This window comes from Gossypium hirsutum, chromosome A01 (assembly GCF_007990345.1).
Source record: "Gossypium hirsutum isolate 1008001.06 chromosome A01, Gossypium_hirsutum_v2.1, whole genome shotgun sequence".
Lineage (NCBI taxonomy): Eukaryota > Viridiplantae > Streptophyta > Magnoliopsida > Malvales > Malvaceae > Gossypium > Gossypium hirsutum.
The window spans coordinates 115,984,887-116,056,975 of NC_053424.1; the positions used below are offsets into that span (position 1 = coordinate 115,984,887).

The 72,089-nt window shown below is 34.0% G+C and overlaps 1 protein-coding gene, 2 long non-coding RNA genes, 2 other non-coding genes and 2 pseudogenes across 6 annotated transcripts; 4 read left to right on the plus strand and 3 right to left on the minus strand.

Annotated features, from left to right (window-relative positions):
* Positions 1-2,834: 2,834 nt before the first annotated feature.
* Positions 2,835-2,941, plus strand: LOC121208330 (small nucleolar RNA R71). Its single transcript, XR_005903298.1, has one exon. It is a non-coding gene; the product is annotated as a small nucleolar RNA R71 (small nucleolar RNA).
* Positions 2,942-18,574: 15,633 nt separating this feature from the next.
* Positions 18,575-19,829, minus strand: LOC107925538 (uncharacterized). Its single transcript, XR_001692023.2, has 2 exons — positions 19,182-19,829; positions 18,575-18,883 (listed from the first exon to the last, which is right to left on the minus strand). It is a non-coding gene; the product is annotated as an uncharacterized lncRNA (long non-coding RNA).
* Positions 19,830-21,811: 1,982 nt separating this feature from the next.
* Positions 21,812-40,271, plus strand: LOC107925690 (secoisolariciresinol dehydrogenase). Of its 2 annotated transcripts, none has more exons than XM_041114672.1 (2): positions 21,812-21,902; positions 39,282-40,271. In XM_041114672.1, the coding sequence occupies exons 1-2, from the start codon at positions 21,874-21,876 to the stop codon at positions 40,075-40,077; spliced, it is 825 nt and encodes a 274-aa protein (XP_040970606.1). In that variant the 5' UTR covers positions 21,812-21,873; the 3' UTR covers positions 40,078-40,271. The 2 variants fall into 2 exon arrangements, with proteins under 2 accessions (XP_040970606.1, XP_016711894.1); XM_016856405.2 differs by lacking the exon at positions 21,812-21,902 and adding an exon at positions 38,450-38,627.
* LOC107925590 (momilactone A synthase-like) lies at positions 24,893-35,723 on the plus strand (annotated as a pseudogene).
* A 10,980-nt stretch (positions 40,272-51,251) lies between the features above and the next one.
* Positions 51,252-53,808, plus strand: LOC107925656 (uncharacterized). Its single transcript, XR_001692042.2, has 3 exons — positions 51,252-52,532; positions 52,933-53,194; positions 53,287-53,808. It is a non-coding gene; the product is annotated as an uncharacterized lncRNA (long non-coding RNA).
* Positions 53,809-55,739: 1,931 nt separating this feature from the next.
* Positions 55,740-56,987, minus strand: LOC121229912 (secoisolariciresinol dehydrogenase-like; annotated as a pseudogene).
* Positions 56,988-64,250: 7,263 nt separating this feature from the next.
* LOC121207898 (small nucleolar RNA R71) lies at positions 64,251-64,356 on the minus strand. Its single transcript, XR_005903000.1, has one exon. It is a non-coding gene; the product is annotated as a small nucleolar RNA R71 (small nucleolar RNA).
* Between the last annotated feature and the right edge of the window lie 7,733 nt (positions 64,357-72,089).

Consider the following 72,089-nt stretch of genomic DNA (forward strand, 5'->3'; position numbering starts at 1 on the left):
CAAAATTCACATATGGTTTTAATCAATATCTTATAAGCAACTCAAACAGTTTTATCAATGTTTACAACATAATCACAATTTCACTACAAGCTATCTTCCTGAGCAACAGTCATTAAATTATTTGTAACTGGAGCTATGAAACTCCAAATCAAGTGCCGTTAATTTTCCCTAGAAATAGACTCATCAAGCTTTAATTACATAATTTATTAAGCCTCTAACTCTACTCCAACAATTTATGGTGATTTTCTAAAATCACGTTATTGCTGCTGTCCCAACCAGATCTATTACAATTTACTCTTAAATTTCCAAAAGTTCAAACACTTAAGAACTTACTAAGATCTCAATTTCCCTTCTTTAATTTCCTAATCACATTAATAGTTTCACTTACTTTGAAACATTAATCCACAATTCATCTCATAATTCATTCGGTAATTTCATCACATAATTTATTAAAATACCATTTCCTTATATTGATTTCAAATACATTCAAGAATTTAAAGCATAATTTCATAGCCAAATGTATTCACTATTCGACATTTACAAGAAATTCATAGTATTTTATTCACGTCTTAACTCATGATGCTTTCGGTTATTCCATCTTATCTCATGTATTCAAAATACCATTCACACATATTAGTTCATAAGACATTTGGCTATCACACATAGTCTTTACTAAATTCATACTCATTCTATTTACCATTACTTAACCGAAACACAGAGATCATATATCATTCTCTAAAACTCTTTTAGCATATACCTCATTTCCATGCACAATTCAATCGAGTAAGCTAGCCATTTCTGGCTCCTATTATGAACATTATTAATCATTCGAAAATATATATATTTATATATCACATATACTAAAACTTTATTCTATATTCATTTAATCTTTAAACACATAAATTCAACTTAATCGTTTAAGAGCTTACCTCAAAAGTTATCGTACGGCTATATCGACTACACGACTACCTTTGTTTTTTCCTCGATCTGAGTTTGTCCCCTTAAGCTCTTGATGCTCAATCAACAATTTTAACTACTCAATTTACAAACGGCAATGTCATTACTTTACATAATAGAAATTAAATTTCATTACTTAAACTATCCACGGCAATCACCTTCCTAAGACCTTAATTTTCTTTAAGCTAAACCACCTCATAGCATACATATATACAATCAGCTAATTATAAAACAAAATCAACACTCATAACCGAATCATTAACTAAAATCACATTTGGTAATATGCTTAAATAATCTTCAATATTTAATAACATCTAAAACTAATTTGCTTGAGGTGCCATGAATTATTCAAATTGGCCGAATATCATTGAATTTCTAAAATTATGCTTATAACCACTTGGCCAAATTTCACATATCAAAGCCATTTATATATATTATTCAAAGTATTTAACAACACTTAAAAGTCCAAAACCGAATGCTCATCTTACCACCAACATGCATATTTAATTATCTCAAGCCTCTCTTAATCAATTTTATTCAAAATAGCATGAACTCAACAATCCATTACTCATACAAAACAAACATAACCGAAAATCCCTTCATGAACTAATCACTCACATGTAACATACTTTTCAAAAACAAGCTCATAAACATATGAATTTTGGTATCAAATTGTCCATTGAACATTTGTTTACTATCTTCTATCCTCAACTCAAATTTCCTCACTCATTTTCACTAAGGCCGAATCTAAAATGCCTCATAAACTAAATTTATCAAGTGGGTTTCGGCTAGAAAAAGAAGAGAAACACAAATTCATCAACAATTTACAAAACCACATCAAATTACCTTCAAATTTGCCTCTAATTGACCGAACGGTCCCAAAACCATCATTCACTCTTCTTCTTTTTATGAATTTCAGCTAGGTGAATAAACAAAGATGAGTTGTTGTTTTCTTCACCAAATTCTTATTTTATTTTTATCAATAAACTATATAATAATGACTATATCAATAAACTACTTAAAAAAAATCAATTCATTATTATACATATAAAATATGCTTATTTTGCTCACCAAAACCATCATGGTCGGCCACTAACATTAAAAGTGGCAAATTGACATGCAAACCCACTGATTTGCATCATTCAATAATTAATCAATTAAAATAAGCAACACATATATTCAAAGCTTCTCACATAAGTCCTTTTTTATTTAGAAACACATTCAAATTGACAAAAATCAAAGCATTCAAATTTCACACATGCATGATCACATATTTTAGACATAAAATATTATATTCAATTATTTCTGCGACTCGGTTTAGCGGTCCTGAAACCACTTCCCGACTAGGGTCAGAATAGGGCTGTCACAGTTATTGGTAGCCTGAAGGTAGTTGTGGTCTTTGATTTCCTTGACCGCTCCACGAGAAATTAGGGTGGTTCCTCTAACCTGCATTGTAAGTGTTATTATATAGATTGTTTTGAGGTCGAGGATTATTACCCATGTAGTTTAATTGCTTGTTATCCATGTTATGGCCACAAGATTGGTATTCTGAATGGCTTGTTCCACCTCCACTTGCTTTGCATTGCATTACTGGGTGAACCTGTGAAGAACTAAGAAAACCATCAATCTTTTTATTTAAGAGTTTTACCTGATTATAGAGCATGGTGACTGAATCGATGTTATAAATGCCGTCTGTTTTCGTTGGCTTTGTCCTCATGACTTGCCACTGATAGTTATTCAGTGACATCTCCTCAACAAACTCATAGGCATCTTTAGGTGTTTTATTATTGATGGTTTTGCCAGCAGCTGTGTCAACCATTTGCCGAGTCGGAGGATTCAGACCATTGTGGAATGTTTGCACTTAGAGCCAAAGCAGTAACCCATGGTAAGGGCACCTTCTCAAAAGATCCTTGTATCTCTCTCATGCATCGTAGAGTGTTTCTAAATCCATCTGTACAAAAGAAGAGATATCATTACGTAATTTAGCCGTTTTAGCAGGCAAGAAATATTTTAGTTAGAATTTTTCGGTCATTTATTCCCAAGTAGTAATTGAACCTCATGATAACGAGTTCAACCACTGTTTAGCTTTGTTCCTCAATGAAAAGGGAATAACCGAAGATGAATGGCATCATCAGAAACACCATTAATTTTAAATGTATCGCATAGTTCCAAGAAGTTGGCTAAATGAGCTTAGGATCCTCATCCTGCAAACCATTAAACTGAACAAATTGTTGTATCATTTGAATAGTGTTAGGTTTTAATTCAAAAGTATTTGCAGCTACAGCAGGTCTAACTATACTTGATTCAGTTCTTGTTAAAGAAAGTTTAGCATAATCATACATAGTACCTGGAGTAGGATTTTGGTTAACTGCAATTGTAGGAGGTAGCTGATTGCCTTGGTTTTCATCCATCTCTTTGGTTGGGGGGTGAGTATCGTCTTCTTGCTCGTTCTCTGTGTATCGTAACTTCGCCTTATTTTTCTTTGATTTCTACGAATTGTACAATCGATTTCTTCGTCAAAAAGTAATGGTCCTAACGGGTTTCTTCTAGTCAAAAACTATAAAAACCTGCAAAGAGAAGGAAAAAGTAAATTAATAAATAATAATAATGTAAAGTTAAATTTCAAGACAAATAAATGGCTAAAGTAATAAAAATTGAGCATTCCTAATATCTTAGTTTCCCGGCAACGGCGCCAAAAACTTGATCGCGTGATTTTGTGATAGGTTTTAAATATTTATAATTACTCGTTCTTGAACTAACTATTATCGCGATGTAGGCAAGTGTACCTATCGAACAGTAGAATAGTTTTAGCAAGACCAGGTTGTCGAACCCAAAGGAACTAAAAGTACTAGTAACGACTGTCTTTTTATTATCTAGCCTAAGAATAAAGAGGTTTTGTTTTAATTAACTAATTATCTAAACTAAGAACGCACAGAGAATAGAATTAAGGAATTGCTTTTGGGAAAATCGATTGAATGAAGACAATACCTAAGTAAAAATCCACCTAGACTGTACTTGTTATTCTGGCTCCGAATCAGACGATTTATTCATTTAACTTGTTCCGTAGAGATCTCTAAGTTATGTTATTATCCCTATTCAAGACTAATAACATATAATCCCTAGATTGAATAACCAAGACTTTTCTCTAATTAACACTCTAGGGTTGCATTAACTCGATATATGAATCCCCTTATTAGGTTTCACCCTAATTCGGTAAAATCTTGTCACCCTATGTCTAGGGGCGCAATCAACTCCGCTTAATTATGAAAAATGTACTCCTAGACAGGGTCTATTCCTCCTTTAAATAAGAGCTTATCTTGAATCAGTATTCTGGGATATCAAAACAAGAATTAATAACACATAATTAAGAACAAGTGAAATATTTATCATACGATTCAGAAAATAATAACAAGATTCGTCTTAAGTTTCTTCTCCTTAGGTATTTAGGGGATTTAGTTCATAACTAAATAAGAAAACATCTCAGAATAATAAAGAATACAAAACATAAAGAAAACCCAAAACTCCTGAAGGGGAATTGAGGAGAGATCTTCAGTCTTGATGATGAATCCGGCTTCTGAGATGAATCAATCGGCTTTCTTGGAGTAATTCCTTACCCTCTACTCCGTATGTGTTTTTCTTCCTCCTCTAAGGTGTATTTATAGGCTTTGGAATGCCTAAAAGCCCTCAAAATTAGCCTTTTTTGAATTGGACTCAACTTGGGCTCGGTAGGGATACGCCCGTGTTCGATGACTTCAGGATGTGCTCGAGCCTGCCAAATTGACACGGCCATGTGGTCTACCTATGTGAGGAGGTCCAGGACATGTTGATTTCGTACTTTGGCCCATTTTCTTCATTTTTGGCCTGTTTCTCATTCCTTTCGCTCTCCTATGCTCTCCTAAGTCTAAAACATGAAATTAAAGCATTAGGAGCATCAAATTCACAAATTCTAATAGAAAATCATCCATAACATGCATTAAACATGGGGTAAAAATATGTATAAATTACGGTTTATCAGTTATCATTGCTCGTTGTTCATCAAAGTTCTGTCACTGATGTATTTTGCTGTCTTCTTTGCTCAGCTAGGATCTTTGACAGAAAATCTAAAAATAATCACCATTTGCTCAGTTGGTTTGCTCCACTGCATATTCAGGGAGATAAATTTTGTTGTTTTTTCTATCCATCCCACTGCAACTCAGGGATATTGGATTTGTACCATCTTCAATCAATCCCACTGCAACTTAGAGGTATAGGATTTGTGGCTTCTTTAATCAATTGATCTGGTTAACATGACCAGATGTGTATGTAGGAACGTAGAATGTCATTTTTTCAAGAATGATGCTCGGGTTGCTCATTATTTGTCGAGGTTGTATTACAGATGCAAGATCTTGTCTCTGATATCTTTGACAGAAAATTCGAAGAGATTGTCATGATTTAGACTCTTCTTTCTCAAATGTTTCCAACCCTTAGATTTGGTAAGTTTAAACAACAGTCCTGTTTCAGGTTCTTGTACTATTTAAAAGCCTTCAGAGTAATATGCAGAACTTCTTTTATGTGAATATTATAAGTCCAATAATCATTGTTTCAATGAAAAATGCTTGAAAAATACTATCACAATGAACAATATAGAATTTTATTAAGAGCAAAGCTTAAAGTGAATAAATTAATCAAGATAGTGAATTTTGCTAGGATACAAAATGAATAAGATAAAAACAGGTGTCCCGGATATCGTAGTACGAGCTTCTTTGTTCAAACTTCTCGAAAACTATTTCGAGCTAGACGTGTATCTGGGAGATTTAAAGTATTTGTTGATACTTCAAGATGTAATGCCCTTCCTTCTTGTTAATTCTAAGAGGACAAGACTAACACATGCCCCATTTTTAAAATTTGAGCCGTCCGCTTTTAGGTTTTCAACTAAAAACCCATTTGGTCTTAAAGCACCCTTTTGGGTTTTCGCCTTGGCCTCTCTATTTTTTTTGAAGGTCTTAAAGTACCTTTTGCGGTTTTTGGCCTTGGCCTCTCCTCTTCCTAGGTGAAGTACCTCTTGACGGAATCTGAATTCACAGGATTGGGTAAGTTTTTACCATCCATCTGGGCTAGGATTAATGCTCCTCGAGAAAAGGATTTTTTTACCACATAAGGTCCTTCCCAGTTTGGCATCCATTTCCCTCTAAAATTTTTTTTGTATGGGAAGGATATTTTTCAGTATTAGGTCCCTCTCATGAAATTCTCTTAGACGAACCTTTTTGTCATAGGCTCGCATCATTCATTTTTGGTACATCTGGCTATGACGGATAGCCCTTAACCTTTTTTCTTCAATCAAATTCAACTGATCGTATAGAGACTGGATCCATTCTGCTTCATCGAACTTCACTTCTGACGAAACTCTGAGAGAAGGAATCTCGACTTCAATAGGTAAAACCGCCTCCATTTTATAAACCAGCGAGAAAGGAATTACCCCGGTAGAGGTCCTGACAAACGTTCAATAACCATAAAGGGAAAATGGTAGCTTCTCATGCCAATCTCTATAAGTTCCAGTCATCTTTCCCACAATCTTCTTGATGTTCTTATTAGCTGCTTCCACCACGCCATTCATTTTTGGGCGATATGGCGACGAATTGTAGTGTTTGATCTTGAATTGACTACAGACTTCCACTATTGTGCTGTTGTTCAAGTTTAGAGCATTGTTTGATATGATCCTTTCTGGCATTCCATATCGACATATGATCTCTTTCTTCAAGAATTTACTTGCTTTTGACTTGGTAACACTGGCGTATGAAATGGCTTTTACCTATTTGGTGAAGTAATCGATGACCACGAAGATGAATCGATACCAATTGGAAGCTTTTGGCAATATCGACCTAATCACATCCATGCCCCATATTGAGAAAGGCCATGGAAAAGTCATAACATGAAGAGGTGAAGGAGGCACATGAATCTTGTCTCCATAGATTTGGCATTTATAACATTTCTTGGCGTAATTAATACAATCCTCTTCCATGGTGTACCAGTAATAATCGAATCTCATAATTTGTCTGGCCATTGTAAAATCATTAGCATGCGTCACATAGACGCCTTTATGGACTTCTTCCAAAATTTTCTTAGCCTCAACAGCGTCCAAACACCTTAATAGCACTTGGTCCTTTCTTATTTTGTATAGGATCTCCCCATCCAAGTCGTAGTCAATAACCAATCTTCTCAACATCCTTTTATCGTTCTTAGTTGCCTAGTCTGGGTACTCACGATTTCTCACATATCGCAATATATCATAATACTAAAGGTGATCATCGTTTTCTTCTTCCTTGTCAATATTTTAGCAATGACCTGGAGCCTTATAAATACTCATTTGAATAGGCTTTACGTCTTCATGCTTATTTACTTTAACCATAGAAGCTAAGGTAGCCAAGGCGTCAACCATCTGGTTTTCATATCGCGGGAGGTAGTGGAAAGCGACGTCATCAAACTCCTTAATTAACTTCAAAACTATTTTTCAATAATTAATCAATTTGGGATCTCTTGTCTCCCATTTTCCATTAAGCTGATAGATTACTAGTGCAAAATCCTCATATATCTCTAGCATTTTGATCTTTTGTTCTATGGCTGCACGGATACCCACGATGCATTCTTCATTTTCTTCTATGTTGTTGGTACAATCAAAATCCAGTTTGCCAGTGAAGGGATAGTGATTCCCATTTAGAGACACCAAGACTGCCCCGATTCCATTACCTATTGCGTTTGAGGCTCCATTGAAATTTAACTTCCAAGGGTGGTTTTCTTGAGAGTCCTCTTCAGTGGCTGCAATGTACATTACGTCTTCGTTTGAGAAATCAAAGTTTAAGGGCTCGTAATCTTCCAAAGCTCTATTGGCCAGAAAATCTGCTATCGCACTCCCTTTTACAGCCTTCTGATTCACATAAATTATGTCAAATTTGAAAAGCAGAATTTACCATTGGGTCATCCTTCCATTTAGAGCTGTTAACCCCATCATGTATTTCAAAGGGTCCAGTTTCGAGATAAGCCAAGTGGTGTGATACAAGAATATAATGTCTTAGCCTTCGAGTTTCCCAAACCAGGGCACAACACAACTTCTCTATTGGTAAATACCTTGTCTCACATTCAGTGAAATTTTTACTAAGATAGTAAATAGCACTTTCTTTCTTTCTTGATTCATTATGCTGACCAAGTATGCATCCCATGAAATTTTCAAATACTGCCAAATACAGTATCAATGACTTATCAGGGTTAGGTGGCATCAGCACAGGAGCATTGGATAAGTACGGTTTGACCTTGTTGAAAGTCCTTTGGCATTCTTCATCCCATACACCTGGGTTGTGTTTCTTAAGGAGACGAAAAATAGGGTCACATTTCTCGGTCAGTTGTGAAATGAACCGAGCGATGTAATTTAGTCTTCCTAGAAAACATTGAACTTCTTTCTAGGTACGCGGCAGAGACAGCTGTTGAATGGCTTTGACTTTGTCTGGGTCAATCTCAATCCCTTTCTCACTAACCACAAATTTGAGAAGCTTTCCAGATTTGGCTCCAAAAGTACATTTTGCTAGATTGAGTTTTAGCTAAAACTCTCTCAATTTTAAGAACAATTTCTTCAGGACTTGTACATGCTCCTTCTTTGTTCGGGACTTTGCGATCATATCGTCGATATAAACTTCGATTTCTTTGTACTTCATGTTGTGAAACAGGGTTACCATGGCCCTTTGATATGTTGCTCTTGTATTTTTCAGTCCAAATGGCATCACCTTGTAGCAGAATGTCCCCCACATGGTTACAAAGGTGCTCTTCTCCATGTCTTTAGGATGCATCTTTATCTGATTGTATCCTGAGAAACCATCCATGAAGGAGAACAGTGAGTAACCTGCTGTGTTGTCCACTAGGGTGTCAATATGAGGCTGTGGGAAATTATCTTTCAGGCTGACTTTATTCAAATCTCTGTAGTCTATACACATTCATACTTTTTCATCTTTTTTAGGGACGGAGATGATGTTGGCTACCCATTCTGAGTACTTTACCAACTTTAAAAATCCAATGTTGAACTGTTTTTTTATCTCTTTTTTTTATTTTTAATAAGACGTCGGGCCTCATCCTTCTGAGTTTTTGCTGAACTGGCTTACATTCTTTTTTTTATAGAAATTCGATGCACCACTATATCAGTATTCAACCCGGACATGTCCTGGTATGACCATGCGAAGACATCCTTGAATTCTTGGAGTAACTCAATGAAGTCTCGCTTTGTCTACGTAGCGATACCAGCTCCAATCTTCACTTCTTTCTCCTCCCCCAAACTCATGATTTCTACCGCCTCTTTGTGAGGTAGGATTTGTTACTCATCTTGTTCTACCATCCACAAAAAATCTGGAGATAGGTCATAATCTTGATCATCTTCAAAACCCTGAGAATCATCCATACACACATATCATTCGAAAGAAGAATTTGAGTTATTAGTATCGTCGCTCATGTCGTTGATATCCAAAAACCTGTTATAGAGGTGAAGGAAAGATCTAAAGAACGAAATAATCTAAGAATAATTATTTGCAATGTATGATCATGAATGAAGAATATTTGAGAGAAAGTCCAAAAGAGTCTAAGAATAATCTAAGAATGAAAAGAATGAAAGAATATCTGCTCAAAAATGATAGTAAAAATGTATTTCATTGAAATAACGATTTTGAACAAATGTCTATTTCATAAAGAGGACTTTTATTACTCCTAGGCCTAGAGCAATAAGTGTGTTTTGAACATTACTCTGTGTTAGTTTTAAATACTATAGGAATCTCTTCTGCAGTCCAGTTGTCCAAAACACTCACTGGCTCATAAGGGCGAATGCCTGACAAATTCTCTCATTTAGTTCCCTCTTCAGACACTGCGTTGATGTTTGGGTTTCCCAACATTTCCCCCATGGTTTCTTTCCTTGGCATCCCCCACTCAGGGTGAATGATTCCTTCAGACACAAAAGTCTTCGATATGAAGGAGAAGATCATTATTTCCTATTTGATCTCCTCCCCACTCAACCATGCTCTCCTTCTTTCTTGTTTCTTTTCCAGCTACTTTTTCCTTTTTCTTGCATCCGGCTTAAATTCTAAGTCGAAGCGGTCTCATTTGTCCTTCAATATTGGCGCTTCAACCCTTCATTGGAGGTGTCTCCCAAGTCCTTTTCCCGGTTAGGCTCTTTTTCTGATAGTCAACTGCAAACCCATTCTTGTAGTCCTAGATATCTTTCGCATTAAGATCCTATTCCTTTCGGTGACGAATGTCACATTCATAAATTCTAAAGACTGAAAGGAACATTCGGTTGCTTCATCGTTTGCCTCTAGATATAGTGCATCACTGGTCACTATTGCGATGATGTCCTCTTTGGCATTTATCGTCACTAGCCGACCTTCGGTTATCAATTTCAATTTTTGGTGTAGCGATGAAGACACTACCCCTGCTAAATGTATCCAAGGTCTTTCCAATAAGCAGTTGTATGAAGGCTTAATATCCATCACCAGGAATTCCACCTCGTACGTGTTTAGGCCAATTAGAAGAGGTATTTCAATTCTATCCATTACCCTTCTTTCTGTGCCATCGAATGCCCTCACTATATTTTGGTAGGCTTTCATGTGAGATCTATCTATAGGCAATCTGTTCAGCGTGGATAATAGTAGGACGTTCAAGGCCGATCCATTGTCAATCAATACCCCTGGTAGTGTATACCCCTTATAGCGGATGGTGATGTGTAGAGCCTTAGTCGATCCCATGCCACCGAGTGGTATCTCGTCATTATTGAAGAAGATAAAGTTATCGATAGTTATGTTGCTAACCAAGCGGTCTAGCTTGTTGACGGGAATAGCGTTAGTGACATAGGTTTTGTTTAAGACTTTCATTACTACGCTGCGATGGAACTCCGAGCTTAGGAGTAAGGCTAACATTGAGATACGAGCTGGTTGTTTACTCAACTACTTTAGAGACTGTACTCGATGTGCTTTAGAAACTTCAAAAATCCTTTTGTCTCCTCCTAGTTGACCGGCTCATTAACAGGAAGTTCAGGTCCGATCGTTCTTTTATTTTTCTGTTCGACCGCTTTAGCTTTTCCTTTTGTGGGTTCCGCTCTTGCGTTTGCTAAATCGTAGTGCCTCCCGCTACGCGTATAGGAACCCACATCTTGGTCTTTTTTTGAAGCTTCAGCCAGGTTCTCCTTTCTAGGGATCCTCACATTACAGTCGTAATTCTATGGAACCCTCTTATTGTCTTTATAGGGAAAGACTGCATGTTTTTGGATTATGACTTTCGGTGGAATTCATGCTCTTGCTTCATTATTTTTGGGTCGTGAAATAATGACTACTGGGTAGTTGACTTTTTGGATTTACGCTGTCAATTCTCCTTCTGACGCGTATATATTTCCCTCTTCGAGAATTTTGACCTCTTCGTAAAACTCCATTTCTTTGTTGTTTATCATGCCTGCACTAGGGCCCTAAACTCTCCACACTCTTGGACTTCATGCCCCGCCTCATTGTGGAACTCATAGTAATTCCTCTTTTCCTCAGATTCTTCCGAATCCAATACAATCAATCATCTCTTGACCATCTCCTTCCACACACTTCTCAATAGGGTTTTGACTTCTGCAACCTCATATTTGACCTTCTTGTTCCCATATTCGTTTATTCCGTTTACCTCTTGATCAGTATGATTAGGTAAAGGGATTCCCGCTACATTTGGTGTAGATGAGTCGTCAAACTTTACGATTCCCATTTTTATAAACCTTTCGACTAACTTCTTGAACGCGGTGTAATTTTTGATCGAATGCCCCGTGATTCTCAAGTGGTATTCTCATTGAGCGTTTGTGTCATACCACTTAGGAAACGGGGGTTGCAGCGGCTTTAAATAGAAAAGGGACACTACCGATGCATCAAATAGGTTCTGCTACAGTTCCCTATACGTCATGGGTATAAGCGTGAACTGTAGTCTTTCTATGTTCATCCTCATATTGGATTCTTGTCTTACGGTGCTCTGATGGTTGGTGGTTACCATCTTTAGTTGGTTTACAGTGAGTGACTTAGAATGACCTTTGCTGTATGTACTCATGTTGTTCACCTCATTCTATCTTTTCCTTAGGGCTAACCTCTTGGTACTATCCCCTGCCTCTATTTTGCCACTCCTTATCGCGTTCTCAATCATTTTGCCAGTAATCACTATATCTGAGAAGCTTTTAGTGGCGCTTCCTAACATATGAGTGATGAATAGAGCCTTTAAGGTATTGATGAATAGCATGGTAGTCTCTTTTTCTAAGAAAGGTGGCTGGACTTGTATAGCAACCTCCCTCCACCTTTGGGCGTATTGTCAAAAGCTTTCATTCGATTTCTTTTCCATGTTCTGTAAGGTGATCCTATCCAGGGTCATGTCCATCACGTGACTATACTGTTTCATGAAAGCTTGAGCTAGGTCCTTTTATGAGTTAATCTTGGTACGGCTCAATTGGTTGTACCAATTGGATGCTGCCCCAACCAGACTGTCTTGGAAGCAGTGAATCAATAGCTAATCATTGTTGATGTACCCAGTCATTTGTCTACAAAACATGGTAATATGAGCTTCGGGGCAGCTAGTCCCGTTATACTTCATGAACTCGGGAGTTTTGAACTTGGGGGAAGCACTAGGTCCGGGACCAAGCTCAAATCTTTAGCATTGATTCCACAGTGATAATCAGCACTTTCTATTGCTTTGAACTTCTCCTCTAACCAGCTACATGGGTCTTCCAATTGTTTCGGGAGCTCTACTCTTGTTCTTTCGGCTTCTACCATGTCATCCGAATCAGGGACTACAAGATTAACTGGGTTATCCCCTGGATTAGAGCCTGAGCCTGTGTGATAGTTGATTGGCATCGAGGCACTGGCTTGAAATTGTTGGGGCCTGATTGTAACGGATGGCCTTCGTGTGCACACCTTGGCTTGTGTCTGAGCATTTGTTTGGGTAAAAACAAGAGGGTAAAGAGGATCTTCATTGTCAATTCCAGTATTGACCATAGGGCCTTTTCCTTTCTCCTGTCCACCAGTCAGCAGCTGTGTTAGTTGGTTCATCATGTTCCTTTGTAATTCCAGCATTTGATCCCTCATATCTTGCTGGATTTTAGCCAATTGCTTTTGCAATTGTGCTTGCATTTGTTCTTGCATTTCCTTTTGTATTTGTTCCAACCTTTTTAGTCTTTTTTCCATTGTTTTAGTCTTTCTTCGTGTACCGTAAGGATGCATACTTGGTAGATTTTTGTCTGTTTCCAGATTACTAAAATGACTTTTTTTAATTAGGGTCTTTTTGTGAAAATTAATGTATATGATGCGATGAAATGCAAATGCATGAATGCAAGAAAAAGGTGTCGACTCTGATTCAATTCCATTTAGAACAACTTTACTAGAAAAAAATTCTTTACATAGAAATGGATTACAGATACGGCCTAGCCTTAATGCTCAAAGTTTTAACTTTCCTAAGCAACCAAGCCAATTCTCGGCCTCGGTCTGATTCTAATTCATATTTTACACTCAATACATCTGCTTGAATTGCTAAAGTTTGTAGATGGTCGGCCACCTCTCGAATTCGGGCCACAGCCTTACCCATAATGTAGTATCTATCCCTAATTTGACCTTGAGATCGATGGAGTTGCTCATTACACCGGTCATTACTTGCTTTGACCTTTTTTTTTCAGCTTTTTAATCTCATCCAAGCTCGCCTTTAGCTCCATTGCAGAGTTACGCCTACAATGCTGATGGAGCGATTTTTCTAGTTCGGCTATTTTGGCCTTTAACCTGATCTTCTCGTTTTGGGCTTCCGACTGACTCTTTTCTAAGGCTTCTTTTCGACCCTAGGCGTCTTGATATTTTCTCTCCCACCGATAAACTTTGGACTTCTCTTCTTAGATCTCGTGTCACCATTGTTCAGACGTTAAAAACCCATGGTTCTCATCGATAGGCTCAACTTCTTGTAATCCATTTTCAGGCTATCCAAATCTTCCTCAGCTTTATTCTTTCCTTTTCTCCATTTCTCAGTCTCCAATTTCTGAACATCGACATCTAGCCTCAGATGCATCTTTTCCTCTCCTAGTTGCTCTATCATATTTCTGAGCTCTGAATTCCTTCTCTCAAAGTCCTGCTTTATGATTTCTAACTCAGAGGGGACCACTTGTAGATATTCTTCCATCGGCTGTACGCTCTATTGATTTGGCTCGGGAATATTATCGTTGATTCTTTTTATAGTTATCCGAGGTAATATGACACCTTGTCTACCTTCCAGAAATGACTATGGAACTAGGCTAGTAGCAGTTGTGCACATCCTATGAATCGATCCTCACCATCTCTCCAGCATGCATTTAAGGACCTGAATATTTTGGCTAAAATCGTGGGAATTGGTGTAACTCTTTTATCTAGTCGGTCAAATAGGAAACTATCTCGTCTATATACCCCAGCGCCTTAGGGAAAACTGCTAACCCATAGATACTTAAAGCCAAAACATGCACTCTCTTCTTCATGTCTAAGTGTGCCAAAATCAGATCTCGCAAACTTTTCAGGGAATACATTTGCTTTCTCCTTTCTGTTTGATTCTAGTCGTAATCCACTGCTCGCTCATTTCGGTGATATTCATCAATTTCTTCACGAAGGTCGGAACATTAGTGACTCTAGAATAGGCCTTGTCAACCTGAACCCTTGGACAACGAATTAGGACGGTATATTCTTCCACTATGGGTACCAAATCTACACTCCCGAAGGTGAAACAACTATAGGTCGAATTCTAGAGTTGGGCCAAGGCTCGAAATAGATGCTTGTCTATTTTGATGTCGAGTAAGTAGGGCAAATTACCGTAATTGTCGTAAAATAGCTGTTTGACTTCATCACACCATTGGGCCCACATTTCCTTCAATTCCTAAAGATCATTCTATGTCACGCTGATACGAGTGAAGTCTCATAACTCTAACGTATACCCCGCTATCAAGTTATCTCCCTTTTCCTATTGCATTTTCCCCAACTATATACGGACAGCCGCATTATCCTCTACTTTATCAAGAAATCTATTCTCCATGACAAGCTCTCTATTTAGTAATCGAACTCGAACCGACACCTTTTTTATGATGAAATGTCATGCAACCACAAGTAAAACAACATAAGTCAGTACAATTCATATGAAATTAAAGCAAGCAATAAATAATAAGCAGAACGCCTATTCGGACGACCATTAATGGTTTGGTGTGGCTCTACCTAAGGTGAGCTCCTATAGGTCACTACATGTGGTTCGGTTTCTCGATCTTCACCTATATAGGCTCATATAGACCGAGTTTGATTCAAGGGAATACATTTCCCTATAGCTATACGAAGATGAAAATCTCATGAAGAAATATGTACGGATGTATCCCGGAAGTGATCTACCATCCTATACGGAGGTGAAAACCTTACGAAGGACTAGTTTCTCACTCCCACTTATGGGTAAGACCGAGCGGTCATGCAATGCAATATGCAAAAATATTTAAAGACTCGAACCAACAAAGCAAGTATCATGACCAAGATAACGAAGATAACAGATGGAATGCAATGAAAGGATTGTATTTTAAATCGAATTTTTAATTTTCAATGAAAAGACATAAATTAATCAATTTATGGCTTGGCTCTCTCGTTTCCCCAATGAAGTCGCCAAGCTATCGACTTCTATTTTTTCGTTTCCATTTTTAAAATAAAATGTCGACCCATTTTCAAAACGAAAAAATGGTTTCGACAATAGGAAGTGACTTAATCATTATATCTTCAGTCACTTTTAAAGAATAAGCAACTAGATTAGCCTCGGCATACCTCTTTGGAGGTTTAATTTCTCTTCTAGATCTATTTTTGGCAATAGAATATTGTGGTGAAGAAGCAACTCTGGTCTGAGTTTCTGTACTAATATGAAGAGTGGACTCTGTTGTAGATTCTGGATCTATCTGTAGCTTCACTTGTTTCACATGTGTGCTTGGATTTTGCTGGTTTTTATTGGAAGAGTCTTTAAGATATAAGTTAGGCAGCATAGTAGTTTCATCAAAAATAACATCTCTGCTAATCACAACTTTTCTATTTTTAGGACACTATAACTTATATCCTTTAACACCAGCCTTATAACCAAGAAAAACACATTTGATGAATCTAAGTTCCAATTTCCCATTATCAACATAAGCATATGCGGGACACCCAAAAATTTCAAATTAGAATAATTAACAAGATTACCGGACCATACCTCTTGTGGAGTCTTTTTCTCAATGGAAATGGACGGAGACCGATTAATAAAAAAAATACAGTAGAGACCGCTTCAACCCAAAACGACTTCGGTAAACAAGCATTCGACAACATACATCGAACCTTTTCCATGATTGTTCTATTTTGCTATGGAGTATGACGAACTGTCAAGTGTCTCACGATTCTTTCTGATTTACACAATTTATTAAACTCATCAAAACAGGATTCCAAGCCATTATCTGTGTGGAGGTGTTTTATCTGTTTTCATGTCTGCATCTCGATCATAGTTTTCCTATCTTTAAACAACAACAAAAATGTACACTTTGAACCCGTATAAATGATAACTCTAAATTATATATTTTTAAAGAACCTTTTTACTTAGAATATATGTAAATTCCGAGCATTTTAATAGCTAATTATATATTTTTAGTACATATTGAGAATCTTGGCAAAACTAAAGTAAGATTATAATTTTGGAGTAATTAGATGTTAATTTCACATAATTTTACTTTATATTATTGCATTTTGAAAATTTCATAATTTGTTCTAAAATTATTGCAGCTTGGTATACTGATTTATTTGATGTTTGAGGCCAGTATGGATGACACATGCAAATGAGTTGAGTATCAATTAGCATGGGATGACAAAGTTAAGACATTGGACTCAAAGAATTCATTCTAACCCAGCTTGGAAATGAGCTGTTGAAAAGAATAAGTCTGCTTTTCACATTGAAGCCCAAGCCGTCCATTAAGGGGGAAAGAAACTCAAATTCAACAATGACTTGGTAGAACAACCCAAACAACTTTGGAACAACTAATTAGGGGTCCTTACATGTGTAAAAAAATCACAAATCAACTCCAACCAAATCCCATAGATGTTGTCCAACCCATGCCTTAAATCAAGCAAAAATCAAGCTAGAATCATGACATAATCAACCCATCTTTCCATGAAATATGGCCGGCCTGAGAGATTTCCAATGGATGTTCATGTTATTTTTAGCAAACTCTCAAGCCTTCCCTCATGTATAAACACCACTCTCGTTTACTTAACTTATCATTCACTCATTCAACCCATTCACCTCACTCTCATTTCTCTTTCACACCTAAAGGCTTCCATTTCCCTTCATTTTTCTCATTCTCTCTTTGAGAGTTCCCCTAGTAAGTAGTTCTTGGGAGAAAAGCTCTCTTTGTCGGCCATCTTGAAGTGTAATTTGCATTGGAGCAATGATGAAAATTGGAGGAAGCCACCACGGATAGTTCTCAGGAGATCACCGAATTCATCTTAGAGTTTCTTTTTCCTTTCTCTTTAAATTGTTATTAGTTTATAAACATGTTTGCAAATTATTTAATTACTTTTTCATTAATGGTAATGACTTAAATTTTTTCAGGTAGGATGATTGCAATTTCGTGATTCAATTTGTTCAAATCATGTTTATGTTTTTTGCCTCAATTATTTTATTCTTCTAAATAAAATCATTTATGTTGTTCACATATTAAAATATGTTTGACTACATTAGAATTAATTGCTTAATTTGAATCGATGATGATTAATGGATACAATATTTGGAAGAATATGCTTAATTTATGTCCAAAGAAGAATAAATTAAAAGTTCATAATAATTCCAAAATAACATAATTACCTTGCATAACTTTATATTTATGTGATTAAATTATTTCAAACAGACCCATCCCTGTTACTTCACATAAAATTTAAGGAATCCTTAATTAAATATTGACATAGAAATATGCACATTTTTCCAAGTGATAAATATAATATCTCAAAAGAGCATATGATTTTAGATTCCAAGTTAATAAATAATCGAGTTGCCATGAAAATTTTCCGGAATATTTGTTAAAGCATGATTGTGAATAAATTAAACCAAGAGTTGTAATTATTCTAACTTATTCATATTATTGTTGTTAAATCTTGTGAATTGTTGCTAGACATTCATTGCATTTTATTTTATTTTATCTCATTTGTATATTAGTTGTTAATTTAATTAGGACATCCATCATTTCCAAATAATTTATTTCTTAACCAACTTGTAAATTATTAATTTTACAATTGTTGATTAATAGATACAGTCCCTATAGAGACGATACTTTTTTTACTCACTTATTACTTAATAACGATTGTGTATACTTACACACTAACATATCGCACTTACCAACCAAAGACATACATAGTGTTCATGTTTTCGTATTTTAACATGAGCATAACGTAGTGTTCATGAGTTTCTTAAATACATGTAAAGTGAAAATATTTATTATATATATGAAATGTGATAGTTATATAATTTGATTTTGACATTAAGGTATTTATTATTGAATTTGTGTTAATTATGGCATCTGAGTTAATCAAATAATTGGATAATCATGATACATATGGAATAAAAAAATATTACTTTTTATTTTCTAAATTTACAAGTCCAAGCAAAAGTCATGGAAAACGTTTTGCTGTATTTATAAACGTTAAAAGCCTTTGTAAGAGGCCCAATTTGCCCGGGCCCAACAACCAAAAACAATCCAAAACAAAACAAAAAACAAATATTAAAGTCCAATAAACAGTTCCATATAACCCAAATACAAGCCCAAGTGGCCCAAACCCAAAACTGATTGCCAGTAAACCCTAAACACTAAGAGCTTCAGCCGCACAGCCTCGTCATGCCCACGTCTGCAACCTCCGTACGGCCATTGAACCTGTGAGAAGAAAACTAATAACCACAACGGAATACAGCAAATGCACAGCAACAAAGAAATAACAGAAAATAAAAAAAAAATATTGTAACTTCGTTTTTCCTTTTTCTTCTTTGCTTTTGTTTCGACTATTTAAGGCTGATTGTAAACACTGTAAAGGGGAAGAAAAATCAACAGAGAACAACCAAAAGAATACACTTCAGAGGTGATCTATTATCGCCGTTTCTATTCTGTTTTTTTTATTTTCATTTGAATCCACGATACAAATACTAAAATATAATAGAGAGAGGAAGAGGCTCACCGAAGTCGCATCGTGCTCGCGCCGTCGGAGGGTTCTACTCCGTTCATCGTAATCGGATCTCGGGAGGGTCGAGCGCTTTCCTCTTTTGTTCTTTCGAGTCAAGAAGGCTAAGCCTTCATTTCCCTTTTCGAAAGGGAGCTAAACACCCCCATTTGTGGGGTTCGGGCCACCATCTACGGCCGTGGTGCGTTGGATATCCGACGGAGTCGGCGCCGGCCGAATAGGGGAGGGATTTAAAAGAAAAAATCCTTTAGGTTTTTCTTTTGAAACAGCAGCAAAATGAATTTTTGGATGCAAAAATTTGATTTTAAATGATTAATCAAAACGGCAGCGTTTTGGTTCAAATTCCCCTAGACGAACAACGACGTTTTGATGCGGTACGGGCAGACCCGATTACTAGATCCGGTGCCCTCAGGACCCGCGTGTTTTCTGCGGTAAAGGGCGTTTTCCGCGATTGGTCCTTTCGCTACGCACTAGCGTTTGATTAGGCCTGCTTCAGATTTATTTGTTTTTTTAATTTTTCCCCAGAATTTGGGCACTGTTTCGATTTTGTCCACCCCTAAGCACCGCGTTTTGGGACTCAGGACATTTTCATTTGTAGTCCCTATTTGTTTGTGCTCATTTAATTCAAGTCATTGACTCTGTTTTAATAATTTGATTTGTTTAAAAATTAATCTCTGGATTTCGTTTTTGTTTCAATTGAGTTTTTTTAGTTTATGTAATTCTTTTACTCTTTTTAATTCATTTATCACTCATTTTTTTATGTTAATGTGCTATTTCATTGATTTTTGCATTAGTTTAGTTTATTATTTGCATATTTTCATGTGTATATTTTTTAAAATTTGTTTTACTTTCTAATTTGTCTATTTTAAAATTATTCTTTTATATTTTTCTATGTTTAAAGATTTACACGATATTTAATTTAATGTTATTATACATACTTTACTCAATTATTTTTACTCTAAGTATACATTATTGATTTCATATTATTTTATATAAATTTTTTCTTTTAAATCTATTTATGTATATATATATATTTTTCTTTTAAATTTATTTATGTATATAATTTGTTTCTTTTAAGGACCCTATTTTAAATTGCATGTTTTATTTATTTTAAACCCTTTCATATATTAATATCTTTGTATATACATTATTTATATTAAATTTTCATTTCATATATATCATTATTTTTAAATCAATATATTTTATTTTAAATTATTTTGTATATTATTTATTTCAAATTTCTTCTTACATAATATCAAATTTAATAATCATTCATAAATTATTAGTTTCATTATTTTTATACATGTAAACTATTTCAAACCCTAGTATGTATTGTTCATCCGTAAATTTTCATATATTTAATATTTTTTAAATTATTTTATATCACATTGACTCCTGGTTTTCATATTGTTTTGTATATTATGTGTTGTTTTTGGTTTTCATATTGTTTTATATATTTATGTTTCATATTGTTTATTAGTCTTTTGTATTATTATTTTAATTTTAATCTTCTATGTTTAAAAACTTGTTATATTTCATTTTAATCTGTTTTAGTTAGCCTTATTTCTAGTTTTCATTATTTTGATTATTAATGTTTGGATGTGAGCTTATTGTTATTTTGTGTTTGTTAATTTATTTTTTTCATTTTTACGTTTATACTATTTTCACTCATTAGTAGAGTACTTTATCCATGTATATTGTTCCATGTTTATAGTTTCGCATTTCATTCATGTGTGTCACATTGTAAATGAAATTTTCAACTTATCGATCCAAAATTAATTATTCCATTTTATTTCAAGCCAAACTAATGCGTTTTGAGCCGGCTTTATAAGACAAAGGTGATGTTTGATGTTTGAAAATTTGGGAAATCGTACCCTAACGTGCTGAGTTTCGATTTTCCGTTTGACCAAATAATCAAATATCCCTTTAAGATTTCGTCCGTGTTTTCTAAACTTCAAAATAAGGCAATGCTTTATGTTTAGAAATCCGAGAAATCGTGCCCTAACGTATTGGGTTTCAGTTTTTTGTTGGACCAAACACTCAACTATCCTTTTGGTAATTTTCAAATGTATGAGCTTTTGGAAATCAAGAATTGATCGTGGTTTCGGGGGTTAAAAAGATCATGTCCTAATGTGCTGGATGTGATGTTGTATTCCCTCAAAACAAGAGTTTTTTAACGTTTAATTCGAGTTATTCAAATGTTTTAAGAGAAATCGTATTTCAAAATCTTTTTTAAATCTTAGACATAAGGACATTATTTAATCAATTAGGTACCAATTTTGGGCGTAACGAGGGTGCTAATCCGTCCTCGTATGTAACCGACTCCCGAACCTATTTTCTCGAATTTCGTAGGCCAAAATTGATATTTTAAAATAAAATATTTTATTAAGTAATTCAATCACACCTAAATAAAAAGTATTGGTAGCGACTCCATACTTTATTTTAAAGTCGATTCTCGTTTTTCAAAAAAATAAAAAATAGTTTCGACAGCCTTAATAATAGAGTTTAATTATTTTAATATATTTTAATGAAAGCGTTCAAAAAAGGTTGACGCCATTGTTGACTATTAAGAAAAATGTCGCACTCGCTGAAGTTATAAAGAGCAGAATAACATCGTGAAAATACAGCATCCCAATCATTGAAATCAAAACAAAAAGGAAAGGAAGGGTCTATTTTCTTCACAAAGACAATGAGCTCCGATTCTTCAATAACCAAGAGGTAACCAAATCCTAAGATTCCAAAAAGTCATATTTTAGACATTTCAATTCCATAAAGCAGGTGAATTTTCGAGAATGATCACAATTTAGGTCGTGCTAGGTTAACTATATCTATATTTTAAGTTTGAGTCATTTTATATTTAAATCATTTTCATTCAGGTCAATTTTTATTTGAATCATATTCAGGTTCAAGTTGAATAAATCTGAGTTGTTGACTTTTTAAGAGTAAGTTTAATTTAATCGAGTCTCAATGTAAATTATTTGAATTGAATTTTTAGATTAGAATCAAATTTGATTGATTTAATCCAATCCAATACAAAACATTAGAATCAATATTTTGTATTTTTGTCAAAAAAAGGACCTACTTGTCTTAAACATGATAAATGTGTTTTCAAAGTGGAAAAAGTCAGAACCGAAAGTTTTGTTAAGAATGCTCATGTAATCAATCTTTTAAAAGATAATATTGAATTGGGTGAATGTAACTACTATGTCCTTTTATTATAGAGGTTAGATCAAATTAATCTTTCTATTATTAAATGGATCAAATTAGTCTATATACTATTAAAAGGAATCAAACAATAATATAGGGACTAAGTTGATCTATTCAATAATAGAGGCACTAATATTTGATATGGTTCCTATAATTGAGGGACCTTACAAGCACTTTTACCTATCAAATAGTATCTCAACCTTGTTTCTTCTTTATTTGGTATAGGCTGGATGGCAAGGTGGCATTGATAATTGGTGGTGCCAGTGGCTTAGGAGAGTGTACAGCCAAACTATTTATCAAAAAACGGAGCCAAGGTTCTGATCGCTGATGTTCAAGACGAACTGGGCCGCTCCGTTTGCCAAGAGCTTGGAATTGAAAACATTAGCTATGTCCACTGCGATGTAACATGCGAATCAGACGTCGAAAATGCCATAAACTTGGCTGTCTCCAAGTACGGAAAGCTCGATATCATGTTCAATAATGCAGGCATTCCTGGTGACAATGAAGTAAGAGTGACAAATGCCGGTACTGAGGACTTCAAGAGAGTGTTCGATGTCAATGTATTGGGTTTCTTGGGTGCCAAGTATGCTGCCAGGGTCATGGTTCCGGTTAAGAAAGGTTGCATACTCTTCACAGCAAGTCTTGCTTCAAAAATCTCCTTCGGTCTCCCCCATGCATACAAGGCATCAAAGCATGCCGTAGCAGGGTTAACGAAGAGCTTAAGCGTGGAGTTAGGTGAGCATGGAATTAGAGTTAACTGCATTTCGCCTAATGGAATTGTGACCCCAATGTTACAAAAAGCAATTGGGAATGTCGATAAGAAGAAAGGAGAGGAGATGATTGCGGTTTCAGCCGTGTTGAAAGGCACCGTATTGGAGCCTGAAGATTTTGCGCATGCAGCACTCTATTTGGCAAGTGATGAGGCTAAATTTATCAGTGGTGTTAACTTAGCAGTCGATGAAGCATATAGTGTTAGCAATCAATCATGGAAGATAGGATTCGCAGCACTTTCTGAATAAACCAACAAGTCCTCAGCTTTACTCTTTGAATGTTTTCTTAAATTCCACTTTTAATAAATTGTATGTCAGATTTGATTAATACTATTTGTTTTGTTGTTCAAATGAGCAAATTAAGTTCATCTTCTAATGCAGGCACTATTTGCTAACAACTTTGGTTTAATACCACCATAACCAGATCCATACACTACATCATTGAGAGGAAACGCTTGTCTTACATAATTTATACAGGTAAAGGATTTTATAACACAAGGAAGTAAGAAGGAACTCACTAGAAAGTCTAATACAATAATCTACTCAGCATATCATTTGCCCTTGCTGCTTGGACCTTCATTAGCTTCTTGAGCTAAAAAGAGAGGCAATTATATCTATCGGGTCATTAAACTACTGAAAATTAATATGCATGCATGAATCGGTTGCATGCAACCCACAATCAGGAAGTTTCCTTCCTAACAAACAGTTCTAAAACCTATGCATGCGTTACTTTAAATACATAAATTCCTTTGATAATAATTTAAGGGTTTACCAAAAATTAACAGTAAATTGGTACTAACAATGACGCCAGCTAGATACTGGAAACTCCTCGTTAACGGTTCCAAATTAGAAATTTCTAAAGGTTTAGCAAAAAAATGCAAGGAAGAAGAAAAAGCATAAGCAAAAACGAAAAAACATGCTAACTAAATATCCTTATATAACAAACATCCAAGAAATTGTCGGAACATTTGTTAAAGCATGATTGTGAATGAATTAAACCAAGAATTGTAAAGCATGATTGTGAACGAATTAAATCAAGAGTTGTAATTGTTCTAGCTTATTCATATTATTGTTGTTAAATCTTGTGAATTGGTTCTAAACATTCATTACATTTTATTTTATCTTATTTGCATATTAGTTGTTAATATAATTAGGACATCCATTATAGATACAATTCATGTGAAGACTCCCGTTTACCAGCCAAAGACATACATAGTGTTCATGAGTTTTCTTTTATTTTTTTAGAATTACAATAACATGATAAGATTCAAACAATCAACATGACTAGTGGAACTCGAACCCAAGTTACACTTGAGGTGGTGAACACCCTTGACCATTGGATCATTACATAGGGTTCAATGTTCATGAGTTTCTTAAATACATGTAAAATGAAAATATTTATTTTATATACGAATTGTCATAGGTATATTATTTGATTTTGATATTCCAGGCAAAAGTCATGGGAAATGTGTTGCCGTATTTATAGACGTGAAAGCCTTAAAAATGGAAGAGTTCTGATTTTTTGGGTGCAAGATTATTGGGACATTAAATATAATATTCTTAAAGATATATTAGAAAGTAATGGTAGTGTTCAATAAGGTCGACACCATTGTTGAATTTTAAGAACAATGTCACACCCTGAAATTATAAAGAGAAAACGCAGCATCCCAATCATTTAAATGAAAAGAAAAAGGAAAGGGGAGGGAAGGGTCTATTTTCGTCACGAGTACAATGAGCTCCGATTCTTCCATAACCAAGAGGTAGCTAAATCCTAAGATTCCAAAAGGTCATTTTAGATATTTCAATTCCATAAAGCAGGTAAATTTGGGATGTTTGTCAATAGAATCATCACAATTTAGGTCGTATTAAGTTAACTATCCCTATATTTTAGGTTTGAGTCATTTCATATTTAAATAATTTTTATTCAAATTAATTTTTATTCGAGTTACATTCAAGTTCAAATTGAATAGATCTGAGTTGTTAACTTTTTAAAAACAAGTTTGATTTGATCGAGTTTAAATTTTGATTATTCGAATCGAATTTTTACATTAGGATCAAATTTGACAGACCTAATTGAATTCAATACAAAGCATTATTGTATTTTTGTCAAAAAGAACCTACTTGTCTTAAACATGATAGTCTTGAGAATAGGCTTACCAATGTGTTTTCAAAATGAAAAAAGTCTAACAAAAAAGTTTGTTAAGTATGTTCATGTAATCAATCTTTTAAAAGATGATATTGAATTTGGTGAATGTACTACGTCCTTCTATTATAGAGGTTAGATCAGATTAATCCTTCTATTGTTAAATGGATCAAATTAGTCTATATACTATTACAAGGAATCAAACAATAATATAGGGACTAAGTTGATCTATTCAATAATAGTGGTACTATTTTGATAAGGTTTCTATAATTGAGGGACCTTACAAGCACTTTTACTTATCAAATAGTATCTAAACCTTGTATCTTCTTTATTTGGTACAAGCTGGATGGCAAGGTGGCATTGATAACTAGTGGTGCCTGTGGCTTAGGAGAGTATACATCCAAACTATTTGTCAAAAACGGAGCCAAGGTTCCGATTGTTGATGTTGAGTATGACTCATATTTCAATCAAATTTCAAAAATAATCTTTCAGTTAAACTCTATTTATTTGTTTCAATCAAACTTTGATTAGTCTAGATTATTTTATTATTATTTGACCTATGAATTTAGCCTATAAATAAACTCTTTTACAACATTAGAAAACACACCCATTAGAGATTAGAATTTATAACATTTTTGGAGAATTTTTGTGTTTACGTTTTGAGGGTTCTTTGTTTTCGGGTGATGGTCACTAAACTAACTATAAATACGATTAAGGCAAGTGCACACATCGAACAATAGTATAGTTATGGTGAGTAGGGAATATCGTATCCACGAGGACTAAAAGTACTAGTAATTACCGTTTTTCTATTATTTAGCCAAAAAATTAGAGTGATTGTTTTTAATCTAAATTTACTAATCTAATTTATCTAATAACTCAACTGAGAATGAAATAGGAAAATAATCAAAGATAACAAATGAGATAGACAATACTGAAGAAAGAATCCACCTAGACTTCACCTATTATTATGAGTCTGAATTAAATGATTTATTCACTTGTATTTTGATTCGTAGAAATCTCTATATTATGTTAATATCTCTTTCGAGAGTAAGAACAACTGACTTTAGGTTGATTAATTGAAATCTCTTTCTAATTAAAACCTCTATCGTCACATTAACTCGATCTACAGATTCCCTTATTATATTTGAATCAATCCGGTAGATTTTTCGTCCTATTTCTAAGATTGCATGCAACTCCACTCAACTATGCTAGATCTACTGTTAAACAGGAACTTTTGCTCCACTAAAATAAGCACATTAAACATGAATTAATATCCAAAAATATTAAAACACGAAATAAACATACATAATTGAGAATAAGAATCAAGTATTTATTGCGTAAAAATAGAAATTAAATAATAAGATTCATCATAGGTTTCATCCTCCCTAGGTATCTAGGGAATTTAGTTCATAATCTTGAATGAAAATATCTCAAAGTCAGAATAACCACAAGACATAAAAAAACTCAATAATACTTCGAAAGAAATTAAATAGAGATCTTCGATCTTGAGGGAGATCCGCTTCTGAGTTGATTTCGATGGTGTTTTTCGAGTCTTTTCTTAAATCTTCTCTGAGTGCCCCCTTAGATCTTCTTCTAATTGGTATTTATAGACTTTAGAATGCTCAGAAAGCCTAAAAATTGGGTTTTTCTGCGTATTTGGGAAGCAAGGTACGATATCAACACAAGCTGGCACATGGGCGTGTGGCCAACCCATATGGAAATGCCCAGACCATATGGATCCTAGAAATAGCTCTATTTGTCTGATTTTGGCTCGTTCTTCACTACTTTCACTCCCAAAGGCTCTCCTAAGTATAGAAACATGAATTTAAAGAATTAGAAGCATTAAATTCACTAATTTACATAATTAATCATCCCACAATGCATTAAGAATAAGATTAAAATATGTTACTTTTATATCTTATCATTGGGTTTTCAAGGTTTAGTTTTTTTTAATTATCTCCATCTTTTGTACTCTTCGTTCTGTTGCCATTATAGTAAAATCATCTTTGCCATTGTTTTTTTATCTTCTTTGGATGGGTTTTTCCACGTTAAATTTTTGTGTTAAATTTCTCAATTTTTTTCGTTTTTTTACTTGTTCGTTGCTTAATCGGGTCAATCCCCAATAAGTGATATCAGAGCTAGTTTAATTTTTGTAGATCAGCCTATTCAGAAATGACAACAACAAGGTTTGAAATTGAGAAGTTCGATGGTGTTACAAATTTCAATCGACGACAAGTTCGGATGATTACAATTCTAGTTTAAACTGACATGAAAAAGGTTGTTACCGGGAAAAAACTGAGAATCTAAATCAAACAAAATGGGAAGATCTTGACGAAAAGGAATTACCTAAAATCCAATTGTGCCTCACGAATATGGTATTGCAGAAGGTATTGATAGAGAAGACATCATTCACCTTGTGGAAAATGTTAGAAACTCTTTATGCGACTAAGTCTCTGGCTACCCATTTAGTGTTGAAACAATGTCTATTTACGTTTCACATGTACGAAAGTTAGTTTCTTAGAGATCACATCAGTCAATTCATTACTCTTTTAAATGATTTATAGAATGTTGAGTTTCAGATTGATGATGAAGATCAGGCTATGCTATTATTGTGCTCTTTACCTCATTCATACAGGTCTTTCTGGGAGACCCTAATTTATGATAGAGACAAACTCTCGTTCGAATATCTGAATGGTTATTTGTTGAGTAGAGACAAACTCGACAATGAGTTTGTTCAGATAGTAAGGCAGATAGGCAAGCTTCCATTTTGGTAGCATCAAAGAAGCGAGACAAAATATGTCGCTATTGTAAAAAGTTAGGTCACATCAAAGCATATTGTTACAAACTGCGAAATAAAAGAGCTGTTGATAGTAACGAGGAAGATGTAGCTAGTGTTAATTTGGTCGATGAAAGCGATGATTATTTCTTGTTAGTGTCAACGAGCGATAACTCCAAGCTTACGTCCGAGTGGGTCCTAGATTCGGAATTTTTTTCCACATGTGTCCCAATAGAGAATGGTTTTCCACATACAGTTCAGTTGAAGGTGGAGTTATGCGCATGAGAAATGATTCATCTAGTAAGGTAATTGGTATTGGTACTATTAAAATTAAGATGCAAAATGAGACGATTAGGACACTCTTAGATGTTAGTTATGTACCTGATTTACAAAAGAATCTCATCTCTTTGAGCATTTTAGACTCGAAAGGATGCAGAATCAACATCAAGTCTAGCGGTACTAAAGTATCTCGTGGAGTTCTCATTTTGTTAAAAGGTAAAAAGATCGACAATATTTATATTCTGGAAGGTTCTACAGTGACCGGTGAAATCGGACGTCACTCATTCGTTACGGAGTCGAAATCAACTCATTTGGAGCAGAAGTAACTTGGTCATTAGAGGGAAAAAGGTATGATTGTTCCATTGAAGAAAGGTTCTCTTTTGGATACAAGTTTTGAAAAGTTAGGGCACTGTGTTCGTGAAAGTTAGACCCAGGTTAGTTTTGATTTGGCAATTTGAAAGCCGAAGGCTAGAAGTCTTCCAGTTTCTAAGCACATGTTTGGCTCAGTTAATTTCCTACATAGTTCAAGATAGACCCATGATAGGCTTTGGCAAAGATGATGTTGTGGAAATATGAGTCAAGGTGGAGATTTGTTGAGTGTGACTTCTATTTCAGTCAAATTTGAGAAATAATCTTCCAGTTAAACTCTGTTTATTTATTTCAATCAAACTCTGATTAGTCTAGATTATTTTATTATTATTTGACCTATGAATTTAGTCTATAAATAGATTCTTTTACAACATTAGAAAACACACCCATTAGAGATTATAACTCATAACATTTTTGGAGAATTTTTGTGTTTACATTTTGAGGGTTCTTTGTTTTCGGGCTTTCGAGGTTTAATTTTTTTATCTCTATCTTTTGTACTCTTCGTTCTTTTGCCATTATAGTAAAATTATCTTTTCTTGTGGTTTTTTATTCTGTTTTAGAGAAGTTTTTTTCAAGTTAAATTTGTATGTTAAATTTCTCAATTTCTTCTTCTTCTTTTTTACTTGTTCGTTGCTTAATCAAGTCGATCCCAAATAGCTGATATTCAAGACGAACTGGGCAGCTCCGTTTGCCAAGAGTTTGGAACTAAAAACATCAGCTATGTCCACTGCGACTTAACATGCGAATCCGACGTCCAAAATGCCGTAAACTTGGCTATATCCAAGTACAGAAAGCTCGATATCATGTTCAACAATGTAGGTATTCTTGGTGACAATGAAGTAAGAGTGACACATGCCGCTGAGGACTTCAAGAGAGTGTTCGATGTCAATGTATTGGATGGTTTCTTAGGTGGCAAGTATGCTACCAGGGTCATGGTTCTGCTTAAGAAAGGTTGCATACTCTTCACAGCAAGTCTTGCTTCAAAAATCTCCATCGGTCTCCCCCATGCACACAAGACATCAAAGCATGCGGTAGTAGGGTTGACGAAAAGCTTGAGCGTGGATTTAGGTGAGCATGGAATTAGAGTTAACTGCATTTTGCCTGATGGAATTATGACCCCAACGTTCCAAAAAGTAATTGGGAATTTCGATAAGAAGAGAGAGGAGATGTTTGCGATTTCAGCAGTGCTGAAAGGTACCGTATTGGAGCCTGAAGATTTTGCGCATGCAGCACTCAATTTTGGCAAGCGATGAGGATAAATTTATCAGTGGTGTTAAACTTGTTGGGTATGGGTCCCACTATGTGGGAAACCCTTATTTTCTGCCACAATGTTTTGTCTTCTTTGGTTTTATCAAAAGCTAATTTTTTTTGGCTTTTTATGTGTGGGATGTGGACAGCATTTTATTGAGACAAAAATCTCAAATTAAAACAGAGAGTGAGATTGAAGCTCGTCAGAGAGAAAGAGAGAAGAAAAAATTAATTTTTCAAGTTTGGTGCAGCAGTGATCAACTCTTCGATCAAAGGTTCATCCATGGTTCGATTCAGCTGATTTTTGGACAGCAACTAGGCGATAAGGTGTTCTTGACTTTGTACGGTCAGATTTTTCATCCGAGTCTTGTAGTGTTGAAAATACCCATTTTTCAGCAGCTGCGTTTTTGGTGATATTCTCTCATTTTTCTCTCTTTTGCTAAAGATTACATATTGTTAGCCTTGTTGGAGTTGAATGCTTGTTGTAGGCTTGATATTGTGATATTGTAGTTGAACATTTGATGATAGTGGAGCTCTTGATCGGACTCTAAAGTCCCATGGTTTTTACCCTTGATTTAGAGGGGTTTTCCACGTAAAAATACCGGTGTCTCTATTTATTTTTGTTGTTGTTGCATTAGTTGATATGTGGTTGATTAAGGTTGCTAGAGAACATATCTTGTGCTATTGTGCTTGCCATAATTTTTGACAGGAGTTATAGGGAGAGAAAAAACACCGGTTGTGCTTTCGCTTTGTTTCAATTGCTCGGTTTCTTCCCAACAAACTGGTATCAAAGCTTGGTTATTGTGTCAGATAATTATGGAAATTAATACGAGCAAGATGATTATGTTGAATGGCACAAATTATCAACTTTGGAGGAATAAAATAAAAGATTTATTGTTTGTGAAGGCTTTGCATCTTCCGGTCTTTACTACTCAAAAACCCGATTCGAAAAGTGATGAAGAATGGGAATTTGAGCATCAACAAGTGTGTGGCTTTATTCGACAATTTGTTGAAGAAAATGTTTACAACCACATTGATCAGGAGACACATGCTCGAACATTGTGGGAGAAGCTTGAAAGCTTGTATGCTTCGAGGTCAGGCAATAACAAGTTGTTTTTGCTGAAGAAAATGATGGCGCTGAAATATAAAGAAGGAATGTCTATAGCTGACCATGTTAATGAATTTCAGAGTGTGATGAATCAATTGCTTGGTATGGGTGTCAAATTTGATGACGAGATTTTAGGACTTTGGTTGCTTGCTACTCTACCAGACTCTTGGGAGACCTTTCGGGCCTCACTCATTAATTCTGCCCCACAGGGTATTATTACTTTGGATTTGGCTAAGAGTGGTATGTTGAATGAAGAGGTTAGAAGAAGATCTCAGGGTTCTACATCATAGTCCGAGGTGTTGGTTATCGAGAACAGGGGGAGGAACAGAGACAAAGATGGAAAGGGTAGAGATAAAAGCCGAAGCAAGTCAAGATTGAGATACAAGAATCTTGAGTGTCATCATTGTGGTAAGAAAGGTCATATCAAGAAATATTGCTTCAAGTGGAAGAAAGAGAAAAAAGGTGGTGGTGATAAACACGATCGGAATGACGATGAAAAATTTGAGCGTGTTGCTATTGTTACTCGTGAAGATCTTTTAGTTATTTATGATGAGAATTTGGTCAACCTAGCATGCGACGAGACTAGTTGGGTGATTGATACTGGTGCATCACTTCATGTCACGTAGAGGAAGGAATTCTTCATATCTTATACTCCTGGTGATTTTGGGGTATTGAAGATGGGTAATAATGGTTTGGTTTCGGTTATTAGTTTGGGAGATGTTAGCTTGGTGAGTAACAATGGAACAAAGTTAACTCTCAAGGATGTCAGACATGCACCGGATGTCCGTTTGAATTTGATTTCTGCAGGAAAGCTTGATGATGAGGGATTCTGTAACACCTTCAGTGAGGGGCAGTGGAAGTTGACTAAAGGCTCCTTGGTTGTGGCTCGAGGAAAGAAGAGCTCAAATTTGTACTTGATGCAAGCTTTAACTTCTCGAGAGACAGTGAATGTGACAGTGAATGACAGCTCAACTGAGTTGTGGCATAAACGACTCAGTCACATGAGTGAGAAGGGGCTTAACTGTTTAGCGAAGAAGAATCAACTTTCGGGTTTAAAGAATGCTACACTGAAGAATTGTGCTCATTGTCTAGTAGGAAAGCAGAGAATAGTTTCATTTAGAAGCCATCCTCCTCATAGGAAATCAGAGTTGCTAGAGTTGGTCCATTCAGATGTTTGTGGTCCGATAAAAGTAAGATCACATGGTGGTGCACTTTACTTTGTGACTTTCATTGATGATTGTTCAGGAAGGCTATAGGTTTACACTTTGAAGTCTAAAAATCAAGTCTTTGAGGTGTTTAAACAGTTTCAAGCATCAGTTGAAAGGGAAACTGGGAAGAAGTTGAAGTGCATTCGTACTGATAATGGTGGCGAGTACACAGGGTCGTTTCATGAGTATTGTCTGCAACAAGGAATCAGACATCAGAGAACACCACCAAAGACTCCACAGTTAAATGGGTTAGCTGAAAGAATGAACCGAACATTGATTGAGAGAGTCAGATGTTTGTTGTCAGATGCAAAGTTGCCAAGATCGTTTTGGGCTGAAGCTTTGAATACAGTGATACATGTGATAAATCTGTCTCCTAGTGTTCCTTTGAAAGGTGATGTGCCAGATAGAGTTTGGTTTGGTAAAGACGTGTCATATGATCACCTACGTGTGTTCGGTTGTAAAGCATTTGTTCATGTTCCAAAGGATGAAAGATCCAAGTTGGATGCCAAGGCTCGACAATGCATTTTTATTGGTTATGGTCTAGATGGTGAGTTTGGTTATAGACTCTATGATCCAGTTCAGAAGAAACTCGTGAGAAGCAGAGATGTTGTCTTCATTGAGGATCAGACCATTGATGACATTGATAAGACGGAGAAAGTGGATTCACAAGGTAGTGGTGACTTGATCGATGTGAATCCGGTTCCCCTAGACTCTTCACCAGATCCTATCCAGGATGATGTGCATGGTGATGTTAGTGGTGACCATCAGACTATAGGTGACTTTGATACTCCTATGGATGATGTTGTGAATGATCAACAACAAGCACCTATAGCTCCACCAACAGTTCCACTTCGAAGTCTTTCAGAGATCGACGATCGTCTGTCAGGTATTCTCCTGATAAATATGTTCTTTTGACTGACAGGGGAGAACTTGAATGTTATGAAGAGGCTATGGAGAGTGAATGCAAAGATCAGTGGGTTGAAGCGATGAAAGACGAACTTCAATCCTTGCATGAGAACCATACCTTTGAATTGGTGAAACTGCCTAAGGGCAAAAGAGCTTTGAAGAATCGGTGGGTTTACAGGTTGAAGCAATAAGAGAAGTCTTCATCTCCACGATACAAAGCTAGATTGGTCATCAAGGGTTATACTCAGAAAAATGGGGTTGATTTTGAAGAAATATTTTCTCCGATTGTGAAGATGTCCTCTATAAGAACTATACTGAGTTTGGCAGCTTGTTATGACTTAGAGGTTGAACAAATGGATGTGAAAACCGCTTTTCTTCATGGTGACTTGGAAGAAGAGCTTTACATGGAGCAGCCAGAAGGTTTTGTTGCACAAGGGAAAGAGGACTATGTGTGCAGATTGAAGAAGAGCTTGTATGGTTTGAAGCAAGCTCCAAGACAATGGTATAAGAAGTTTGAGTCTGTTATGGGGGAGTAAGGCTACAAAAAGACTACTTCTGATCATTGTGTATTTGTTAAGAGATTCTCTGGTGATGATTTTATTATTCTTTTGCTCTATGTTGATGATATGCTTATTGTTGGTCAGAATGCTTTTAGAATTGAGAAGTTGAAACAAGAGTTGAGTAAATCCTTTGCAATGAAGGATTTGGGGCCAGCAAAGCAAATTCTTGGCATAAGATTGACACGTGATAGAAAGGCCAAGAAATTATGGTTATCACAAGAGAGGTACATTGAGAAAGTACTTCAAAGGTTTAGTATGGACAAAGCCAAAGCGGAGAATACTCCCTTTGCTATGCACTTTAGATTGAGTCTTAAGCATAGTCCTTCCACAGAAAAGGAGAAGGAAGAGATACAGAAAATTCCTTACTCTTCAGCCGTGGATAGTTTGATGTACGCAATGGTTTGCATGAGACCAGACTTGGCTTATGCCGTTGGTACAGTTAGTCGATTTCTTTCTAATCTAGGCAGAGATCATTAGAATGCAGTGAAGTGGATTATGAGATATCTTCGTGGCACTTCCAACATGAAACTTTGTTTCGGCAATGAGAAACCTGTTCTTGTTGGGTATACAGATTCAGACATGGCCAGAGACATTGACTCGAGGAGATCTACTTCAAGTTACTTAATCACTGATGCAGGGGGAGCTGTGGCATGGCAATCGAGACTGCAAAAGTGTGTTGAATTGTCCACCACCGAATTAGAGTTCATTGCAGCAACCGAAGCGTGTAAAGAAATGCTTTGGATGAAGAAGTTTGTGCATGAACTTGGTTTTACTCAGGAGAAGTATGTCCTGTATTGTGATAGCCAGAATGCTATTCATCTTGGTAAGAACTCAACTTTTCATGCTAGATCTAAGCATATTGATGTGAGGTACCATTGGATACGAGATGTTCTTGAAGCTAAGCTATTAGAGCTTGAGAAGATACACACTAATGATAATGGTGCTGATATGTTGACGAAGGCCTTACCAAGAGGAAAGTTTGAAGCATGTTGTTTAACCTCCGGTATGGAGGCATTCCCCACATAGTTGGAGGGGGAGATTTGTTGGGTGTGGGTCCCACTATGTGGGAAACCCATATTTTCTGCCACAATGTTTTGTCTTTTTTGGTTTTGTCAAAAGCCAATTTTTTTTTTTGGCTTTTTATGTGTGGGATGTGGGCAGCATTTTATTGAGACAAAAATCTCAAATTAAAACAGAGAGTGAGATTGAAGCTCGTCAGAGAGAAAGAGAGAAGAAAAAATTAATTTTTCAAGTTTGGTGCAACAGTGATCAACTCTTTGATCGAAGGTTCATCCGTGGTTCGATTCAGCTGATTTTTGGACAGCAGCTAGGCGATAAGGTGTTCTTGACTTTGTACGGTCGGATTTTTCATCCGAGTCTTGTAGAGTCGAAAATATCCATTTTTCAGCAGCTGCGTTTTTGGTGATATTCTCTCATTTTTCTCTCTTTTGCTAAAGATTACATATTGTTAGCCTTGTTGGAGTTGAATGCTTGTTGTAGGCTTGATATTGTGATCTTGTAGTTGAACATTTGATGATAGTGGAGCTCTTGATTGGACTCTAAAGTCCCGTGGTTTTTACCCTTGATTTAGAGGGGTTTTCCACGTAAAAATACCGGTGTCTCTATTTATTTTTGTTGTGGTTGCATTAGTTGATTTGTGGTTGATTAAGGTTGCTAGAGAACATATCTTGTGCTATTGTGCTTGCCATAATTTTTTACAGGAGTTATAGGGAGAGAAAGAACACCGGTTGTGCTTTCGCTTTGTTTCGATTGTTCGGTTTCTTCCCAACAAAACTTACCAGTCGGTGGAGCGTATAGTGTTAGCAATCAATCATGGAAGATGGGATTCGCAGCACTTTCTGAATAAACCAACAAGTCCTCAGCTATACTCTTAGAAGATTTTGTTAAATTTCACTTGTTATAAATTGCATGGTCGGATTTTATCAATACTATTTGTTTTGTTGTTCAAATGAGCAAATTAAGTTCATCTTCTAATCCAGGCGGAAATTAATTCATCTGGTGAAGAGAAAATTCAAGCACTCAAAAGTGTAAAAATTAATTCTCTAAATAATATAACAGTACTAAAAACCTATATTACCCCAGTAAATAATTTATTTTATAAATTCCTTCAGGAATTTACAACTTTTTTTTTTCTAAATTTCAAATGATTTTTTCCGAATAAATTAAATAATCTTTTAAAAGATGATAACTTACCAGTGGGGTTAACTTACCAGTCGATGGAGGCTATTGTCTTAGCAATCAGTCATAGAAGATGGGATTCGCAACAGTTTTTGAATAAATCAACAAGTCCTCAACTTTACTCTTTGAACAATGTTTTGTTAAATAAGGAAAGTAAAACTTAATCCAAAAATTACTTATTGTTCAAATGAGTAAATTAATTTCATTTTCTAATTTAAGGTGGACAATGATTAATCTGGTCAAGAGAAGATTTAAGCACCCAAAATCATAAGAATTTGTTAGAATTTAAATTTAAATAATTTTATATTTTTTATACAAAGCAAATAATTTTCTTAAGACATTACACCAATAACTATATTTTTACTCATAGAGAAAGGAATATACATTTTCCTAAAAATGTGATGTGTGAAATTTAGGGAAACGAGAAATTTGAAAGAGTTGGGAGAAAATAGAAGGAGAAATTGAGAGGAAAAGGAGAGAGGAAATTCACAATCATTCCATGACGGTCCCTTTACACCCTTCCCGCTAGAAATAGTAGTGCATAACGGCCAAGGGGTTGGTTGCCACGAGTTGTTATTGACACCATTTCAATTAACTAACATGAGCAAACTGCACCATTTCACTTAAAAGTGGTGCGCAGCACCAATGATCATTAAAAGTAAAATAAAACATAAATTAACAGAAACATTTTCATGCCATAACAATACTGCATTCCTCGAAACATCCTTATCCTCAATGATTGAAGTGGGGCTATTTTTGCTGCAAGTCGTGGAGCACCTCCCAAGTTGAGTCCTCAGGGAAAGTTAAGCGGTACACAGTAGTTATCCATGTATAAAGAGAGGCACCGTAAAGGCTCTGCCTTAGGGTTATAGTTGGCTGTATATGTTCTTGAATTCCCATCCTGGATTTGTACATAAATTGTTGGAAATAGAGCTCCTAAGAGTGACAACAGCTATGTACAAGACGTACTAGCAAATTAAATTAAAAAATCCGAATTGTTAATGATGTACTTATATTGGAAACAGAAAGCTTATTAAGTCCTTCGGGTTAATGTAGTATTTGGTACCCGGACCCAACGATCGGGTTAGGTAAAGGGTGTTATAAGTAAAGACTTGAAATTGATGCTGAAGTTAAGTTAGCCTTAGTGTTCGAATGTGGTATCTCTTGCTCATGATGTATTAATTTATTCTAGACGAGGGGAGTTTCATATTCAGTCGACAATTTCATAATTTTATTTTGTTTATATTTTTCATGGTTTTTGGTTTGTTCACTCTGTGTTCTTTGAAAATAGAGGTGGTTTTATTTTTATTTTTAATTTTTAGTCATGTTTTGGCATATATGTGAGATTTGTCAATATAAGGGTGTCGCTATATCTATTAGGAACTATTCTCGAAAGGCTTTATCATGATAGATCTTAATGATGGTAATAAATTTGAGATGATGAGGAGAACATAAGCAATCTGAGACTTAGTCTTTTATGCATCATTGATGTTGTGGGTCTCTTAGGGTTTTTGACAGTCTTTTCTTTGTTGATTGGAGTTTATCGTCAGGTTGATTTAATGATGGCAAGACTAGAATATAAATTTATAAGTCTATTGAAATAACAATTATAACTAATAAATATTTGACACATGTGCTCTAGTAACAAAAATTATAAATTTTAATTGAAATAAAAAGAAAGCTTAAATATCAAATTAAGTATTATAATGGCTTATACACTTAATTGACATAAAAGAAAACTTAGATATCAATTTTAAGCATTAAATTATACATTAAAATTAAACTAAGGTATCGAATAAATATATATATTGACACTTATTTTATATCAAATGTGACGAAAAGTGGGGACAGGGTGACGGAGCTTAGCTCAATTTAAAAAGTCTTCGTGCTTAATAAAATAGATAGCGGTGCCGGTCAAGCCAGATTTTTCATCTTCATTTCATAAAAAATAAAGCTAGCCAACTTTGAATTCAATTATTAAGTTATTGGTTTGAATTTTTTCAATAAATAAATATTTTTTAAAAAATTATATAATGAGTACGTTTAATCAATGAATGCATTGGATTGAAAAGAATGTAATATTTTAAAAAAAAACTTCATCATAGTCATATAAAAAAATTTTAATAAATGCTACCGATTATGAGGGAGAAATATTTATGATTTGTGAAATTAAAAATAAAAAAAAATTATTTGATGAAGTGAGTTTCTTAAATACATGTAAAATGAAAATATTTATTTTATATATGCAATGTCATACGTTTATATTATTTGATTTTGGTATTTATGTATTTGTTATTGAATTTGTGTTAATTATGCAATCTGATTTAATAAAATAATTGGATAATAGTAATACATATCATATGAAATAAAAATATTACTTTCTATTTTCTAAATTTACAAGTCAAAGCAAAAATAATGGAAAACGTTTTGTCAAATTTACAGACTTCAAAGCCTTGAATATAAAATAAGTACGACGCCATTGTTGAATTTTCAGAACAATCCATTGTTGAATTTTAAGAAACAATGTCACACTCCCAGGAATTATAAAGAGCAGAATCACAAAGAGGAGAAAACACAGCATCCCAATCATTGAAATCAAAAGAAAAAGCAAAGGGGAGGGCCTGTTTTCTTCACAACCACCATGAGCTGCGAGTCTTCAATAACCAAGAGGTAAAAAAATCCTAAGATTCCAAAAATTCATATTTTAGATATTTCAATTCAATAAATCAGGTTAATTTTGAATTATTTCCTAATCATTTCGGGTTGGCCAATAGAATCATCACAATTTAAATTATGCTAAGTTAACTATTTGTATCATTTTAAATTTGAGTCATTTCGTATTTGAATAATTTTCATTTAGTTCAATTTTTATTCGAGTCATATTTAGGTTCAAGTTGTTGACCTTTTTGAGAATGAATTTGATTTGATTAGGTTTAAATTTAAATTATTCGAATCAAATTTTTAGATTAGGGTCAAAATTGACTAATCTAATCGAATTTAATACAAAACATTAAAATCAATATGTTGTACTTTTGTCAAAAATAACCTACTTGTATTAAACATGATAGTGTTTAGAATAGGCTTACCAATGCGTTTTCAAAGTGAAAAAAAATTGAACCGAAAGTGTACTCAAGTGTATTCATGTAATCAGTCTTTTAAAAAATGATATTCATCTCTTTATTATTAAATGAATTAAATTAGTCTATATACTATTAAAAAGATCTAAACAATAATATAAGGACTAAATTTATTTGGGAGGGAAAATTATAAGTATTTACACTATCAATTAGTATCTAAACCTTGTTTCTTCTCTTTTTGTTACAGGCTGGATGGCAAGGTGGCACTGATAACTGGTGGTGCCAGTGGCTTAGGAAAGTGCACAGCCACACTATTTGTCAAACATGGAGCCAAGGTTCTCATTGCTGATATTCAAGACGAATTGGGCGACTCTGTTTGCCAAGAGCTTGGAACTGAAAACATCAGCTATGTCCACTGCGATATAACGTGCGAATCCGATGTTGAAAATGCCGTAAACTTGGCTGTCTCCAAGTACGGAAAGCTCGATATCATGTTCAACAATGCCGGCACTCTTGGTGACAACGAAGCAAGAGTGACACACGCCAGCACGGAGGACTTCAAGAGAGTGTTCGATATCAATGTGTTGGGTGGTTTCTTGGGTGCCAAGTATGCTGCCAGGGTCATGGTTCCGGCCAAGAAAGGTTGCATACTATTCACTTCAAGTCTTGCTTCAAAAATCAGCTTCGGTAGCCCCCATGCATACAAGGCATCGAAGCATGCCGTTGCAGGGTTGACGAAGAGCTTGGCCGTGGAGTTAGGTGAGCATGGAATTAGAGTCAACTCTATTTCACCTCATGCAATTTCGACTCCAATGTTCCAAAAATCAATTGGGATACCCGATAAGAAGAAGGGAGAGGAGATGATTGCGGCTTCAGCAGTGTTGAAAGGCACTGTATTGGAGCCTGAAGATTTTGCACATGCAGCACTGTATTTGGCAAGTGATGAGGCTAAATTTATTAGTGGTGTCAACTTACCAATCGATGGAGGGTATAGTCTCAGCAATCAATCATGGAAGCTGGGATTCGCAGCACTTTTTGGATAAACCACCAAGTCCTCTGCTTCACTCTTTGAATTATAGTCTCTTAAATAAGGAAAATAAAACTTATCCAAAATTACACACATGAAAATTTGTATTGTCGGATTTGATCAGTCTCCTGTAATGCTTTTGAAGTGTCCTTTCTTTATCAATACCACTTGTTTTGCTGTTCAAATGAAAAACTTACTTTCATTTTCTAATCTACTTATTCTCTAAATAAGATAACATTACTAAAAAAAATAAACAATATACACGATAAACCGGTGTATCATATCATTAACTCATTTCCAGCAAAAACGATGAACAACGTATATATTAACTGGTTACAAAAAAAAAAGGGATTATACCCAGTGATAGATTGTGCCATCTTCGAAAAGAATTTAGCATTTCCGTCGTGCAGTTCTCTGATCAACAGCCCTGCTTCTTGGGTTACTGGTAACGGATGATAGTTATGCGCTTCTCATTCAGGTCTCTGCTTTTCTTTGTGCCGTGGGATCCTTTCCCCTTTCTTTTTAAACCGTGAGTCTTTTCTTTTTATATTAGGGTAATCTACAAAATTAGTCACTTTTATTTGCCTCAGGTTACATTTTAGTCACTTATGTTTGAAATGTTACGTTTTAGTTACTTATGTTATTGTTAAGTTCCGTTATCTCTCTAACGGCAATCCTACGTGGCAGTCCAACTAGATTTTAAATGCCAACTTGGATTTCTAAATGAGAAAAAAATAGATTTTTAATTAAAAAATTTAAATAATTAAAATTTTTAAACCTAAACTTTAACTAAAAAAAACTGTTCCTATCCTCTTTTTAATTTTTCTTCCATATCTTCTTTTTTTCAATGGGTTTTTTTTCTCATTTGATTGGAAAAACTATTATTAAGATCAAAATAGTTGAAATCAAATTGACTACTTCATAAAGATGGATTCAATAGAAGGTTCAGGTATGTCTTCTATATATTCATCGATCTCTTTATTCAATACTGAAAAACAAAAGATTAGATTTTTTATTGTTCAATGAAAACCCTAAATTAAAATTCTTGATATTTTCTTCTACTTTTTGAAATTATTTGTAAACATGCATTTTATTTTGCGTCAATAGACATCCCATAAAATGGACCAGAAACATGTTTCATTCAAGCTAGTTTTAAAATTTTCAGAAAAGGGTTGTTACTTTCACTGTTCTTGTTCCTAATTATTATAGTTTCTAGTTCTTTCACAGTTATTGAATAATTGGTTTCTCAATCAATTTTTTTCTGATCTGAATCAACTTGTATGTTCACAATCTCTTTGTGGGTATTCTAGATTATTCTTTCTTATTGCTGATTTCAACTATTTTGATCTTAATAATAGTTTTTCCAGCCAAATGAAAAAAAATCATTGAAAAAAAATAAGAGACAGAAGAAAAATTAAAAAGAAGGGATGAACAGTTTTTTTAGTTAAGGTTTAGGTTTGAAAATTTTAATTAATTAAAATTTTATTTTCATCCCATTTAGAAATCTAAGTTGGCACCTAAAATCTAGTTGGATTGCCACCTACGATTACCGTTAAAGAGATAACGGAACTTAACGGCAGAGTGATCACTTCGTAACAAAATAATAACATAAGTGACTAAAACGTAACATTTTAAACATAAGGACTAAAATATAACCTGAGACAAACAAAAGTGACTATTTTTATAGATTACCCTTTATATTATACACCATCGGCAACCCAAATCCAGTAACCGACCTCGAACTATCGCGTCGGCCGCCGTTACTGATAATTTGATTAAATGGGTTCATTTGAAGGTGATGGCTGGTGATGAAGCTTGGGAAAAATAGATATTAATTAATTTTTTGGTGTTGGAATCCCGTCCAAATGAAGAACATGATATGTAACTATTTTCTCCCTTCCCCAAATTTCTCCTTAGAAATTAGAAGTAACAACTGATTTTTTTTAAAACTCGATGGATGGTGGAATCCATATATACAGTTCATCCATCCAACCAGTTTAATTAAAAATTATTAAGATTTTAAAAATTTTAAAAATTTAATCATCTATTCAATCGAATTTTTATCCGGTTCAACTAGTTCTGATCCAATCGATTCAAAATTATTTTTCGAACTGATCCCCCGATTAGTTCTAAATCCAACTAATCTGACCAATCGATTCGGTCTGGTTCAAACAACATTTGTCACAACCGTTCCCCTATTGTCTTTTTTTTTTAAATTTAAATTATTTTCCCTTTTTCTTTGCCTACGATTCAATCAGACACCAACTTAATTAGAAAAATTATAGAAATATTTTTCTGTAATTAAAATAAGTCATATTACTGGAGGTTACTTTAGTTATTTTTTAAAGAAAAATATGCATATGGTGTGATTTAACTCACACAAATTAAATTAGTAAAATTTTAAATTTATTACTCAAACCAAAGCTTCATTTTAATATTTTCTTTATACATTTTTATTTTAATATGCACAATTTATTATCTTCATCATTTGCATAATATATATTAATTAATAATATTGTTGAATGAATTGGTGTCACAAGTTAACTCGACACCAAGACAAGATTGATGACAACACCATTCTAAACAATTGTACTCATCTAGCTAGTATTCTTAATCGGACATATCTATGTGTTTAAATTTTGTTTTGCTCACAATTTAATCCATTTTTTTCTGTTTTAATATAGTACATATTTAATGTGTTATTATTAATTAATTTCAAATCATACATTTCATAATATATTGTATGTTATTTTCAAACACACATTTATGTTCTAAATATGCGTACGTGTGTGATAAAATCTCTAGTATTAGTAATGTTGTTGATTGAGTTGATGTTACAAGTCAAGTTAACAACAGTTCAAGATTTATAACAACACTATGATAAATAATTGTACTAATTTAGTATTCTTAATCTGATGTATTTATGTGTTTAAATTTTGTTTTACTCACAATTTAGTCTCTCTCTTTTTTATTTGTAATATCGTACATGTTTTATTTATTATTATTAATTAATTTCGAATCATATATTTTATTATTTATTATATGTTATTTTCAAATACTTTTATGTTCTAAATACATGATTCTTACATGCTTACGCATGTATAGAATTTCTTGTACTAATTATAATTATAATAAAACAATAAAGTATAATAATATATATATATATATAATTTGATCTTGTCTTGGTTGTAACCCAGAAAAAATAGTTACTACGAATGTAATTCTAGAACTAAGTTAAATTTTTTACTTTGGTTTTAGAATTAAGGTTAAAGTTTAGTTTTAAGTGAGGGGCTAAATTGAGTGTTTCAAATTTTTTGAGGATAAAACAGTATTTTGAACTGAGTTAAGGGTCAAATCAAACCTCATTTCAAATTTTGAGGACTAAGAGTAAAACTTTCTGAACTAATAATAGGGGAACCAAATTGAACCATGTTGGATTAAACCAAGTTTTCGTAATTTAAAGATCAAATTGAAGTTTTGGAAATAATTGATGGCCAATTTTAAAAATGGAAATTAATAATTCCGTAATTTAGTCCAATTTTATGTATTTTAAAAATAATGAAAATAAGGTAGAAACCAACTATATTGAAATATTAAGTAATTACATAAAATTAAAATAGTTAAAATTTTTAAATATATAAAATAAAACCATTAATTTAATTTATTCATATCAATCGACAGATTATTAAATGAATAAGATTATTCAACGTTAATAATAAAAAAATGTACAAATTAAAAAATAATTAATTCCAATTAAAAATAGTTAAAAAATTGTTTTTTAAAGAAACAAAATTATTAAGCTAAACAAGTTGTTTCATTAGCGGTGTAGAAAGTACAATTCAAGTTTACTATGAGTATTAATAAACTTATTAAAAAATTCACTACATCTTTTCATTGTGCAAAAGAATTTTAAATAAAATAATGTAAAATTAATATTTAACTAAACATTGAATTCGAACATAAAAGTATTAAAAATAATATAGAAGTTTTGAATTAATATTCAAATTGTAAATTCAAATATCAAATTTTTTACAAATATATATTTAATATTTAATATTCAAATTCTATACCAAACTTTTAACTAATTAATATTATATATTTAAATAAATAAATAATAATAATTATTCTTTATTCAATTTTACAATTTTTTTTACCTATCTACAAGTGGTCACACATGTGGTTGGTGATTCACTGATGACAGAAATTACATCATGTACAAAGCCTAGGGTTGCAGCAATATCAGACATTTGCATATATATTGTGTGTCATGCTTTGTCACCCGACAAAGCTCAATATACAACGTCACCAATATCGCTAAACCCCAACTGTTGGAACAAGCCCGATACAAATCGGCCAATAGAGGCAAGTACATAATGTGGACCTTATTACTATTTGCATTTGGCATAAGTACCCCACTATCAGTTGCAATATATATGCTCAATCAGCGCACACCAGATTTGACTCAGTGGCATTGCTCAATAAGGTTTGGAAATTTTCATTCAACCAGGAAAATTTCAAACTAGTAAATCTAGTTTCCCCATCATCGGGTGAGCTTCCAAGCAACTGGTAGCAGAGGGCTGAAGGTTTGACCATTTAACTTGAACCTGTGACCGCATCACTGTCAATTGGGAGCCCGAGTTGCATTGCGACGTCTTCCAGGGTGATGGTGCACTTCCCACATGGCAGATCAAAAATGTGGGTCTTCGGGCGTCACCACTCAAACAAGGCAAATATTAAGTTTACTCTTAAGTCGAACATCCGGACCAATGCCACTGTTCCAAATCTGGCGGCATCCAAGTATAGCATAATCCATTCGTCCAAACGGTATCTTGAAATATGAACTCACAACCTCAACCGGTACTCATCTTGTCTATATCATATAACCACATTTGTTAAATCGACTAAGTAAATATAAGTTAAATCGCAACTCTATAAATATATTTGTGTAATAAATATCAAAATATTTTACCAGCTCGTTCATCATCAGTGCAGTGTGATCGGATGCTCGGAGAAGAGAACTCATAGTGATATTTGCATAATCAATAAAAAATTAATCACCAACTCAAAAAACTAAATACGGTTAAACATTATATTATAATATATAAATTATTGCAATTAAAAAATCTTAAATCTAATAAGATTTTCCCTCAAAATACCAATACAACAATCTCAAAACTTCAAACACCAAAAGAAATACAAAATTTTCAATTTCTCCATTTTCTTTCCCAAATTTCGACTAGTGGGGTGAATGGGGGACCATTGGGATTTATAGAGGAAGAGGGGGAGAAGAAGAAGAAAAAGGTCTGACTTGCGCTACACAACCTGGCGACACGAAAATAAAAAATAAATAAAATTTTTTGACATAAGTGTCGCCAAGAAGAACGACGACACCAAAAAGTATATAAATTTTTTTCTTTTCTCTGATACATTTTTTTTATCTGGCACCTTTTTTTTTTTAAATTTTCCGATGCCTCTAAAGGGAATGGCAGCACCCATCAAAATATTTTTTTTCCCCCCAAAATACCAATATTTTTAACGGGTATGTAGAAAAATATATACTAGTGTTGCCAATGGGAATGACAACACCAAAGAAATTTATTTATTTTTTAAATTTGGCAGTCATTGGATAATGATGAGGGGTGGTGCCGCCATTCTCATTGGCAGCACCAATAATCACCATAGAAAATGGGTCATTTTCGTACAAGATTTTACACCTAGATCAGTTTTGCAATTAATCATTTTTTTAGGTTAGTTTTAAAAAAAAGCCAAATAGTGACAATCCTATTATTATCGTTTTTTATTGTAATTTTCGTTTTGCACAACATTTTTAATACTATTAGCATAAGAAACTACTTAAATTGTTTGCTTAAGATTAAAATATTATTCTTTTATAATCAATATTTTCATCTAGATGGTAGGTTTTGGGTTATTTTTTTTATATATGCCATAATTATTGTAAACAAAAGGGGTTAATTCAATATTAAATGTTTCATTCCATTCCGTTTCTCCAAATTAAAAATAAAGATTTAAATTATATTAAGGTATTTTTTCCAAATTTAGCCCAATACTATAATATAATCTCTATTAAAGCCTTTTTTTTCCTACATGTCATAATATGATAAACAATTATATCAATGGTCATCCTTGAATACTATAATATAACTTTTCATTTGAAGATATCTAGAAACAACAAGATAATATTTTCCTACATGTCATAATATGATAAACAATTAATTCAAGAGTTGTTTATTTTTTAAAATAATCAATTAAAGAACTTATACTCCATTATTTAAAATAAAATAAATGAAACATCTTACCAGTTGGTGGGTGCGAAAATTTGTATTTTGGATCTCAAATTGCATCAAGAAATATTCTAGTGTCATGTGCCAATCGTTCCCATCCAACCATAACAAATATGAAACACATATTAAAATCACAAACTACTATAATATTCTGAGTCGAGACACCTTTTTCCTAATGTAAGGAGTTTGTTTATTTGGTGGAAGAATGACGGTAATATGTGTACTATCAATTGCACCTATGCAATCCTAAACAAATAATTGTATTAGCCTCATGCATATTTTTAGTTAAAAATATTAAAATATAATGATATAATTTAAAATTTAACCTTAAAATGTGGCATATATTTAGAATCATTATGTATTTGTTTAAGTATTGAGCTATGATGGTTGTGAAACTAACTAATAATTCGACTTAAGGCAAGCGCACCTATCGAACAGTAGTATAGTTATGGTGAGACTGGAATATCGTATCCACGAAGACCAAAAGTACTAGTAGTTACTCTCTTTGTATTATCTACCCTAAGAATTTAAGGGTGTTTTTAAACTAAACTAATTTTCTAATTTATCTAAGATCATGACAGAGGTGAAAGTTGGAAAATACTTTAGGAAAACCGATTGAGAAAACAATACCCAAGAAAGAATCCACCTAGACTTCACTTATTACCTTTGACTTAGACGATTTATTCACTTGACTTATCCCGTAGAAATCCCTAGTTTATGTTAATATCTCTCTCGAGACTAAGAACAACTGACTCTAGGTTGATTAATTGAAATCTCTTTCTAATTAAAACCTCTATTGTCACATTAACTCGATCTATGGATTCCCTTATTAGATTTGACTTTAATCCGGTAGATTTATGTCGCCCTATCTCTAGGATTGTATTCAAAGCTACTTAATTATGAATGATCTACTCTTAAACAGAGACTTTTTCTCCACTGAATAAGCACATCAAAAACCTGGATTAATATCCTGAAATATTAAAGCAAGAATTAAAAATCATAATTAAGAATAAGAACAAGTATCTATCATATAAATCAAAGCATAATAAGATTCTTCATAGGGTTCATCTCTCTTAGGTATTTAGGGAGTTTAGTTCATAATAATAATGGAAAACATCTCAAAGTTTAGAAAACAACAAAACATAAAGAAATCCAAGAACTTCTAGAAAATTGGATGGAAATCTTCAGTCTTGATGTAGATCCTGGCTCCGAGGTGATTCCGATGGCTAGTCGCGGGTATTTTCTACCTCCAACTCTGTGTGTGTCTCTCATCCTCTTCTAGGGTCTTTATATAGACTTTTGAATGCCCAAATTAGCCCAAAATAAGCCTTTTCCGAGTAGAACTAGACTTGGGCTCGACAGGGACACGACCGTGGGCCACGCCCGTGTGCAGATGCTCAAGCCGTGTGCAATTTTGACTTGGATTAATGTCGACATGGCCATGACACACGGGTGTGTGGTCTACCCGTGTGTCACACATGGGCGTGTGGATTACCCATGTGGAACTGCCTAGGTCATGCGAAACATTGATTTAGGCCTAATTTGTCCATTTTTGGCTCGTTTCTTGCTCTTTTTGTTATCCTAAGCTTGCCTGAGTATAACACATGAATTCAAAGGATTAGGAGTATCGAATTCAATAAAATCAACGAAAAAAATCATCCATAAATATGTCAAGCATAGGATAAAAATATGTATCTATTACGGTTTATCAAATATCTCCACACTTAAGCATTTGCTTGTCCTCAAGCAAAATCCTTAACTCAAAATTAAACTAAATCCTTCTCAACTTATAATTCTCATCAATAATGTTCGAAATAATCCATAAGTAATCATACATTAAGAGCTTAACCATAAGAACATCAAAGTTTCAAACAATCCAAATTGAGCATTTTAATCCTAAAATCATAGGCATCCCCCTTTATCTAAGTAGTTATCTTTAATTCCAATTTGACAAGAGTTGACATCCTCACTAAAGGTTCACTCAAATCACTCAAAGTGTTTAAGGTTTAACAATTAAGCACTCAATAGTCAAACATGAAAAGTTATTACCATAAGCTTGCATAAAAATCAAATCTCCACCACTATAAATGAGATGATACACAAATCAAAAGGTCTTTAGCAGGGTTGTAATGGGGCTTGGGTTAAAGGTGTGGATAAATGATCAAAAAGAGGGTTAGAATCAAGATTAATTTAAATAAATAACCAAACTTAAAAAAATGAAGCTCATTGCTGAATTACAAGAAGGTGCCAGAATTCAAACTATCTAAAGCAAATGATGTGAGCTTTTTCTCAATATAACAATTTTAACTTATCCAAGCTCCTTAGAACAATATGTAACTGAATTAATAAATATACGGGTTTTTTTTAGAATAAGAACACATAATGGAGAATACGGGTTCTCCATAATAAAACTTCCTAACTTAGAAACTGATCGTGAATCGATACCTTTGTAAATGCAAAATGACATGCAAACAAAAGAAAAGAAATAGCCAGTATCACATGATATCAATAAATCTCAACGATAACTTATAAGGGTAATGTCTAAATTTTAAACCTAACTAAGTTGGGCTCTTACGATTTTTCGATATGAGGTTGGTTCTAAAGTTTGAGGTACCCGAACCAGCAGATTCCTCGATTCTCACCCATTATAGGCTCATTTGAAATGAGTTCAGTTCAAGGGAATACATTTCCCTATGGCTACACGGAGATGAAAATCTCACGAAACCATAGGTACGGATGTATCCCGAAAGTGATCCACTATCCTACACGGAGGCGAAAACCTCACGAAGGCGTAGTTTCTCACTCCCACTTAAGGGTGTGACCACAACGATCATGTAAATGTAATGTGTACCAAAATATAACAAACATATGCAGTAATTCAAACACATGTAATGCAAAGAGAATTAGATTTTAAAATTTTTAATTTCCGACATTAAGACAAGAGATAATCAATTACACGGCTTGACTCTCTTATGGAGTCCCCAGCGGAGTCGCCAAGCTGTCGAGACCATTTTTAAATCGATTTTTGGAAAATGGGTATCGACTTTAAAAATGAAAACATGAGTCGCCACTAATCTTTTTAGGTGTGATTGGATCACATTTAAAACATTTTGTTTTAAAATTGTTGGTTTTGGTCTACGAAATCAAAAGAACGGGTTCGGGAGCCAGTTACATACGAGGAAGGATTAACACCCTCGTAACGCCCAAAAATTGGTACCTAATTGATTATCAAGTGTCTTTAATGTTGGAAATTTTAAAATTTTAAGATGTAATTCTCTTTAAAACATTTTAATTTTGTAAATTTGGGCTCACTCGTATCAAAGTATCGACACTAAGTTAGCTTTTTGGAAATCCCTATCTTGAAACAACAAAACGTTATATCCAGTCGGTTAGGACATATTGCTTTGAAATTCCAAGACAATTACTCGCATTTTGAAACCTTAAAAAACTTAGAAGGGTACTTGATTATTCGAACTCAACGAGAAAAGTCGCAACCCAATAAGTTAGGGCACTATTTTTCTCGAAATTTCCAAACACCAAGCATTGCCTCTATATTTGTTGAAAACTTTGGAATTTTGTTTTTAATTAATGTATGAGAAATCACATTATCATTAAGGAACAGAATATTGCAACAGTAAGTGAATAAAACATGCATTTAAACGAAACAGTAGCAATAACACAAAAATCATATACTAGATACATACATATAAGAATAATATATATAGCAAATCTTAACAACATGCATGTAAAGATATACATAGTATATATTGAAAATGAATAAACAAAGCATACAAACATACAAAGTAGTAATTAACAATAATGCATGAGATACAAAAAAAAAAGTAATACAATATCTATGTACATGTTCATAAAACGTAATATCAAATAATAAATATAAACTAACATTTAACACATGATATATGCAATATAAAAAATGCATAAAAGAATTATAATATATTATTAACAAAATATACATATAATACAAATAAAAATATGATATTTAATAACAATTTTAAAATAGTATTTAATTATACAATATGTAATATATGATGATAGAATTTAAAAATATATCGTCTTAGAAAAAAAATAATGTATAAGAATTTATATTTATAATAAAATAATTATAATTTAAATTTAGCATAATATAAAATAAGTAATTAATGATGAAATATACATGCAAATAAAAATAAAAATGACATAATAATATAAAATAATATATATAACATGTATATAAAAATAATGTATAGTATATATATTAATATATAATATAAGCACAAATATAATAACCATATATAAATAATAATGTAAAATAATAATAATATAAAATAATATATTTAAAACGTAAGATAATATAAAGATAAAGATATTTAAACATTAAGTGATAAAATATAGTATAGATATATATAGGAAAATAATATATGATAAAAATATAAGTAGTATTTTTTAATAATAATATATGTATAGTTTTTTATAAATAGATTATATAAAATAAAATAAAATAATTTAAAAATGGTAAAACAAAGGTTAAAATTGAATTTAAATAGAATTATAAGGCTAATTTGCAAAATAGTATAAGTTCTGGGCCAGATTTGCGAGAATTAAAACGGAAAAGGACTCACTGGGCAGTTTGCCCTAATTCTAAACGACGCCGTCTCCAGGATGTAATAACCGTTTGGATTAAATTAAAACTAAAACAAAATAATAAGGCCAAATCATAAATAAAATAAAGTGTAATTATAAACTAAAAAAGGGTGGAAGGACTGATCGGGTAATTAACCCAATTCTAAAAATGCGCGGATCCTCCCCGGGTAATCGGGTCAACGCGCGGATCCTGGGGGTCTAAAGTCGTTTCGCTGGGGCTATATAAACCAAAGCTTTAGCCCAAAAATCATTTTACACTGGGTTTTAAAAAAAAAACTTAAAATTCTCTCTGAAATGAGAGGAGAGAGAGAGAGAGCTTGGCTCCGGTCTCCGTCGAGCCGAGCCTCGGTCCTCGGCTTCACGCGCCCATGCGCCGTCACCGACTCCTCCCCGTTCGGTGGCCGAAGACCCGAAACCTCGATTTTTCTACGCAAATAAAGGGTTCGACCTTTTTCTTTTCATTATTTACAGTATATAAGTACATATATGTAAAATATTTTACCTTTGTGTATCTCAATTAACTGTAGTATCCTACTTTGTGTACGTATGTAAAAATAAGATTTTTATTGCATCTATGTATGTATTTCAGAAACCTCAAAATCATCCCTTTACATCCTCTCAATTTGGGCTTTTTATAGCCACTGAAAAAGAAAAAGAAAGAATCTTTACAATCTTTGGTTTATTTCTTGCCATATTTGTTCTGTTTCTGTCGTTTTCTTTCTATTTTTGCAGGTATTTGCGAGAAATCCAGCGGTGGCGAAGGCTTCGATGATGGCGGTGACGGTCCCGGCCTTGACTGCATTGATGGCCTCGATTCGGGGAACTAGACAGACACTCCCCAAAGCTTCCAGAATCCTTTACGGCGCGAGGAAAAAAAAGAGAATTAGGAAGAAACCCTAAGGTTTGATGTGTGTTTGGGGCTCATTGGGCCTGTTAAGAATTTGGGCCATGACTGTATTGGTGTATTGGGTCACTGTAACGTGCTATGGGGTTATTGGGTTTGATTTAGGCTAACGGGATGTTGGGTTATTTTTTTTGGGGTGTATTTGGGTTGTTGGGTAGTAACAGTGGGCCTGCTGGGTAGGGTCTTGTAATTGGACTTTTTAAATGGACATTTTAAATAAATAAATACTTATTTATTTAATTTTTATATTCTACTTTCAGCCCGATCAAATTTGGGTTATTACACATGGTATAGATTGTTTGAATTAAGTAATTTGTAGAATTTACATTGATGATTATTGGTTATATGAACTTCTATGAATGGTAAGGTTTGTAGTGTTAAGGATTTATGTTGAATTGATGGTCTGTGAGGTGAACGAGTTTTTTCCCTTACTATTTGCTTAATTAGTCAGGAATTTTGTGTAATTAGTAATGGAGAATTGGATGTATAGTCAAATAAGGAACTGTATCCTAATGGTGTTAAGTGCAGAACACTTTGCAAGGAGAAGATTCCAATAAAAATGTAGAAAATCTTGAAACCGGAAATTCAAGTTGCAAAGTCAAGAAAGATGCCTCTGATTCTCTGGTGAGAGTTCATCTTTTTACTTTTTCTGTTAGTGTTTTTATAGACCATTTTCAATGTTTTGATGGTAGTGATCACTACATGATGTGAAGTAAAAATAGTTGTTATAGCATTTTAGGTATGGGGTTGGCATTTCATGGACAATTGAGCAGGATTATTATGTATGTCAAATAAGACTTCAATTTTACAGCATGATAAATTAGATTTTGTGATGACATTCACATGAATGCTTTCTTGTCCTTTATTTATATGGTTTTCCAATTTCACAATGGAATATACGTAAATAGTAATGAAACCTTGGTCTTAAAATTTTATTTTAGGAAACTGGTTTGCTTAAAATTATATCTTGATAAATTACACTTTGTAATGACATTCAAATTGGATGTTTTCTTTGTACTGGCAGCTCGATAGATTCATGCCAAATCGTTCAGCAATGGACTATGATTATGCACATTACATGCTGACTGAAGGGAGGAAGATCAAAGAGAACCAGACAGTTTTCTCACCAGCCAGGGAGGCCTATAGGATGCAGCTAGCCGAGGTCTTGAACATGAATAGGACTTGGATCTTGGCTTTCAAGAACAAGCCACCAACACCTGTTGAATTCTTCCATTGGCTTGAACAATTCTGAAGTACAGTTATGGGATTTTGCTTCAAATAGGCAGGTTTGTATAAGCTCTAAATATTAGCAATTTCTTTTTGTTTCCCAGTTCTGTCATTTATTCCGACTCAATCCTTTATTTTCTAATGCTTGCAGTTGCACACTCTGAGAGGTTGTCACTGATCAATAGTGGGTTCAATGGCATGGAATAGTCACTTTCTTACAACTGGAGGAATGGATGGTATGATAGTTAACAATAATGTAAGGATTAGATCCCATGTTGTTAAAACCTACAGAGGATATCGGCAAAAAGTTTGTGGGCTGAAATGGTCAGCTTCTGGACAACAACTGGCCAGTGGAGGCATGATAGTCTTGTTCACATATGGGATATGCCCAAGGCATCTTCAAATTCACCAACACAATGGATACACAGGCTAGAGGATCATACATATGGGATATGGGATATGTCCAAGGCACAACAGTTGGCAAAAGAGAAAGCTGATATTACAATCAAGAGTCTCCAATGTCTTCCTCAAAGTCTTCAAATTATACATTTGTCTGAGAAAAAATAATTTCTCTGTAAAATTAAATTGATGAACAATAAAGTTTTTGTGGTCATCAATATTAAGCTAATAAACTTCCATTATGTATACAAGGAAAACCTATGTTACAGGGGTTTCTCTTTTTCTTCTTTAAAGTATTTGTGTTTGACGTTTATCTGAAAAAGTGTGAATAGACTTTGGTTGTTTTCAATTTATGAGGGTTAATATTCTAGCTTAATAATTGAGTATTATTATATATTAAATTTGATTTATTTATTTATAAATAAATTATTGCAATATATGTAAAAATAATTTAAAATATAAATTTATTAATATATATAAATTTATTAATATATGTAAAAACGGCTTTTCCGGAAAATATTTTCAAGAAACCTGCCAATTTTCAAGAAACCTGCCAAACAACAGAAAATATTTTACACAGATTCATCCAAACACTGGAAAAGTAAATCATTTTCAGAAAAGTAAATCATTTTCTAGAAATTATTTTCCGGAAAACATTTTACTGGCAAACAAACGAAGCCTTATTTTATTTTTACTTGGTTTGGTTTGGGCCCAGGCAAAAATGACCTATTATAGTTTTGATAAGAAATAATACTTCATGTAAAATCGCAAGTATTGGCACGATCAAAATTAATATGTTCGATAGAGTCGTCCAAACACTTAGTGGTGTACAACATGTACAATAATTGAAGAGGAATTTGATTTTGTTAAGTACTCTTGATTAAAGGGCACAAGTACACAATTGAAAGTGGGGCTTTGAAGATTAGCAAGGGCTCCCTCGTTGTGATAAGGGCACAGAAAGATTGTCAAGTTATATGTTTTGCAATGTTCAACTGTTACTGGTGATGTAATTGTCGCTTCCTCTTTTACTTGTCAGATGATGATGTTACTTGACTTTGACATATGCCTCTAGGGTATATGAGCGAGAACGACATGACAGAATTGACCAAAAGAGAACTTCTTGATGAACAAGGCAGTAGCAAATTGAAGTTCGGTGAGCACCGCGTTTTTGGGAAGCAAAAGAGAGTTTGATTCACCAGAGAAATCCATAACACTAAGAGAACGCTGTATTATATTCATTCTGATCTTTTGGGACCATCTAAAGTGCCTTCGAAGGGTGGCGCTAATTATATGTTGATGATCATTGATGAGTTTTCCAGCAAAGTTTGGGCATTCTTCCTGAAACAGAAAAGTAATGTGTTTTCCACATGAAAAACATGTGAAGCATGATAGAATATAATGACTTATGTTACGTGAAGTTATGTCATGAAACTGGATTTTCATGCAAGAGCTTGAAGATGTTTATTGTGTATGATGATACGAGATTTCATGCAAACACTAAGAGTTAATCTATGCTTATTGTGGATCGAGTTGGCTTACTTTCATGTGGTTGCATATATATAAAGTTTCATGTCTTGAATATATATGTATATGATCCTAGATAACTGTATTTATAGTTATATTGTTGTGCGGGTAGGGAAACGTGTATATATATATACTTTGAAATAAGGCAATATATATATGTATTTTTTGGTAATATATATAATTCTTAAAAACTCATAAAAATCAAACGATTCTTTGGTTGAAATGGAAAAGGTAAATGACTAATATGCATGTGTCCTAAATTCAAATTTTATTATAGTATTAATTTATTAAAAAATAAAAAGATAAAAAATACCCTCCTATTAACACTTATTATTTTGTATATAAAAGGGTATTTTAATAATATCATAATTAAATTGGTGCTCAGTTAACTTGTAAGATCAAGCTAGTAATAGGCTTAATACAAGTATAAACAAGTAACTAGTATGGTTCTCAACTCATGCTTTACTTTGGTTTAATTATTTTGGGGATAAATTATGAAGTTAAAATATAAAGGTTATAATATGGTCCAAGTTTATGTACTTTCTATATATTTGTATTCAATTCCAATATTTTTGTGTTTGAGAATTTAATCTCTTTAGTTTTTGGATTTAAATGATTAGATCTAATTGTTAACATCGTAAAATTGTTCTATTAAATTCACTGGTAGGATTAATTTGCTCATTTGAACAACATAACAAGTAGGATTGATCAAATTCAATGATACAATTTATTACAAGTTTAATTTTTGGATTTACTTTCCTTATTTAAGAAAACCTGTTGAAAGAGTAAAGTTGAGGACTTCTTGATTTATTCCAAAAGTGCTGCGAATCCCATTTTCCATGACTGATTGCTAAGACTATACCCTCCGTCGACTGGTAAGTTAACACCACTAATAAATTTAGCGTCATCACTTGCCAAATACAGTGCCGCATTGGCAAAATCTTCAGCCTCCAGTACGGGGCCTTTCAACACTGCTGAAACCGCAAGCATCTCCTCTCCCTTCTTCTTATCAATATTCCCAATTGATTTTTGGAACAATGGGGTCAAAATTGCGTTAGGCGAAATGCAGTTAACTCTAATTCCATGCTCACCTAACTCCACGCTCAAGCTCTTCGTCAGCCCTGCGACGGCATGCTTTGATGCCTTGTATGCATGGGGGAGACCCACACTGATTTTGAAACAATACTTGATGTGAAGAGTATGCAGCCTTTCTTAGCCGGGACCATGGCCCTGGCAGCATACTTGGCACCCAAGAAACCACCCAATACATTGACATCGAACACTCTCTTGAAGTCCTCAGCGCCGGCGTCTGTCACTCTTACTTCATTGTCACCAGTAATGCCTGCATTGTTGAACATGATATCTAGCTTTCCGTACTTGGAGACAACCAAGTTTACAGCATTTTCAACATCGGATTCGCATGTTACATCGCAGTGGACATAGCTGATGTTATCCGTTCCAAGCTCTTGACAAAGGGAGTTGCCCAATTCGTCTTGAATATCAGCAATCAGAACCTTGGCTCCATGTTTGACAAATAGTCTGACTGTACACTCTCCTAAGCCACTGGCACCACCAGTTATCAGTGCCACCTTGCCATCCAGTCTGTATCAAACAAAGAAGAAATAAGGTTTAGATACTAAAAGTTGGACCCAAACCTATTCAATATCATGTCTTCAGGACTAATTATATGAACCCAATTAAGCTTCGAGTTCGACCATTTTCACTTTAAAAACACATTGGTAAGCCTATTTTAAAGAAGAAATTTCTAAATGTGAAATATGAATTTGTGGAATCGTAAGATTTAATTACCTTTTGGTTACTGAGGACCCGAAACTCATTGTTTTAACGAAGAAAATAGAAATTCGCCTTTGGTTTTTCTTTTGATTGAATGCTTGGGATGCTGTGGCTTCAACTCAATGTTATTCTGGTCTTTTATAGCTTCAGGGAAGGTAACAATGTTCTGAAAATTCAACGATGTCATCATCCTAGCTTGTAGACTTTTCTAATCATCACTCTTATTTAAACATGTGGAGACACTTTAGTCAAATTATATTTTCTAAAAACAAATATTTTTTTAGGGTAAATTACATAATTTTCATAAACTTTCATTTTAGATATTTAAATTTTTATTACAAAATAAACATTGAATTAATTTACATGGTACATTAATTTTAAGCACTCTTATTAAGATGTTTAACGGAAACCCGTGCAGAATTTAATATAAGATTTTGATATTATTGATATTTTCCACGTATAATCAGTGATGGAGCTAAAAAATTTTTTTGAGAGGGCAATAATTAAATTATATATTTTTAAAATAGTAAAAATAAAATTTTATCATTTTAATAGCTTTATATGTTTATAATTTTTAAAGAGTTAAATTAAATTTTTATCATTTTTAAGAAGGCTAAAGTGTAATTTTATCATTACTAATTTAAAATTTTATAAATTATAAAAAGTCTAAATTAAAAATTTATGATTTTAGGGTGCCATGTGTCTCTAGTAAGCTCCAACAAATCATATAACTAAACTATTATCAATTTAATTACAACTTTCTTTTATTTACAATATAATACTAAAGAGTAGACAATATCATTTTTAATTGATGATATAATACTTTTTTTAAATTTCTTTTTGTAATAATTTGGTTATCTTGTGCCGAGCCTTCTTAATTTAAAAAAAAGTTTATTTTCAACAATTATTTCCTTTTCTCTAATAACTATTATTGAATGTATTTATTAATTTAGTGTAAATATCTTTTGTATTTATCATAAATCATTAGCATAATTATTGCGTCTTACTTCACCAACTTTTTGTTATTTTTAATTTAGTATTTTAACTTACTTCCATACTTATTAGTTTTTTCCCTGTGCATTGCACGGGTTGATTACTAATATTAATTTAAATATATTGTATTTATTAAATAATATTTTAATATATTATTTGAATATTTAAATTCAAATATATCATATTTCTTATCAAAAGTTTGGTACATAGTTTGAATATTCAACATTAATATTTGCATTTAAATATATTATATTTTTTTGTCAAAAATTATGTAAACAGTCTGAATATATAATTTGAATATTCAAAATTTTGATATTATTTGTAATGATTTTATGCTCTAATGCAATGTTTAATCAATATTATTTTAGTTAAATATTAATTTTACATTGGATTTACAGGAATATAAATTTAAGTAGTGGATTCTTTTCAAAGTCTAAATAAGGGTGTGTTAGAATTAGGTTCATCAGTTATAATTATTGAAAAATAGTGAATTCTTGTCACTGAATTAGGATACATAAACGTAGGGAAACTAAACTGCATAAACAAACTTTTTCCCTTGTTAAACTTTTGTTTTCGCAATACTTGTAGAAATGTTTACTTCCGCGGTCATTTTTACTCGTATATTGCTTTTTACTTTGCAATTATTTCAAGTCAACAAAAATTATTCTTAAAAAATCAATAATCTTAATCTGTACAACTTAAACATAAAAATACTTCAAATAGAAAATTATCTAAATTTAAATTACTTAAATATAAAATGACACGAATATATAACTTGAAATAATTTAAATATGATATGATTTTGTCAAACATATCCAAAATGACTGACAAGAAAATAAACCCTCGCTTTTGAATTTTCTTCTGATAGCAATGCTTGGGATGTTGTGTTTCAATTGAATATTGTTATTCTGGTCTTTTTTAGCTTCAGGGTGCCCTGCAATGTTCCAAAAAATCAACAATGGCATCCTCATGGTTTGTACGCATTCATTGTATATATATTATATAACTTTCAAGTCAATGATCCAATTCTCGATTATGACTTTTCTAAGTAATCACCCTTGACTCGAAATATTTATATATATCATTAGCCAAGTATTTTGACTCGGTTAGGTCTCATAAATTAAATGATATTGATTTAAAGTACTTAAGCTCAAGGCGCCACTAATCAATCAGTGCGACATAGTAGTAGGGACTTGGTTATACATTGTCAAGTTTATGTTTATTTATTTCAGTCAGTTAGTTTATTTTGATCTATTTTTTATATTGGAAAAAATATTAAATTAAAAATAATTATAAAAAATTTAAAAGTAAAAAAAAACTCATCAAGAATTAAATAAACTTTCATCGAAATTTTTCAGAAATTGTTATATTATTATAAAAGTTATTGAAAACTTTTGCCATGTAGCATGCTATGGCCCGCACATGGTAAACTCAATTCTGTCCGGGCCCAAACCAAACAAATCAAGCCTAATAAAAAATAAATAAAAACAATCCAGCCGATTTACAATATCAAATCTAATGGCCCAAATCAAAACAAAAATTTAATGACTTAAATGGCCCAAAAGCCTAAATTTAAAAAAAAAAAACTCTAGCACGCGCCACACCTTAGCCTAGCCGCTGCCGCTTCTAGCGCTTGCCACCAACTGCTCTGTCAACCACCATGCAAAAAAGAAGAAACAACACACGCAATTACCAGTGGCAAGAACAGTAAAAAGAAATTATATAAAAATTGAATGAAATGGCTATAAAAGCCATTGAACAAATCTATATGAAAATGTTTTTTTTTGGGAATAGAAATCGAAATAGAAAACGAAACAATCAAAAAATTCAAAGGTGATCTTTTTTATTTATTTGTCCTTTATTTTTTCTTTTTTAATCTGTTATTATCTATATATAAAAAAATAAAATAAAAAATTACCTGGCATTCGATATTTTGTCGTTGGAAATCGAACCGTCCTCCGCATTTTTGCAGCCACCGGTGGGTCTCCGGTGAGCACCGACCCTAGATCTAGATTTTGGGAGTCGAAAAGCCCAAAGTGGGTTTTTTTGGTTTTTTCAACCACCAGGAACAATGGAGTCATTGCCGGCGACTGGTGGCTGTCGCAGCGAAAACTCGCCAAACCTAAGCCTGACACAGGGAAGGGAAAAAAAGGGTTTCAGGATTTTTTTAAAAGAATAGGCTGAAATGATTTTTTAAAGTTTTTTTTTACTTATATAGGGTGCCAATATGGCACCGTTTTAGAAGGGTCTGAAAGGCCCCAAAACGACGTCGTTTTGGGGGCCAACCCGATCCGACCCGACCTGACCTAGCAGGATCAACATGTTTTTTAAAGGGGGTCTAATTGTTATTTTGTCCCTTCTGCTTTTTTGCTACTTTTCAATTTAGTCCTATTCATTTTTATTTGTTTTTATTTTTGCCCCATTATTTAAATCCCTGTACAATTTAGTCCCCTGACCCATTGTGAACCCCTTGGGGAATGACACATGTTAATGTGAGGGGAATAATTTCCATTTGACCCCTTAAATTTTTATCTTATTTTAATTTAATCCTTCAGTTTCTTTTTCTTTATAATTTAGACTATTAGTTTTGTTATATTTTAAATTTAGTCCTTTATTCCTTTTCTTTGTTTATTTTGCAATTTATGCTTCAAGTTTTTCTTAAATTTCAATTTATCCCTTATTTGGTTAATTTTACCTCTTTATTTATTATGTTATTTATTTTAGTATTTAAAATTTAGGTTATTTATATTTTCTTTTATTTATACATTTTATTTTTTATATTATCCTTGCTATTATTCCATTATTTATTTTTTACCTTTTTATACTTTCAAAAAAAAATAGATTGTTTATTTTTTTTGCACATTTTGTTATTATCATTATTATTATCTTATTATGCATATTAGTATCATGATTTATTATTACTATTAACTTTTATATTTTATTATGCATATTACGCCATTATTACTACAAATTGATGTCGCACTATCATTATTCGCGAAGCATGGCATTTTTATCTTACTTTTAGCTGGTTTTTTTATATATATTCATTCATTTATTATCCTGGTATCATCTCATTTTACTTATCACTACTTTGTTTTATTTCATTAATTACTATGTATTTATATATTCATTCATTTTTATGCTATACCCGAATAAACTAAATACATATTACTTTAAATATTGCATTCGTCTTTGCACGATGCCCAAAAAGGATTTTTTTAAAAATCAAGGTAATTATTATTATTATTTTAGAATTAGAAAAGTCATGTTCTTAACTTACGAGATATGGCTTCTTTCTAAAATCGAGGTAGTCGGATATTTACTTTAAAATAGATGAAAAAGAGATTTAAGTGATGATCAAATGACGTTAAAAATGACGTTAATTCTTGTTCTCGGGGATATAAGGCATTGTGTCCTACCTTACGGAATATGATCCTTTCTTCTCGATTAACTTGAAATAAGCCCCTTTTCGTGAAAATTAATTTAGTTAAGCAATGTCTTAATAAGGGATTGTATTTTAAATTCTCTTCAAATTTTTAATTTTCGACACCAAAGACATCAAGTAATTAATTAGGTACTAATTTTGGGCGTAACGAAAGTGCTAATCCTTCCTCGTGTGTAACCGACTCCCGAACCTATTTTCTGGATTTTTGTAGATCGAAAAACATTATTTTAATAAATCAAACCTCTTATTGAAGCGATCAAATTGCGAGGTGACTCGATCACGCCTCCAAAAAGTGATTGGTGGCGACTCCTATTTTCGTTTTTTAATAAAAAGTCAATTTCAAAAAAAAAGATTTCGACAGCTTGGCGACTCCACTGGGGACAAAATAAGAGAGCCAAGCCACGAGTTGATTACTTTTTGGTCTTTTTGTCGAAAATTGATAATTTGGTTTAAATTTATGATCCCTTTATTACATTTCATCCTTCATGTTTTGACACCTCGAGTTATATAGCGATCTAGTATATCTGTTTTATTGGTTCGAAAGTTTCTTTTTGTGTGTTTTTCGCATATTGCATTTGCATAACTGTTCAATTTTGCCCTTCTTAAGTAGGAGAGAAACTATTCCTTCGTGAGGTCTTCACCTCCGTATAGGATAGTGGATTGCTTTTGGGATACATCCATACCTATGTCTTCATAAGGTCTTCATCTCCGTATACCTATAGGGAAGTGTATTCCCCTAAACTGAACTCGGTTTGTATGAGCTTATAATGGGTGAGGATCAAGAAATTTTTCAGTTCAAGTATCCTTACTTTAAAATCGAGCCGCATATAATGAGCCTTAAGAACTTACCCTAGGTAGAGCCACACCAAACCCCTAGTGGTTGATAAACCGTAATTTATACATATTTTCCCCCATGTTTAACGTATTTTATGGATGATTTTCCATTAGAATTGGTGAATTCGATGCTCCTAATACTTAGGAGAGCATAGGAGAGAGAAAGGAACGAGAAACGGGCCAAAAACGGAGAAAATAGGCCAAAGTACGAAATCAACATAGCCTAACCTCCTCACAAGGGCAGACCACACGGCCGTGCCAATCTGGTAGAATTGGAGCACGACTCGCACGGGCATAGCACACGCCCGTGCCATTCTAACAGGCTCGAACACAGCCTGAAGTAATCGCACACGGGCGTGTCACATGGGCGTGTCCTTACTGAGCCCAAGTTAAGTCCAATTCGGAAAAGGCCACTTTTGAGGGCTCCTAGGCATTCCAAAGCCTATAAATACACCCTAGAAGAGGAGAAAAAGGGAGACGGAGAATAGGGGGTAAGGAATTACTCCGAGGAAGCCGATTGATCCATCTCAGAAGCCATATTCATCATCAAGACTGAAGATCTCTCCTCAATTTCCCTTCAGGAGTTTTGGGTTTTCTTTATGTTTTGTATTTTTTATTCTTCTGAGATGTTTTCTTATTTAGTTATAAACTAAAACCCCTAAATACCTAAGGAGAATGAAACTAAGACGAATCTTGTTATTATTTTCTGAATCGTATGATAAATATTTAACTTGTTTTTAATTATGTGTTCTTAATTCTTGTTTTGATATCCCAGGATATTGATTTAAGACATGCTCTTATTCAGAGGAGGAATAGACCCTGTCTAAGAGTACATTTGTCATAATTAAGCGGAGTTGATTGCGCGCCTAGAAATAGGGTGACAAGATTTTACCAGATTAGGGTGAAACCTAATAAGGGGATCCATAATCGAGTTAATGTAACCCTAGAGTGTTAATTAGAGAAAAGTCTCAGTTATTCAATCTAGGGATTAGACGTTATTAGTCTTGAATAGGGATAATAACATAACTTAGGGAACTCTACGGAACAAGTTGAATGAATAAATCGTCCGGTTCGGAGCCAGAATAACAAGTAAAGTCTAGGTGGATTTTTCCTTAGGTATTGTCTTAAGTCAATCGATTTTCCTCGAAAGCAATTCCCCAATTATTTTCTTTGTGAGTTCTTAGTTTAGATAATTAGTTAATTAAAACAAAACCTCTTTTTATTCTTAGGCTACATAGTAAAAAGACAATCATTACTAGTGCTTTTAGTTCCTTTGGGTTCGTCAATCCGGTCTTGCTAAAACTATACTACTGTTCGATAGGTACACTTGCCTACATCGCGATATTAGTTAGTTCAAGAACGAGTAATTATAAATATTTAAAACCTATCACGAAACCTCGCGATCAAGTTTTTGGTACCGTTGCTGGGGAACTAAAATATTAGGAACGCTCAATTTTTATTACTTTAGCCATTTATTTTTCTTGCAATTTAATTTAATTATTATTATATTTATTAATTTACTTTTTCTTTTTCTTGGCAGATTTTTATAGTTTATGACTAGAAGAAACCCGTCGGGACCATTACTTTTTGACGAAAAAATCGATCGTACAGTTCGCAGAAACCAAAGAGAAATAAGGCGCAGCTTAAGATACACGAAGAACGAGCAAGAAGACGATACTCAACCCCCAACCGAAGAGATGGCTAAAAACCAAGGCAATCAGCTTCCTCCTACAATTGCGGCTAATCAAAATCTTGCTCCACGCACTATGTATGATTATGCTAAACCTTCTTTAATAGGAATTGAATCTAGCATAGTTAGACCTGCTGTAGCTGCAAATACTTTTGAACTGAAACCTAACACAATTCAAATGATACAACATTTTGTTCAGTTTGATGGTTTGGAGGATGAAGATCCCAACGCTCACTTAGCAAACTTTCTGGAATTTTGCGATACATTTAAAATCAATGGCGTTTCTGATGATGCCATTCATCTTCGGTTGTTCCCTTTTCACTGAGAAACAAAGCTAAACAGTGGTTGAACTCATTACCACGAGGGTCTATCACTACTTGGGAACAAATGACCGAAAATTTTTTACTAAAATACTTTCCGTCGGCTAAAACGGCTAAATTACATAATGATATCTCTTCTTTTGTGCAGATGGATTTAGAAACACTTTATGATGCATGGGAAAGATACAAAGACTTACTAAGAAGGTGCCCTCACCATGGGTTACCGCTTTGGCTTCAAGCACAAACATTCCATAATGGTTTGAATCCCTCGACTCGTTAAATGGTTGACGCAGCTGCTGGCGGAACCATCAACAATAAAACACTGGAAGATACCTATGAGTTTATAGAGGAGATGTCACTGAATAACTATTAGTGACAAGTTATGAGGACAAAGCCAACGAAAACAGCCGGCGTTTATAACATCAATTCAGTCATCATGCTCTTTAATCAGGTAGAACTTCTTAATAAAAAGATTGATGGTTTTCTTAGTTCTACGCGGGTACATCCAGTAATGAGGTGTGACTCAAGCGGAGGAGGTGTGCATACAGAATATCAATCCTTCAATCCTACAACTGAGGAGGAACAAGTCAACTATATGGGTAATAATAACTTTAGATATCAAAATAACACATACAGTAATACTTATAATACAGGTTGGACGAACCACCCAAATTTCTCCTGGGTGGTCAAGGGAATCAAAAGCCACAAAATCCTCAGGGTTTTCAACAGCCACCTTATCAACAAGAAAAGAAGCCAAACCTTGAAGAGATGCTCTCAAAGTTTATTTCGGTATCAAAAACTCGTTTTCAGAACACTGAGACAGCACTTAAGAATCAACAAGCATCGATCTAAGGACTCGAAACTCAAATAAGCCAGTTTTCTAAACTAATCTCGGAAAGGCCACTAGGTACTTAGTAATACCAAATCAATAGAGCATGTCAAAGCAGTTACACTAAGGAGTGGGAAAGTGTTAGCAGAATCTAAAAAGAAGTTAGCACAAGAAGCCGTGGAAAGCAAAGGAGGGAAGAAAAACCCGAAAATAGTGACAAACCAGTGCTGGGGGAATATACACCACCGGTTACATATCCAGCAAAATTAAAAAAAGATCGCATTGGTGCACAATTTGGTAAGTTTCTTGAACTTTTTAAGCAATTACATATCAACTTACCTTTTGTTGAAGCCATCTCGCAGATGCCTACCTACGCAAAATTTTTGAAAGAGTTTCTAACAAATAAAAGGAAGTTCGAGGACTTATCTACAGTAGAACTCAACGAGGAGTGCTCCGCCATACTCTAAAACAAGCTGCCAACCAAACTAAAAGATCCAAGAAGTTTTACTATCCCTTGCTTAATTGGTAATCTGAATGTTGAAAAAACACTAGCTGATTTAGGCACTAGTACTAATTTGAAGCCATATAAAATGTTCAAACAACTTGGTCTTGGGGAACCTAAACCTACTAGGATGAGTATTCAAGTAGCCGATAGATCTATTAAATATCCTAGGGTATTATAGAAGACGTACTCGTAAAAGTGATAAATTTATATTCCCTGTTAATTTTATTGTGCTTGATATGGATGAAGATGTGGAAGTACCCTTAATTTTAGGGCGCCCATTCCTAGCCACTGCTAGAGCTGTGATTGACGTGGGTGACGGTAAATTGGTAATTAGAGTAGGTGACGAGGAGATGATCTTTGAAATTTGCAATGCTATAAGATTCTCTAGGGAACAGGATGATTCATGTTATTTCATTGACTCTATTGATCATATTACTCAAGACTCTTTTCAGGAAATTGTACAAGAGGAGACGACAGAACCGTATCCAGCTCAAGACGAGGAGACAGGTGAGAAACCTAATGACCATTCATCAAGACAAGTAGAATATGAGGGTATTAAGATAAACGATGAACTTAAGCAAAAACCCTCTATTGAGAAGTCTCCCAAACTGGAACTTAAACAATTACCAAACCATTTAGAATAAGCATTCTTTGTAAATAATTCTACATTACCAGTTATTATTACTTCTAATTTGCAACCCAAAAGAAAGAGGAATTAATCCAAGTATTAAAACAACATAAGAATGCCATAGCATGGAAAATTTCTGACATTAAAGGAATCAGCCCCTTTTTTGCACCTACAAAATTTTGATGGAAGATGAATACAATCTGTGTGTGCAAGCTCAAAGACGTCTGAACCCCAACATGAAGGCAGTTGTAAAAGCCGAGGTAATTAAACTTCTAGATACTGGAATTATTTATCCTATTTCTGACAGTTCTTGGGTAAGTCCAATGCAGGTTGTCCCCAAGAAAGCAGGCATGACGGTTGTGACCAACGAGAAGAATGAATTAATCCCAGCAAGAACAGTTACAGGGTGGAGAGTTTGCATAGACTACAGGAAACTGAATGACGCCACAAGAAAAGATCACTTCCCCTTGCCATTCATTAACCAAATGTTAGAAAGATTATCCAAACACATGTATTACTGCTTTCTAAATGGACTCTCTGGTTACTTCCAAATCCCAATAGCTCCTGAAGATCAAGAAAAGACGACATTCACATGCCCATATGGTACGTTCACTTATCGTAGAATGCCTTTTGGATTATGTAATGCTTCTGCCATTTTCAGCGCTGTATGATAGCCATATTCGATGAACTCGTGGAAGATATCATGGAAGTCTTCATAGATGATTTTTTGGTATTTGGTAACTCTTTCCATCTCTACCTTAAAAATTTAAAATGAGTTTTAATAAGATGTGAGGAAACAAACATTGTGCTTAACTGGGAAAAATGTCACTTCATGGTTCAAGAAGGTATTGTATTAGGGCATAAAATTTCTAGTAAAGGGATTGAGGTGGATAAATCTAAAATAGAAACAATCAAAAAATGACCACCTCCTAGTTCAGTTAAGGCTATTAGAAGCTTTTTAGGACATGCTGTTTTTTATAGAAGATTTATTAAGGATTTTTCTAAAATAACTAAGCCTTTGATTAAATTGCTAGAAAAAGATATACCTTTTAACTTCGATCAGGAATGTTTAGAAGTATTTAATACTTTAAAGGATAAATTAATTAATGTTCCAATCACAATTGCACCTGATTGGAACTTTCCATTTGAACTAATGTGTGATGCGAGTGATTTTGCAGTAGGTGCAGTATTGGGACAGTGAAGAGACAAGTATTTTCAACCTATCTATTACGCCAGCAAAACCTTAACGGCTGCACAAGAAAACTATACTACTACGAAAAAAGAGTTGCTAGCTGTGGTTTTTTCATTTGATAAATTTTAATCATATCTCATATTGTCTAAAGTTGTTGTTTACACTGACCATTCCGCCTTTCGCTACCTTTTAACTAAAACCGATGCAAAACCTCGACTCATTCGATGGATTCTCCTATTGCAGGAATTCAACTTGGAAATTCAAGACAAGAAAAGAGCTAAAAACCTCATGGCTGATCATCTGTCCAGGCTCTAGAAATCCAATACCAGAGAACTAGATGACGTGGAAATAAATGATTCATTCCCTGAAGAATAATTTTTCGCTATATCTAACTCCGAGGTACCTTGGTTTGTGGACATCGCGAATTTTTTAGCTGCTAACATTAGCCCAAAAGGGTTAACACACCAGCAAAAGAAGCAATTCTTTAATGATGTGAAAAACTACTTTTGGGATGATCCATTTCTATTTTGTAGATGTGCAAATCAAGTCATTAGAAGATGCGTTACAGGCTCAGAAATATCAAAAATATTGGAACACTGCCACTCAGGGCCAACCGGAGGACACTATAGTGGAACTAAGACCGCACACAAAATACTTGAATTAGGTTTTTATTGGCCTTCATTATTCAAAGACGCTATCAGGTATGTTACTTTATGTGACAAATGCCAACGGACAGGTAACATAACTAAACGTGATGAAATGCCTCAAAGCAATATGGTTTCTTGTGAAATATTTGACGTTTGGGGTATCGATTTCATGGGCCCATTCCCCAGTTCATTTGGAAATAAATACATCTTAGTAGCAGTTGAATACATGTCCAAATGGGTAGAAGCCCAAGCTCTACCTACTAATGATGCTAGAGTGGTAGCACGTTTCCTTAAAAAACTCTTCTCGAGATTCAGAACACCTAGAGCAATTATCAGTGACAGGGGCACTCATTTTTGTAATACTCAATTTGAAAAACCCTTAAGAAATACGGAGTTCATTATAGAACAGCCACCCTATACCATCCTCAAACTAATGGACAAGTTGAAGTAGCAAACTGAGAACTCAAACGAATCCTTGAAAAAATAGTAGAATCAAACAGAAAAGACTGGGCAACAAAAGTAGACGATGCCTTATGGGCCTACAGAACTGCTTTTAAGACTCCTATAGGGACATCACTTTACAGACTTGTTTATGGAAAAAGTTGTCATCTACCATTCGAACTAGAGCATAAAGCTTTTTGGGCTATTAAATTTCTAAACCTTGATCTCGAACTTGCAGGAAAAAAATAGGTTGATGCAGCTGAACGAGCTAGATGAATGGTGAGCCAATGCATACGAAAATTCACGCCTATACAAGGAAGCAACAAAGCGGCGCCATGACGTTCGTTTAAAGCAACAAAAACAATTTGAAGTTGGAGATCTCGTCTTACTATACAACCCAAGACACAAAATGTTTCCCGAGAAACTAAAATCACGATGGTCAGGACCCTTCGTAATTCAATCTGTTCATCCATATGGCACAATAGCGGTAAGTCACCCATCATACGGTACTTTCAAAGTAAATGGACACCGTCCCAAACTTTATAATGGTGAGAATTTTAAAGTCGATGGAGAGGAGCTACGACTCCACAAACCGCCCTGAATATACCAACAAGGTAACAGTCGAGCTTAGACTATAAACAAGTGCTTCTCGGGAGGCAACCCGAGTACTAACGATTTTAAATTATTTTAAATTCAAGTTTTAAACATTTAGGTCACAAACAGGGTATTTGAGGTACAGGTTCCCAACTCCACACGGCCGATCACACAGCCGTGTGACCAACACGGAGGGAAAAACGGTTGTGCGATATGGCCGTGCAAAAACAAGGTAAAAGATTTCCCCAAACACGGGCTGCGATAAAACGCCATGACCGGGCGACATGGCCGTGGTCGAATCTTCCGAATAAACACGGACGTGCGAAAACCTACACGATCGTAGAAGAAGCGAATCACGCCAGACATGGTTGCGCAATACGATCACGTAGCGACACGGCCTATACACATGGGCGTACGAGAAGACCGTGTGGCGACATCTTAATTCGCGACAAACACGAGCAAGCCACGGCACACACGGGAGTGTGCTACGGCCGTGCCACTTGAAAAATTAGAATAATTATCTTATTTTATTTTTCCTTTATTAAGTTTTTAATATTCATTTGTTTTCCTTTTCAAAAAAAAAAAAAAGCAAAACGGCTTACCTTTAGAGTCCAGCTTGCCATCCAAAGTATCTCCAATACTCGATCTCGCCAATCCAAGGATATCATCCATTCTTAATACATGAAGTTTCACTCCTCCCCCTATCTTATTTTTATACTCTAATATCTATCTTTGTACATTGAGGGCAATGTACATCTTAAGTGTAAGGGGTATTTATTTCATTATCAGAAAAATCCCTGAATAAACATCTTGTTCTCTTGAAAAACTCTCATATCATATTTAGGATAAATTTTAATTAATTTATGATTTTGATTGATATATCTTGAATTAAAACATAGGGATTTATGCATTGATTATTTAAACTTTAAGATATTAGAGAATCAAGCATGATAAGTTAATTTTTAAGAATTTTAAATTAGAGGTTGTTTCCCCTAGTTTAGGTATTAATTTGAATTGGAATTCAAGAGTCTAAACATCAAAAAGCCATAATTTTTGTGAGATTTTTGAGCCTTTTGAGCCTTTTGAGCATCTATTCATCCTTTCATGCTCACTTTTATTATTGCTTTGAGTGCGTCAGTATTGAACTGTTATTCTAGAACTTGCTTGATTATGCATGTCGAGACCACACCATTTGATTTGATATATCAAAATGATTAAGGCACTTGCCATGAAAAGCCTACCTCCACGATTAACCTCTCGTAAACCCCCTTGAGCCTAACAAGCCATTCCTTGTATTAACCTTAATATTAACCCTTAACCCATTATTGTTGAAATCCCTTAAATTAATCCCTATTTTTGTCGAGATTTGAATTGAATAAATTGTTTAGCTATGTCTTGTTCTTAATAGCTAGTCTATGTTATTTAACTTCTTCTTAAAAAAAAACTATTGTAATTTCATATTCTGAGAGAGGCTCTGTTGTACGTAAGTGAAGATTAACTATTTTTCTAGTTAGACAATTTTTCAATTCAATCTCGATTCTAACCCTTTCTTTCAGCTTGTGACCACACCTATAACCAAGCCTTATTAAAACCCTTTAAAGACCTTTTGATTAATGTATCATCTTAAATTATAGTGGTGTAGATTTAATTTTCATGCAAGCCTATGGTAATGACTTTTCATTATTGACTATTGAGTGCTTCATTTATTGTCCTTAAACACCTCGAGTGATTTGAGTGAATCTTTAGTGAGGATGTAAAACTCTGTGATATTTTGAATTAAAGGTAATTACTTAGATGAGGGAAGACACCTATGTTTTCGGAATAAAATGCTCAACTTGAAATGCTTGACACTTTTATGTTCTTTTAGTTGAATTCTCAATGTATGATTACCTATGGATTATTTTGAGATATTATTGATAAGAATTATAAGTTGAGGAGAAATTAGTTTGATTATGAGTTGAGAATTTTGCTTGAGGACAAGCAAATGCTTAAGTGTGGGGGTATTTGATAAATCGTAATTTATTCATATTTTTCCCCCACGTTTAACGCATTTTATGGATGATTTTCCATTAGAATTGGTGAATTCGATGCTCCTAATGCTTTAATTTCATGTTTTACACTTAGGAGAGCTTAAGAGAGCGAAAGGAATGAGAAACGGGCCAAAAACGGAGAAAATGGGTCAAAGTACGAAATCAACACGGCCTGAACCTCCTCACACGGGAGCACGACTCACAAGGGCATAGCACACGCCCGTGCCATTCTAACAGACTCGAACACGGCCTGATAGCTCAAGGAAAGTCAAATTTGGAAAAGTCCACTTTTGAGGGCTCCTATGTATTCCAAAGCCTATAAATACACCCTAGAAGAGGAGAAAAAGGGAGACGGAGAATAGGGGGTAAGGAACTACTCCAAGGAAGCCGATTGATCTATCTCAAAAGCCGAATTCATCATCAAGACTGAAGATTTCTCCTCAATTTCCCTTCAGGAGTTTTGGGTTTTCTTTATGTTTTGTATTCTTTATTCTTCTGAGATGTTTTCTTATTTAGTTATGAACTAAAACCCCTAAATACCTAAGGGGAATGAAACCTAAGATGAATCTTGTTATTATTTTCTGAATCGTATGATAAATATTTAACTTGTTCTTAATTATGTGTTCTTAATTCTTGTTTTGATATCCTAGGATACTGATTCAAGACATGCTGTTATTCAGAGGAGGAATAGACCCTGTCTAGGAGTACATTTGTCATAATTAAGTGAAGTTTATTGCGTACCTAGAAATAGGGTGACAAGATTTTGCTGGATGAGGGTGAAACCTAATAAGGGGATCCATAGATCGAGTTAATGCAACCCTAGAGTGTTAATTAGAGAAAAGTCTCAGTTATTCAATCTAGGGATTAGACGTCATTAGTCTTTAATAGGTATAATAACATAACTTAGGGATCTCTATGGAACAAGTTGAATGAATAAATCGTCCGATTCGGAGCCAGAATAACAAGTAAAGTCTAGGTGGATTTTTCCTTGGGTATTGTCTTAAGTCAATCGATTTTCCTCAAAAGCAATTCCCCAATTGTTTTCTCTATGAGTTCTTAGTTTAGATAATTAGTTAATTAAAACAAAAC

What these genes read in the sequence shown, in the direction of transcription:
- LOC107925690 (XM_041114672.1), top strand. Translation starts at nt 21,874, where the DNA reads ATGAGCTCCGATTCTTCAATAACCAAGAG. An exon ending in GATTCTTCAATAACCAAGAG is followed by an intron (nt 21,903 to 39,281) that starts GTAACCAAATCC and finishes TTTTTGTTACAG; the next exon opens with GCTGGATGGCAAGGTGGCAC.